General features: G+C 35.9%; 11 protein-coding genes across 11 annotated transcripts; 5 read left to right on the top strand and 6 right to left on the bottom strand.

The window, feature by feature from the left end:
• Positions 1-45,070: 45,070 nt before the first annotated feature.
• IWZ02DRAFT_157111 (uncharacterized protein) lies at positions 45,071-46,511 on the bottom strand. Its single transcript, XM_066762015.1, has 3 exons — positions 46,226-46,511; positions 45,997-46,167; positions 45,071-45,933 (listed from the first exon to the last, which is right to left on the bottom strand). Exons 1-3 carry the CDS (start codon positions 46,382-46,384, stop codon positions 45,349-45,351), a joined length of 915 nt encoding a protein of 304 aa, XP_066617707.1. The 5' UTR covers positions 46,385-46,511; the 3' UTR covers positions 45,071-45,348.
• Positions 46,512-47,076: 565 nt separating this feature from the next.
• IWZ02DRAFT_437745 (uncharacterized protein) lies at positions 47,077-47,822 on the top strand (the record flags this gene model as incomplete). Its single annotated transcript, XM_066766657.1, has 3 exons — positions 47,077-47,109; positions 47,179-47,405; positions 47,483-47,822. The coding sequence occupies 3 exons, from the start codon at positions 47,077-47,079 to the stop codon at positions 47,820-47,822; spliced, it is 600 nt and encodes a 199-aa protein (XP_066617706.1).
• A 139-nt stretch (positions 47,823-47,961) lies between these two features.
• IWZ02DRAFT_465782 (uncharacterized protein) lies at positions 47,962-49,761 on the bottom strand. Its single transcript, XM_066768472.1, has 2 exons — positions 49,713-49,761; positions 47,962-49,679 (listed from the first exon to the last, which is right to left on the bottom strand). The coding sequence occupies exon 2, from the start codon at positions 49,383-49,385 to the stop codon at positions 48,324-48,326; it is 1,062 nt and encodes a 353-aa protein (XP_066617705.1). The 5' UTR covers positions 49,386-49,679; positions 49,713-49,761; the 3' UTR covers positions 47,962-48,323.
• Positions 49,762-50,407: 646 nt separating this feature from the next.
• On the top strand, positions 50,408-51,404 carry IWZ02DRAFT_485956 (uncharacterized protein). The gene has a single exon (XM_066769236.1). The coding sequence runs from the start codon at positions 50,494-50,496 to the stop codon at positions 51,274-51,276; it is 783 nt and encodes a 260-aa protein (XP_066617704.1). The 5' UTR covers positions 50,408-50,493; the 3' UTR covers positions 51,277-51,404.
• Positions 51,405-51,854: 450 nt separating this feature from the next.
• On the bottom strand, positions 51,855-52,825 carry IWZ02DRAFT_495166 (uncharacterized protein; the record flags this gene model as incomplete). Its single annotated transcript, XM_066770111.1, has 2 exons — positions 51,855-52,243; positions 52,312-52,825. 2 exons carry the CDS (start codon positions 52,823-52,825, stop codon positions 51,855-51,857), a joined length of 903 nt encoding a protein of 300 aa, XP_066617703.1.
• Positions 52,826-53,321: 496 nt separating this feature from the next.
• On the top strand, positions 53,322-53,989 carry IWZ02DRAFT_437741 (uncharacterized protein; the record flags this gene model as incomplete). The annotated part of the gene is made up of 2 exons (XM_066766656.1): positions 53,322-53,456; positions 53,510-53,989. 2 exons carry the CDS (start codon positions 53,322-53,324, stop codon positions 53,987-53,989), a joined length of 615 nt encoding a protein of 204 aa, XP_066617702.1.
• Positions 53,990-54,087: 98 nt separating this feature from the next.
• IWZ02DRAFT_157046 (uncharacterized protein) lies at positions 54,088-55,211 on the bottom strand. Its single transcript, XM_066762014.1, has 2 exons — positions 54,223-55,211; positions 54,088-54,166 (listed from the first exon to the last, which is right to left on the bottom strand). Exon 1 carries the CDS (start codon positions 55,073-55,075, stop codon positions 54,242-54,244), a length of 834 nt encoding a protein of 277 aa, XP_066617701.1. The 5' UTR covers positions 55,076-55,211; the 3' UTR covers positions 54,088-54,166; positions 54,223-54,241.
• A 53-nt stretch (positions 55,212-55,264) lies between these two features.
• Positions 55,265-56,970, bottom strand: IWZ02DRAFT_513161 (uncharacterized protein; the record flags this gene model as incomplete). The annotated part of the gene is given in 3 exon segments (XM_066770574.1): positions 55,265-56,142; positions 56,196-56,815; positions 56,835-56,970. 3 exon segments carry the CDS (start codon positions 56,968-56,970, stop codon positions 55,453-55,455), a joined length of 1,446 nt encoding a protein of 481 aa, XP_066617700.1. The 3' UTR covers positions 55,265-55,452.
• Positions 56,971-57,430: 460 nt separating this feature from the next.
• On the top strand, positions 57,431-58,549 carry IWZ02DRAFT_437738 (uncharacterized protein; the record flags this gene model as incomplete). Its single annotated transcript, XM_066766655.1, has 1 exon — positions 57,431-58,549. The coding sequence occupies one exon, from the start codon at positions 57,431-57,433 to the stop codon at positions 58,547-58,549; it is 1,119 nt and encodes a 372-aa protein (XP_066617699.1).
• Positions 58,550-59,671: 1,122 nt separating this feature from the next.
• Positions 59,672-60,499, bottom strand: IWZ02DRAFT_157023 (uncharacterized protein). The gene is made up of 2 exons (XM_066762013.1): positions 59,731-60,499; positions 59,672-59,678 (listed from the first exon to the last, which is right to left on the bottom strand). The coding sequence occupies exon 1, from the start codon at positions 60,370-60,372 to the stop codon at positions 59,773-59,775; it is 600 nt and encodes a 199-aa protein (XP_066617698.1). The 5' UTR covers positions 60,373-60,499; the 3' UTR covers positions 59,672-59,678; positions 59,731-59,772.
• Positions 60,500-61,398: 899 nt separating this feature from the next.
• IWZ02DRAFT_157010 (uncharacterized protein) lies at positions 61,399-62,575 on the top strand. Its single transcript, XM_066762012.1, has one exon. It carries the CDS (start codon positions 61,669-61,671, stop codon positions 62,374-62,376), a length of 708 nt encoding a protein of 235 aa, XP_066617697.1. The 5' UTR covers positions 61,399-61,668; the 3' UTR covers positions 62,377-62,575.
• The last annotated feature ends 8,781 nt before the right edge of the window (positions 62,576-71,356 follow it).

Below are 71,356 nucleotides of genomic sequence, written 5' to 3'. Positions count from 1 at the left end.
TTAGTTAGTCTATATATTAGGGTAGTAGTATAATACTATCTCCCCCTTAGAGGAACGCGTCCTTATATTTAACCTATTTAGCCGTAAAGTAGACGCGAGTTAGTACTAATAGGGAACTAGTCTACTAACGCGTAGGTACTAGGCTAGTTAGTAGATAAGACTAACTAGTAGGTAGTATAATAAAGGCTATAATAGCTATAGGAACGTAGTATATATATAGTAGTAAAATCGCGGTACGTACTAGGGCGTACGGATTACGTAAGTATACTACTTACTAATATATATACCTCTAAGTAATAACCTAAATTTAGCTTATACCTATAAGAGTAGTTTAACTAGAACTTAAACTAATAACCTCTAGATAGATATAAATCTTACTTACTCTATAAGATAGTAGGGCTAATACTCCTATACTAACTAACCTAAAAAGGTATAGTAAGTAAGATAGTAGCTATCTTACTTAGTTAGTCTATATATTAGGGTAGTAGTATAAACTAAATATATTATTATTATTTACCCTTAATTTAACTTCCTATAGTACTAAATCTTATAGTATAAACTTTTTTTATTTTATATAAAATGTTATTATCTTACTATAAATCTTTTTTATTTTATAGAAGAACTTTTAATACTAAGTATATAGATTATTATACGGAAAAATTCATTTTTTTACTATAAATTTTTATTATTTTACGTAAAATATTTTATCTTACTATAAATCTATCTTATTTTACCTAAGATATTATTATCTTACTATAATTTTTTTTTAGTTTTATAGTAAAAGTTTTAATACTAAGGTATATAGATTATTTTATATAAAATAAAGCCTCTAATTATTTTATACTAGATTATTATAAGGTAGTAGGGCTAATACTACTATACTAACTAACCTAAAAAGGTATAGTAAGTAAGATAGTAGCTATCTTACTTAGTTAGTCTATATATTAGGGTAGTAGTATAATAATTATATTACTAATACCTATAGATCCTACTTAAGATTAGAGATTAAGGTAGGGCCTAGTAGCTACTAACTAGGACCTAAATAGAACTATATATATAAGTAAGAATATATAAAAAGCCCTCTATAGATAAAACCTTATAAACTAAGGTTTTAGCTAATATCTACTCTAAATATATTATTATTACTACTTAATTTAACCTCCTATAGTACTAAATCTTATATTATTAGAAGATTAAGATATAGGTATATAAGTTAACTCCTTTCTTATAGTAATAATTAGTTATAGTAAGCTAGTCTTATAATAGTAGGATTAAAGTACTAATCTAAGTAAGTATATATAGAGAATTAGTACTTTAAGCCTAACGATTTAACTATAGGATCTATCTAAGGATGTAAATAGTTAGAGACTATAATAATACCCTTCCCCCTTAGAGCTACGTTATCTTAAAACGCTATTAAATATAATACTAATCTACTATATAAAGGGAATAGTAAGGAAAGAGTATAAGCTAAGGTAGCTACTATAGTTACTATAGTAGCTTACTTATTAGTAAAGCTATAAGAGATAAGATAGGCTTAGAACTCCTTATTACTAGGATACTTATAGAGGATATAGCCTAGGTTAGGAAGGTTTCTTATTAGAGGCCTAAAAATAAGTCTAGACTATTCTAGACTCTTCTAGACCTCTTCTATTACTAAGAACTTATTCCTATAGGTTCTTTTAAATTCTAGCCCTTATTCTAGATTATCTTATTACTAAGGCCTAGAATCTTCTAGTCTAGATTAATTAGAAATCGTCTTCTATTAATAGAAGAACCTATTACTAATTACCTAGAGATAGAACTCTCTAGAATCTATAGGTTCTTCTATATAAACATCCTTAGGTAGCCTACTAGTTAGTCCTTTAAGGAAGTTCTCTTATAGTAAAGAATCTACTATATTCTCTACTATAAACTATCTACTATATAGTATATAATAAAGATATTACCTATCTTTATAGAATACTACTAATATAAATAAGTACCGCCCCTAAGGCTATAGAATAGGAGCCTACTAGCCTAGCCTACTTAGCTATCTAGTATACTAAGTAGGTATTAGACTTAGAGGTAAGCTAATAATATATATCTAAGCTCTATCTACGTTATAGTAGTAATACTTACTTTATTAGTAAGTACCTATATAAGTCTACTCGTCCTTCCTAGGCTATAGTAGTCTAGCTATTACTAGAGGACGAGATTAAAGATATTAAGGAGCCTAAATTAGGAAATAAGGAGCTCTAGCTATAGTTACGGTCTAGAGTAAAGTTATAAACTAGATAATGTTAAATAGTAGGATTATAGTCTATTAGCGTAAGGCTAAGTAGTATATAAGGGGTAAATCCCTACTAGTATTAGTACTAGTTAATTAAGTATTCTATACTAGAACTCTTATTAATTTAGGAAGTAAACTATATATAATAGTAACCTCCTAGTTTATAATACGGATAAACCTTCTAGTCTATAAAATTACGTCTATACTAATACTTAGTCTAAAGAGCTTAGAATAGTTAGTAAAGATATTAATAGAGTTTACGCTTAATTTAGAAGGATACTTAAGGATAATTCTTACCTACGTAGTATTCTAACTCCCTAATAGTATTAAGCTACTAATAGGAGTACTATAGCTCTACTAAGAGAGGGTCCTACTAGACCTATTAGCTAGGAGCCTTACGTTTAAGGATACTAGCCTAATAGTATAGGAGGAGGAAAGATTAGAGGTTAAGAATATAGTCTATTTTACTTAGGCTATCTCTATCCTAGTATACTAACTACTTACCTAATTAGTAGCTAAATAGTAGAAAGGATACGTATTTATAGTACGCCTTACTAATATTAATAAGGCTTTAGTAATGAAGCTAGTTATTAGTAGTAATAAGATCTATTACTATCTATCTAAGTAGATTAGTAATAAGTACCTACTATTATTTAATAAGGCCCTTATAGATTTACTCCCTCCTAACTAACTAGGAATTAACTATAAGATTAAGCTAAATAAGCTACCTAATAGGAAGGACCTAGACCCTCTCTAGGGACTACTATATAGAATAAGCTATAAGGAGTTACTTATCTTATATAAGACGTTATATAAGCTCCTAGAGAAGGGGTTTATATACGTAAGTAGCTCTCTAGCTATAGCTCTAGTACTATTTATAAAGAAACCTAGTAGAGGATTAAGGTTTTATTAAATTACTAGGCTCTTAATGCCCTAATAAGGAAGGACTATTATCTACTTCTACTAATTATAGAGATATTAGCCTAGATTAGACGAGTATACTAGTTTACTAAGCTAGATATAGTCTTAGTATTCTACTACGTTTATATTACTAAAGGAGATAAATAGCTAATAGCCTTCTATACCTAATTTAGACTATTTAAGTAGTTAGTAACGCTATTTAGCCTTACTAACGCTCCTAGTACCTTTTAATAGTATATTAACTAGGTACTAAGGGAGTTCCTAGATAATTACGCTTTAGCCTATATTAATAACGTTCTAATCTTTATAGAGGGATTCTAGAAGGAGTATTATTACTAGGTTAAGATAGTAATAGACTACTTACTTATAGTAGGCCTCTATATTAATATTAGAAAGTATAAGTTTAAGGTCTAATTAATAAAATATCTTAGCTACATTATTAAGGCCGGATAAGGAGTATATATAGACCTATTAAAGGTTAAGGTAGTAAAGAACTAGGCTAGACTAACTACTATTAAGGCTATATAAGACTTCTTAGGCTTTACTAACTTTTATTATCGTTTTATTAGTAGTTTCTTAAAGATTATAGAACCTCTTATTAGGCTTATATAGAAGAATAAGGAGTTTAGATAAGATAATAAGACTAAGAGCGCGTTTAAAAGGTTAAAGCTATTATTTATTAAAGCGCCTATACTAATATAGTTTAACCTAGAAAGAGAGATAGTATTAGTAATAGACTTATTAGGTTACGCTACTAGGGGAGTCCTTTACTAACGTAATAATTAGGAAGTCCTCTAGCTAACTACCTTCTACTTAAGGAAGAGTAACATATATAAAGCGAACTATAAGATCTATAATAAGAAGCTCCTAGTAATTATTAAGGTACTAGATAAATAGGATTACCTATTAAGGAGTATTAGTAACTTTACTATCTAGACGGACTATAAAAACTTAGAGTACTTTATAACTAGTAAGCGACTAAATAAGCATTAAGTCTACTAGGTAGAGAAGCTTAGTTAGTATAACTTTATAATAGCGTACATCCTAGGGAAAGATAATACCTAACTAGACGCGCTATTATAAAGAGAGTAAGACCTACCTACTAATATAGATAATAGCTACTTAAAGTACTACTTTATCTAAATACTTAAGCTATTACCTACTAGCCTTATAATGATAAAGACTAGTTAGGAGGAAGAACTAGTAGAGAAGGATACTATATAGGTATACCCTATTACGTTAGGTAGTAATAATACTAGGGCTAAATAGATAACTAATATATAGAGAGAGTTAGTAGGAGAGGACGGAGCTTATTAGGCCCTAAAGATAGTAGTACTTAGTAGGAGTAGAACGGTACTAGTAGAACTCTCTCTTAGTAAGATATTAATATCTAACCTAATAGTAGATAATAAGGGTAACCTTTATTAGCGTAGTTACTTATAGGTACTAGATTCTAAACCTCTATAAACTAGTATCCTCTAGATAATATATAACTCTCTAGAGGTAATTTACTCTAGTAATAATAAGATAGTATCCTAGCTCTACCGTCTTAAGTTATTTTAGCTAAACTATAACATATAGGTAAAGTAATTTAGGCGTAATTATAACGTCTATAGAGCGACTAAATTCTAGAGAGACTATAAGTAAGGACTACTTTAACTACTCCTAGTTCTAGATTAATAGTAGTAAGAGGTATCTATAGATTTTATAGGCCCTCTTATAGCTAGTAAGGGAAATACCTATATACTAGTTATTATAGATAGGCTATTAAAAGGCGTAATCCTAGAACCCTATTATAATCTAATAGCTAAGGCCGTAGTAATATTATTCTAATAAATATACTACTAGCGCTATAGGTTACCTAAGGCTATTATATTAGACTAGGGTCCGTAGTTTATAAGTCTTTTATAGGAACGCGTCTATAAACTATTAAAGATTTAGTAGCATCTCTTAACTAGTTACTACCTAGAGATAGATAGTTAGACTAGAGAGTAAACGTAGAGGTTAAGTAGATATTAGCTATATTAGTTAACTAAGTATAGGACGATTAGGCTAACTACTTACTAGTTATTAAGTTCGCGTTAAATAATAGGATATTAGCTACTATAGGCCTTAGTCTATTCTTCTTATTATATAGCTATTACGCTAACCCCTTATAAATAAGACTCTTAGAAGGCCCCTAGCGCGTTACTAACCTATAAATACTAGTAATATAAGGTAATACTATTATAGTAAAGATCTAAGAGGCTACTATATAGGTAGAAAACGCGATAACTACATTCTAGGTAGCCTAGAAGTAGTAGGTAAACTACTACTATAACGCCTTACCTATATATAAGGTAGGTAATAAAGTTTAGCTAAGCCTTTATAATATCTCTATAGACCGTTCTATTTAGAAACTAGACTACTAGTTAGTAAAGTATACTATAATATAAGTTATTTTAAATAAGGCCTACTAGTTAGATATCCTAGGTACTATCTATAATATCTTTAATATAGACCTACTATAACTAGCGTCTAATAACGCCTTACTAAGCTAGGTACGTATAGATTATTAGCTACCTATAGTTATTATTAATAATAAGAATAAGTAGGAGGTAGAGTATATACTAGATAAGCGTTAATGTTAAAACTATTAAGAATTCTTAGTAAAGTAGACCGGGTATATAAGACTAATATAGGAACTAGCATCTATATTTAAGGATATAGCGGCTATTAATAAGTTTAAAGCTAGTTAATAAGTTTAGGTTAGAGGTAAGGGAGTACTACTAAATAATAAGTAAATAATAGTAGACCCTAGTAGTAGAACGTCTAATAAGCCCTAGTACTAACTAAATAAGCTACTAGTAGTACTACCTATACCTAGATGCTATAGCGCTAGGCTTAGGTAAGCGGACTAGCTAGATTAGGATTCTAACTAATAGGAGGCTACTAGTAATACGTACTAACTACGTAAGCCTACCTATAATAAAGCCTAGAACTACTAAACCCTACTTACGCTCTACCTACTATTCTACTAACTCTATAATCCTTATAACCTCGTTATCTTACTATACTATAGACGCTAATAATAACTACCTATATAACTTACGTAACTACGTTACTAAACTTAAGAATCCCCCTTCTCTAGTTAATACTATAGATCCTATAGCTTCTTCTATTACCCTTATAGACCTAGCCTCTCCTCTTAATAAGGCTAACCCTACTATCTACCCTAACGCCTATCCTAGTAACTCCTAGTTTAGCGCTACCCTCTATATTCCTCCTATCTTTAGTAATATTAAAGACCTCCTTAGCGTTAAGCTCTATAGTTACTACTTTTATATTATATTAGGTACTAGTTAGGATAACCTTAATAACTCTATCTATAATATTATTACTACTACTAGTAGTATAATCCTTCCTAACCTAGACTATATCCTCTATAAGTACCCTAGTAATAAGGAGTTCTAAGCCTATCTTATCTCTTATAGCTTTACTAATAAGTAAGCTACTATAGTAACTATAGTAGCTACCTTAGCTTATACCCTTTCCCTAAGCCTACCTTATCTCTTACGGCTTTACTAATAAGTAAGCTACTAGTTATAACTATAGTAGCTACCTCTACTTATACTCTTTCCTTACTATTCCCTTTATATAGTAGATTAGTATTATATTTAACGGCGTTTTAAGATAACGTAGCTCTAAGGGGGAAGGGTATTATTATAGTCTCTAACTATTTACATCCTTAGATAGATCCTATAGTTAAATCGTTAGGCTTAAAGCGCCGATTCTCTACCTATATACTTACTTAGATTAGTACTTTAATCCTACTATTATAAGACTAGCTTACTATGACTAATTATTACTATAAGAAAGAAGTTAACTCGCGTACCTACATCTTAATCTCCTAATATCCTCCCTATACCTACTTATAAGAAAGTAGAAGACTATTCTATATATAGATAGTATAGCTAAGAATTAAGCCTATATATTTAGTACCTAAGAGGGGTCTAGTAGTTAATAAATATAAGAAATTCACTTATATAGAGGTACTAAGTCACCTTATAAGTCTAAGGAAGAAAGAGGATAGGTATTCCCCTTTATATTATAATCTTTTTACTTCCTTTTACTAATAGAGCTTAATACGTAATTATAAGAGAAAGGTATATTTTATATAATATAATTCTAGGTTAAAGAAGCCTTTAGGCATGTTCTACTAGAAGATATAAGCTATTATTAATAAGAGACTTCTCCTCTTATAAAGGGATATACTTAGGAAATTACTATTTATATAAAAATATAAGTTAAAACTCTTAAATAAGTTATCCTTAATTTAGTAGAAAAGATTATAAGTCTTTTATCTTCTTTATATAAAGATACTATTAAGTTAATAAATTTATAGTACTTAGAAGAAGATAAACTCTAAAGGAAGAAGAAATATATACTAAAGGTACCTAACCTACTAGAATTAATAAATAGCTAAAATTCTACGTATAAGTATTAGTATCTTCTTATAAATAATAAAATCTATTAAAATAGGGACTACTTTAAAAGAAGTACTACTATAGAAATAGAAGAAGCTATTATAAGTTATATTCTCTTAAGGATATAAGGTAAGGTAGTAAAGTATTTAGTACTATTCTTATATACTTATATAAAGATAGATAATCTAGTCCTAGATACTAACCTATACTACTAGCTTAAGTAAGTATTTAAGAATCTATACTAGTAGAAGGATATAAAGAAGAAGTTAAAGGACCTCTATTATAGAATTCCTATAGATCTTTAGAATTTATAGTTAGAGTTTATATACCTAGCTTTAGAGGCTAATCTTCTATATAAGTAATAGAAAGAGGATTTCTATTCTTCTTTAGATCCTCTACTATAAACTTATTTAGTAGAGGTAGAATAGAATAACTCTATCTTATTTAAGGAGTATCTTTAAAAGGTATATCCTATTATATAAAGTATAATTAAATACTAAAATAATAAAAATATACCTTTATTATTATAAGAAGACCGTATAAAGAAATAATAGTAGGAATAAGCTAGTAAATCTATTTTTTTAATAGGTAGAAGTTTAAGAGAATACTCTTCTTCTAAGCTATTATAGCGTTCTACTCCTTATATAATAATAGAAAACCTAATATATAAAGGTAGAGTAGAGCCTTAAGGGGATATTAGGCTATACTATTAGTATAGAAAGTTTAGCTACCTTATTTAATAGTACCTAGAAACTAAAGTAAAGATAGTAGATACTATATTAGAAGAAGAAGATAAGTATATAAACTTTAAAGCCTACTCTTCTTTAGAAAATAATAAGTCTTAGAAAAAGTCTCCTTCCTAAGACCTAAGCTTAGAGCTCTATAGATTACTAATTTCTAGATAAATATTTATAACCTTATTAGAGGAAATCCGTTTACTATATAAACTATAAATATAGCTAGTAGTTATACTATACCTATTTATACCCTAGTTAATACTAGTATAAATAGATCTAGCTTTATTTACCCCTAACTCCTCCTATAACTTAAGGAACTAGAGGTAAAGAAAAGAAAGATTACTAGTAGAAACCTTAAAGTCTCTAGGTTTAACTAACGTATAAATAAGTTACTTAATTTTATTTATTAATTATTATTTTATTTTTAATACTAACTAGTTATAATATATACCTTTATACTAGATATTAGGCGCTATAATATTATCTTAGGCTATTAGTTCCTTATATAGTTTTATATCCTTCTAGATTACTATAGCTAATAGCTTATTTAGCTAGACCCTCTAGATTAAATTTCTTTTTAAAATCTTTTAAACATTCTAAAAGTACTTATATAAAGTAAAATTCCGTAAATAAAATAACTTTAAACTATCTACTAATTAATTTCATTAAAATATATTTCGAATAATATTAAATATAATAATTAAGAAACCTTTCTCTCTTTACTAATAGAAATTAGCCTACCTATTAATATACTAATAGAAGTAGTATATCTTTATTCTATTATACTAGATAATATTAATAAAGTAATTAAAGATAATACTTTTAAAGAATATCTTAATAATTATTTACCTTCTAAGTATAATAGCTATTATAATATTTTTTTAAAATAGGAATCTAACTAGCTACTACCTTATTATATAGGAGTATATTATTAAATCTCTCTTATATATAATAGTCCTCTATAGTTACTACTAAGTCCTCTCTATAGAATATCCCTAGAATAGCTTATAGCCGTAAAGAAATATATCTAGAAGAACCTAAAGAAAGAATTTATTACTAAAAGCTATATACCTTACGCTTTACCTATATTAGTAGTAAGAAAACCCGGAGGTAGATAGTAAATTTATATTAACTACTAATAGTTAAATAATAAGACTAAGAAAGACTTATACCCTTTACCTCTTATCTCTAAACTCTTATAGAGAGTAGGTAAGGGAAAGGTCTATATAAAATTAGATATTTAATAAGCTTTCTACTAAATATAACTTTAAGAATAGTCTAAAGAATATACTACCTTCTATATAAGGTATAGATTATTTAAATACCGCGTTTTACCTTTTAGGCTAAGTAATAGGCCTACTACCTTTTAATACTTTATAAACTAAGTTCTCTTTAACTACTTAGATAACTTTATTATTACTTTTATAGATAATATTCTTATTATTTCTAAAGACCTATATAAATATACCTAATACATTATTAAAGTTTTATAACGACTATATAAGGCTATATTATAAGCTAATATAAAAAATAGTAAATTCTCTACTAATTATACGAAATTCTTAGGCTATATTATCTCTACTAAGGGTATATTAAAAGACCTATAAAAGATTAAACCTATTTATACTTAGTAATTACCTATAATCCTTTAATCCCTTTAGTCTTTCCTAGGATTTTATAACTTCTATTAGAGATTTCTACCTAATTATAGGTAAATTAGCCGGCTACTAGAAAGACTATATTCTAAAGTAAAATAGTACTAACTAGGCCTAGTTAAAGAGGAATCTTTTAGGAATCTTAAGAAACTAATAGGAAGTAAATTACTTCTAGCTAACTATAATCCTACTCTAGATACTTATATAGAAATAGATATAAGTAATAGAGTAGTTACTAGAGTCCTTTTATAATATTAAGCTAACTATAAATAGAGGCTAGTATCCTTTTATTTAAAGGCGATATTAGACGCTAAACTCCGTTATAGAATACTAGATAAAGAACTCCTAGCTATTATATAAGGACTATACTTATAGGCCTCTATAAACCTTTCCTTATAATTATAGACTACTAGACTTTAGAATAATTTACTTCTAAATACTAGTTATCTATATAATAAGTAAGATAGGCTAAATAACTTACTAAGTACTATATTTAGTTTACTTACTAACTAGGAAAGGAGAATATTATTACTAATATTCTTATGAGAAAATAAGAGTAGCTTAAGACCTAAAAGGAAAAGGTAAAGACTATATAAGAGTAGTACCTTATTCCCTTATCCTAGGTAGTCCTACTTATAATAATAGAGCTAAAAACCTATAAGATTTAGTACTATAGGGAGTTAAATTAAGTATAAATAATAATAATATATTTAGTATAGATATTAGATAAAACCTTAGTTTATAAGGTTTCGTCTCTTAGGGCGTTTATATATCCTTACTAATATATATAGCCCTCTTTTAGTCCTAGTATAGCCCTCTTTAGGTCCTAGTACGGTCTTCTTTAGGTCCTAGTTAGAGTTCTCTAGGCCCTACCTTAGTTATAGTATTATAAAACCTTACTACTAATAACTCTTATTAATGAACTCCTCTATATAAATAAAGAAAACCTAGATCTAGAACCTTAGAGAGAAACTACTTACCTTTAACCTAGAAATAAATTAAATTAGAAAATATAAAATAGATTACTTCTTTATTATAGTATACTAGTTATTCCTAACTAGAATAACCTTTATGTAAGAATAATTAAAGTAATATATACTACCTATATTACTACCTATCCTAGAATTAATAAAATGTAAAAGCTACTATATTAATATTACTATTAGCCTAGCTAGAGTTATACTATAGAGAGATATAGCTAAAACTACTATATTTATAACTAAAACTATAAATTTACTAATAAGATACCTAGTCTTTTATACCTCTTACCTATCCCTAACTATCCTTAGTAATATCTAGCTATAGATTTTAAGGAGATACCTAAAGACTAGAAGGGATTTAACTATATTTTAGTTATTATAGACTAATTATCCTAGAGGACCTTTAGCCTACCTTATATAAAGAAAATTAATACTAAAGGAGTAGCTTACCTTTACTATAAGTATATCTACTAAATCTTTAGAAATCTAGAAAGTATACTATCTAATAGAGGTCCCTAGTTCATTTTAGCCTTTATATATAAACTTTATAGGTTAACTAGTATTAAATAGTACTTTAACTTAGCTTATTAATCTTAGATAAATAGAATTACTAAAAAAGTTAACTAGGTCCTTATATACTAACTATAACCCTTTATAAATTACTATTAAAATAACTAGTTAGATCTTTTACTATTAATAGATCTTACCTAGGCTACTCTTCTATATAAGGCTATAGATATTATACTAGTAGAAGTAGATCTTAGCTTCCTACTATATATATACTATAACTAGACGTCTTATATAATAATATAAACTCTACTAGAAGGTAAAATAGAGGCTATAGCCTAGTCTCTCTAAAAGAGAAGATAAGAGGCTTATAAATATACCTATAAATTAATTAATTAATTATAAGAAAGAAACTACTAATAAGTAAATAAATACTACTATATACCTAATTTTAGAATTAGAGACTTAGTCTATATAAAAAAGACTAGTTAGATAACTAACTAACTAAACCTAAAGTTAGATTCTCCTAATACTAGACCGTTTAAAATTACTAGAATAAAAGAATACTTATATAAATTAGAACTCCTAAAAAGTATATAAGTTATAAACCTTTTCTATACTAATTATCTATGTAAAGTAGCTATAGACCTATTACTAGAATAAAAATATATAGAACTAGAACCTAAAATTATTAATAACTAAACTCCTAAAAAGTATATAAGTTATAAACCTTTTCTATACTAACTATCTATATAAAGTAGCTATAGACCTATTACTAGAATAAAAATATATAGAACTAGAACCTAAAATTATTAATAACTAATAGAAGTAGGAAGTTAACTTTATTTACGTAAGTAAAGTTAGTTATAGAGTTTTAAGGTATTAAGTTTAATAGGTAGGATATAATTAAGATAATAAATAGTATATAGTAAGTTCTTTTATTAGAGCTCCCTAAAGAATAGAGGACTTCTATACTACTAATCCTTCTATACCTAGACTACTAAGAAATCTAGAGAAATAGAAAAAGACCTTTCTCTAGTAAGAATTATAGGAAGAAATATATTCTAATAATTAACCTACCTATCCTCTAGTAAAAAGAATCCTCTAACGCTATACTAAATAACCTTTTTTATATAAACTAATTTTTTCTAATCCTATACTTATATACCCTATTTTAATTTATTTTCTTATTATTACTTAATTTAAATTATCCCTCCTTATTATTATTATTATTATTATTATTCTCTTCTACCTCTACTCTACTTCCTACTCTTCTTCCTCTTCTTTAGCTAGAGGAGAAGGCGCTAACTTCTTAAATTTAGGCTATATTACGTTATCTAAGTAACGCTATAGATAACTATTAACCTAGTTATTTACTATATAATAAAGAGTAAGATACTATCTAGGCTATATCTTATCCTTATACCTTTTATAGTAATTAGGTAGATAAGTACCTATAAGATTACTTATAGTATAGTTAAGGTTACTAGTACCCTAGGCATAGTTTATATAATAACCCTAAAGAAAACCTAGTAATTTATAATAACTATAGAAGATATAAGTAGAAAGGTTATTCTAATACTTAGTATAACCTATAGGCTAATTAATACCTATATTATCTCCCTATCTATATATACTAATAATATTAACCTCTAAATTTTTTACTAAGACTAGTACTATTTTAAAGAGTATAGTTAATATACCTAGACCCCTAACTTTTACCTTCTTAGCTATAGGCGCTATCTTATAAAAGGGGGAAGAAAGTAGAAGAAATAGGAGTAGAAACTTATACTCCTTATATCTCTATAAATATTACTCTAATTAAGATAAAACTACTACTAAATAAAAGTATATATTTAGTTCTTCCTATACTAATACTTATATTATTAAAAAATATTTAGAATTAGAGCTAGGAGAGTAAAAATAATAAAAACCTTATTCTACTAAAAATTTACGGATCCCTATATAGAGCTATACGTTATTTTAGAGCTGTACCTTATTTTAACCTTAGGTTATATAACTAAAGTTAAAACTAAGCCGGAATAAGAAGATAAGAGTACTATTAGAACCGTCTTAGTAGGACGAGTATAATAGTAGTCTTAGAATATTTTTATTCTACCGTCTTCCCCCTAAAAAACCCCCTTAACTAAGAAAATAAAAAAAAATAAAAAAATAAAAAACGACTGCTTTACTAGTTCTCTAAGTAACTAGCTGTCACTAAGTAACGTAATTATTTATTTTCGGCTTAGTTTATACGAAATAAAAGCCGGTAATTTCTTTTAAGTCTATTTAGTTTTCTTTTTATAGAAAGAGCATGGAAAACACCCCCTTACCCCCTCTAGGGAACCCCCCTAGATAGAAAATTAAACTAGACTAAGATGTAGAGCTAGTAGATGTTATTAACACTACTACCCCTAAGCTAGAACCCTAAAATACTACTAAAATAGCTATTAATCTACCCTAAGTAAAGGATTTCTCGCCCTATTTCTAACCCCCCTATATAGGGGTTAAAAGGCTAAATTTAGGGGAAATTAATAGGCACGTAAATAAGTAAAGGCCTAATAGCCTAACTTATAAAGAAGTAATAAATTAGGTAAGATCCCTACTTATAAAGGTAGTAGGTTTAGTACCTACCTATAAAGAATAAATAAAAGTCCTAGACTTTATAGGACTATTTAGGGAATTCCTAGAAACTAGGAATGCTAAGATAATTAGGTTAATTCTATCTAGGAGTGCCCTAGATATCGAAAAAGTAGTTAAAACCTTAGGAAATAAGGTAAATTCCCTAAGTAAGTAAAAAGACGTTTTATAACTAACGGGTTTTAAACCCTTATAAGTACCCCCTAGAATTAAAAAAATTCTAGCACTACTAAAAATAGTGCTATCTAAATAAAAACCGGTTCTATAATTTAGGCTAGCATAGCTTAATCTAATAATATAGAAAAAACTAAAGAATTCACCCTTATCGCTAAGAAATAAAGAAATATATAAAATATATAAGGGCCTAGGTATAATATATAAGGGCATATATACTAAAACTTATAAACCTAAAAATAAGGGAAGACGCCGGCTAATTCCCCTATAAAAATTACTAAAAGAAGACTTATACTAGTCCTAAATAGTACTTTATTTAGGACCCTAACCGCTAAGGAAATAAGGGATAAATTTAATAAGTCCTTTAAAAATAAGGGATTTATAAAACTAGTAATCTTACTAGTTACTAAATCCCGCATAAAAAAGTTAATTATCTTAATAACTATAGACTAATTCGATATAGACTTCCTATTAACTAATAGGACTATATAGGAAAACATACTACCTATTTAAAAGGCCTTAAAAGATGAATTATAGCATAAAGTAGTAGTCTATAGAGTCCTAATTAGGGAATTTAATTTAGATAAAGGGCTACTTCTTATCCATAACGAAATTAAGACCTTTAATAGTCTTAAATACTAGAGAGAGACGCTAAACAGCTTTATGAGCTAGGTACTATTAAAGGTATTAAGTTTAACTTATCTAAGATAGAACTTATACATTTTACTAGCTAGAATAAGGCTAAAAACTATACTTTAGAATTACCTAATTCTAGTATAATATAGCCTAAAGAGACTATCCGCTAGTTAGGAATCTATTTTAATAACAATCTAAAGTATAAATAACATGTTAATACTTTAGTATTAAAAGTAAGAAATGCTCTATTTCGGCTTAATAGACTTACTACTATTAATTTAGGCCTAGGCCCTCATGCTATAAGGCAGTTATATATAACTTACATTATTAGTATAATGGACTATGGCTGCTAATTATAGTATAGGCCTAATTTAGGAGATAGTCTTATTAGACCTCTAGAAACACTTTAAAATCTTGCCCTACGTAAGATTCTAGGGGTTTTTAAGACTAGTCCTATTACCGCTATAGAAATAGAAGTAGGAATCCTACCTACTATGGTTAGACTAAATGCTACTATTAAAAAGTATGCGCTTAGAACCTTAAAGCTACTAAGGACTCACCTTATACCTAAGGAGATAGAGAGACTAAATACTATAGAGAATAAGTCTAATAGACTTACTTAGGTAGAAAGAATATAAAAAAGTATAAATATAGGCTATAGGCAGCTAGAACCTATTAAATACTTTTACTTTCTACCTTAGAATAAGGATATCCTATTCTCCTATAGGATTAGTCCTCTTAGTAAGGAAGATGCTTATTAAAAGCATATACGCCTTACTAATTAAAGGAAAAGCCTATATACTACCTCTATATACACTAATGCTTCTAGTTACACTAGAGAGCAAGGTGTAGGAATAGGACTAGTAGTACTTAATCCTAATAGGGAACTAGAAGCTATTACTAGGGCATTTAAATATGCTAGTAGAAACGTAACTACTAGGTAAAAATACTACATATATATAGATAATCAGGCTGCTATATACCGTATTATAAATCCTTCTAATTCTCTAGGGTAAGATTACTAAATTAGGGCTATAGAGGCAGCTAAAACAGCTAAGTCTAAAGGGGCCTCTATTACCTTAGAATAGGTCCCTAGCCATATGGAAATTTATGGTAATGAATTAGCTGATTCCTTAGTAAAGGAAGTAACTAATAGAGAGTAAGAAAATTACCCTAAAGCCATAGCAGTAGTAGGCTTAGAAATAAGAGAGACTATTACATAGGAGTGGTAAGGAATAATAGATAAGGCTAAGACTAAATCTCTTACCTCACACTCCTATTATAGTCCCTTTTATAATAAACCTAGCTATAAGCTTTAGGTCCTAGTAGACACGCTAAGAAAGATAGCCTCTACTTTCTATTAACTAAAAATAGGATATAGCTACTTTAAATCCTACCTATTACGTGTTAAGAAGTTAAATTCTAGCATATGTAGGTGTAGAAGTCCTAAAGAAATACTAATACACCTTCTCCTATCTTATAAGGAGTATAAAAAATAAAGAAAAGACCTTAGGCAGGAGATTAGCTCCTTACTAAGCATGAAAATACTTTATAAGAAAGAAAACATAAAGGCTACACTAGCTTTTATAAAAAACACTTAAATTGCTACTAAATAGTAGCATATAGAGAGAGAAGACTAGGCTAGAGAGACATATATATATATATACACCGTGTATATACATGCGTGTATATATATATATATATATATATATATTATTAGATATATGCTCCCTAGCCTTCAATCCTTTACCATTTCCTTTATAACTTTACACTCTTTTAGTAATTACTATTACCTACTTACAACATTTGTTTTGTAATTTTCCTATAAGGGCTTGGCCCGAAACATAAAACCGCAACTACTAAAAATAAACTTAGCAGAAACGCTATATATATATATATATATATATACCTAATAAGGTTTAAACCTAATAGGTATTATATGTATAATAAGCTATACATGTACTATAGGATAGCTATCCTCGTCTCTTATAGTCTTAGACTTAAGAGGGACGTTAAAATAAATAAATAAATAAATAATTAATACCTATATATTAGATTAAATAAGCATTATATAAGAATGTATAAGATTCTATAGATATAAAATTAAACTAATCCTTAGAAACTAAGATAATAGCATAACGGGCTAGGTTACTAAGGCCTAACATATATATTATACATTAGTTAGCCTCCGTACCTCTAAGTAACTTCTACTATCTTATTAGCTATTATGTAAGTAAATATAAGAAGTATTACATACTTTAGCTAGTTTTCTAAAGATGTTACGCGGAATGAAAGCTACTAACTTACTAATAGTATCTACCTTAGGATCCTAATCTAAAAGTTCTACTAGGGATTTAGTAGGTAAGGTAGTAAGATAAATAATGCTACTATTATCACTTTTATATAAAGGTATATCTAGTAGTTCCATAACATAATAGCTCCTAGAATACATATATAGGGGTAGAGTAGGTAAAGCTACCTATTATCCGCTAATTATAGAAGAGCTAGCTTATACTAAGCTAATATTAATACTTATATAGGGATTTATAGGTAGAATAGTAATATATACTAGCTCTTAGGAGCCTAGTACTATACCTATATAGGTTAGCTTCACTTCATAATCTTAGGACTTAGAATATATAAATAATTAGCTAATTATGCGTAATATATTATATAATAGGCCTAAGTAGACTTAGCCTCCTCTTAAGGTATCATATTCCCTTATAGGCGCCTAGAGTAATAAGGTTAATAAGGTACTATTATGTAATAGTTAAGTAGATCTTAGCTAATTATTATTTTAGTAACATAAAAACTTACTATTATGGTTTTACTTAGGTAAGAGATAGTTTAGTAATAAGGTAATAGAGGAGAGATAATATAGTAATCTAAGGGTTAGGTAAAGAAAGTTAGTTACACCTTAAACTTAATAATAAGATATATCTAATAGTTCTATACTTTATAACCTTACTAAGATAGCGCTAGTTAGTTATCTATATAAGTATCTTCTTCGTATAATAAGCTAACTTAGGCTTCCTATTAGGGGGGGAATGTTAAAATAGCTACTAGGCTACATAACCTAAGGCTAAATAATAAGGTTAGCTAGGCTACATGCTAGTAACATAAAAATACTACTACTATACTATTACGTAATTATTTAATAAGCTAAAGCTTATAATAACTAAGCTTTATAAGCTAGCTAAGCCGTATAAGCTAACTAAGCTATATAAACTAGCTAAGGTAATAGATAATATATACTCCCTTAACCTAGTAGCTAAACGGAGCTTCACATAATAATAAGAAAGTTTAATTCTTATTTATTTTTAATAGCATAGTTAAAGTAGTAATTTACGTAGTAATATAAGGGTCTTAGTCTTATTTCCATTCTAGTATAAATATATATAGAAGATAGTAGAGTATATAGCATCTTCTTCATTTACTATAATTAAGAGAATTCACTTAACTTCTTTTTCCTACTTAACTTTAATTAATTTCTTTTAATTTTATATACGTCTAACTAAGTAGATAGCCTCTATACCTTAGCCTATAAATTAGCCGCTTAACGATTCGTAATAAAAGTACTAGTAGTAATTAGAATAGATATAAAGGCTACTATAACTTAGGACTAGTAGTCTATTATAGATAAGGTAAAAGCTAAATCTAATAATAACTCCTCCTATTATAGTACCTTTATAGCTTAACCTAGCTATAAGCTTAAGGTGTCTATAGGTATACCTTAACCTATAGCCTTAGCTTTTTATTAGCTAAAAATAGGATATAGATACTTTAAATCCTATCTACTATGCATTAATAGGTCTCCTACTAGTACGTATAGGTGTAGTAGTCCTAAAGAAACCCCTTTATACCTCCTACTATCCTATAGGGAGTATAAAGAATAAAGAAAATAGCTATCTAAGTATATCCCTATACTAAGCATAAAAAACCTTTTTAAAAAATTAGAAACTATAAAGGCCACTCTAGCCTTTATATAGATACTTAAATAGCTACTAAATAGTAGTATATAGAGAGAGAACCTACTACGTAGTAGGGTTAAGGAGTTATATAGATATATATATATATATTTAACTCCCCTATATATAAAACATACCTATTTCCTTTATTATCTTATACTCGTTTAGTGTTTACTTATTTCTACCTATATTACTAATATAGTAATCTTACTATAAGGGCTTAGCCCGAAATGTCTAATCATAACCATTAAAAACACCCTTAGAGAGAAATGCTATATGTATATATACTAGTCTAATATGGTCTAAACCTACTAGTCTTAGACTTAAGAGGGACGTTAAACTAAATAAATAAATAAATAAATAACTTCTATATTAAGTTAACGGATAGCGCTAAGCCTAAGGACCTTAGCTATATACTATTATAATACGTAAATAACGCCTAGCTTACGGAGATTAAATAATATATTTAGGAGGGCCTAGATCTTAGTATCCTAGAATATAGTAAAGCGGGTATAGCCTTACCTATTTTATTAATTACTAAGCCTAATAGTAGTATCTACTTCTATATTAACTACTAGAAGCTTAATAAGCTTACTAAAAAGGACTAGTATCCCCTCCCCTTATTAGATAAGATGATTAGCTAGATAAGTAGTATAAGGTACCTTACTAAACTTAATATTAAGCGCGGATTTTACTATATCTACGTAGCTAACCCTAAGACTAAGGACCTCCTTACGTTCTATATATAATATAGTATATGTAAGTATTAAGTTATACTACTTAGCGTTACTAATAGCCTAAGTACCTAGTAACGTCTTATTAATAAGTATTTATTTCTCTATCTTAGTAATTACGCTATAGCCTACCTTAATAATATCCTTATCTATAGCTATATACTTACTAAGTACTAGTAGTATATATATAAGGTTCTTTACTAGCTCTAGAAGTATAGCTTATAAGTTAATATTAATAAATATAAGTTCTATATCTAGGAGATGTAGTTTCTAGGCGTTATTATCTTAACTAATAGTATCTATATAGACCTAGCTAAGATTAAGGCTATTACGTCCTAGGAGCTACTAACTACTATTAAGTAGGTCTATTTATTCTTTAGCTTATCTAACTTCTACTAGCGGTTTATACGCGACTATAGTAAGATTACTAGGCCGCTTATATAGCTAATATATAAGGATACTACCTAGAGTTAGACTAGTAAAGAATAGTAGTTCTATACTACTTTAAGGACTACCCTAATAACTATACTAGTCCTAGCTTATTTTAACCCTACCTATAAAATCGTTATAGAAACTAATTTATCTAATTAGACTAATAGTAGCCTCCTCTCTTAGTATAGTAATGATAATAAGCTCTACCCTATAGTATACTACTCTAAAATAATAGCCCTAGCTAAGCTTAACTACTCTATCTATAATAAGGAGCTCCTAGCTATTATATATGCCTTAGAGTTATAGGAGCCCGATTTAAAAGGCCTATTAGATGCTATTTACGGTATTTATAGGCTATTAGATACTATAGTACTTTACTATAACTAAGTAGCTTACTTAACGCTAGGCTTACTAGGCTAAGCTCCTCTCTAAATATAACTTTAAGATTATATACTACCCTAGCTATACTAATATTAAAGTAGATACTCTTACCTATTACTACTAAGATTATCCTAGTACTAATAACACCTAGTACTATATATAAAACTTAATCCTCCTACTACTAGATTACCTATCTACTAGTACCTATAAGGTATAGGAGCTCTCTCCTATTATAGTTAACCCTAGTAAAGACTCCTACTATAACTTACTCCTAAAATAAGTACTTCCTACTAATATAGTAGATATACCTAAGATAAATAAGTAGAGAAGATAGGTAGATAAACCTAACTTACCCTTTACTATTAATAGGTAGGGAAATATATTTATAGATAGACGCCTTATTATCCTATTAGATCTTAGACTACTCCTTATCTAATATATCTATAAGTAGTAACTAACTAGTTATCTAGGTTATACTTAGCTATAGAACCTACTTACGCTATAGTTTTAGTTTCTATATCTTATCTTACTTATCTCCTAGGTTATTAATAACTACCTAGCCTATATCTATATTTATAAGGCCTACCTAGCCGTCTTAGGACGCCTATAGCTATTACTAATCCTATTACGGCTATAGTAGTATATTACTATAGACTTTATTAGTCCCCTACCCTATAGTAAGAACGCTAACATAATACTAATTATTTATAACTAGTTTAGTAAGGCACGGCACTTTATTACTATAGATACTACTAATAATAGGACTATAGTAGAAACTACTACGCGGGTGCTTATAGACTACATATTTACTATTTATAGGTTTCCTCTCTTAATTATCTTAGACCGTAGTAGCTAATTTATATCTTACTTATAGGCCGGACTTACTAAAATTACTAGCGTTAGCCTTAAGCTATCTACTAGTTATTACTCTTAGACTAATAGCTAGACTAAGTAGGCTAATTAAGACCTTAAAAACTACTTATAGCGGTTTATTAGGTTCTATTAAGATAACTAGGTACTACTACTATCTATTATGTAGTTCGTAGCTAATAGTATACTATATAAGAGCCTTAATAGCTACTTACTATTCTTTATTTATAATAGATATAAGTTAAGATTTAACTTTAATACTAAAGTAGCTATCTCTAGCGTCTATAGGCTAATTATAGATACGTAGGTCATTTAGTTAAATGTTACTTAGGCTATTACCCGTACTATATAATAGGTATAGGACGAGATAAGATAAAGCCTAACTATTATATAATAATAGATAGCCGTATAGGCGAACTACTACTAGTAATAATATATTATTAAGCTAGGTAAGTATATATATATCTATACTATAACTAGCTAGGCCGCTATACTAGACTAATATAATAATAGACTATATTAAGTTATTAATATTTATAGTAACTAGGTAATGTTATAACTGCCTATAGGTTTACGTCCTAGTAATAAATTTAATGTCTTATAACTAATTATTACTAGTAATAACCTATTACCTAGCTTATAACCTACTAACACGCTAGCCTTATAAGAAAATAATAGGGATACTAAATAGAAGGTTAAGGAAATTATAGGCTACTAGATACTAGCTAATAGGAGGCTCTAGTTTAGGGTTAACTAGGCTAATTATCCTTCTAACCCGACATTTTATAACGTAGATAATAGTAAGTTTAATAGCGTATATAACGTTATTATAAAGTATTATAAGTACTACCTAGGACTACGGCTACTAATTAGCTAGATAACTAACTAAATAATAAGAACGTTATTTACTAGAAGAAGGGGGTAGTATTATAATAGGCCGTGTTACGGCTAAGTCGTAGTATTTAGTATTAGGAGTTTTAGGCTTACGTATGTACTAGCCGTAGTTAGTTAGATTAAGGAGTAATAGTCGCTTACTATAACTAGCCTCGCGATAACTACTCTTACTCTATACCTATTAATTATTAGTAATTAGTAGCTACTAATTATAGTATAAGTCTAAAGGAGTAGACTACCTATTAAAAACTCTAAAATTAATTTAGAATCTAGCTCTCCGTAAGATTCTTAGAGTTTTTAAGACTAGTCCTATTAAAGTAATAGAAATAGAGGCAGGACTCCTTCCTACTAAGGCTAGACTATTAGCTACTATTAAAAAGTATGCTTTTAGAGCCTTAAAACTCCTATAGCACCATCCTATTCTAAAAGAATTAAGTAGAATTAATTCTATAGAGAATAAACCTAGGAGACCTACCTAATTAGAATATATATATAATAGTATTAATATAGGGGATAGATAATGTCTAGAACCTATTAGATACTATTATTTCCTCCCTTAGGGTAAGGCCCTCCCGTTCTCTTATAGAATTAGCTCCCTTAATAAGGAGGATGCATAGTTAGAGCACCTAAACCTTAATAGCTAAAGGAAGGGACCTTATACTACCTATATTTATACTAATGCCTCTACTCTCTCTAGTAGGAAAGGTATAGGTATAGGCTTAGTAGTATTACCGAGTAACCTATTAAATAGTAGGTCTGAATCCCTAAATATAGGGTATTCTAACCTAGTATATAATGGGGAGCTAGAGGGTATTACTAAGGCGTTTGAATACGCTAGTAGAACCGTAAGAAATAGTCATATATACTATATATATATATAGATAACTAGGCTGCTATATATAGGATTATAAATCCGTCTAATAACCTAGGCTAGTCCTAGTAAATTAGGGCTATAGAGGCTGCTAAAATAGCGGCCTCTAAGGGTGCTTCTATAACACTAGAATGGGTACTAAGCCATATAGATATATATAGTAATGAATTAGCTAACTCCTTAGCTAAGGGAGTAACTAATAGAGAGCCTAAGAATTATCCGAAAGCCCTAGCAATAGTAGGAATGGATATAAAGACTAGTACTACGCAGGACTAGTAGACTATTATAGATAAGGCAAAAGCTAAATCTAATAATAACTCCTCCTACTATAGTACCTTTATAGCTATCCCTAGCTATAAGCTTAAGGTCCCTATAGATACGCCTAGATCTATAGCCTTAGCTTTCTATTAGCTAAAAATAGGACATGGATACTTTAAATCCTATCTATAGCGCATTAATAGGTCTCCTAATAGTACGTATAGGTGTAGTAGTCCTAAAGAAATACTTTTACACCTCCTACTATCCTATAGGGAGTATAAAGAGTAAAGAAAGAAGCTTTATAAGGATATCCCCTTATTAAGCATGAAAAACACTTTTAAAAACTTAGAAACTATAAGGGCCACCTTAGCCTTTATATAAAATACTTAAAAAGCTACTAAATAGTAGCATATTAAGGGAGAACCCACCACGTAGTAGGGTTAAGGAGACATAATTATATATATATATATATATATATGTTCATAAATGTATATGTATATATATATCTTTATATATATTCTACTCCCCTACCTATAAATCATCCCCTTTTCCTTTATTACCTTACACTCTTTTAGTTTTTACTTATTCCTACTTATATTACTAATCTAGTAATTTTACTGTAAGGGCTTAGCCCGAAATGTCTAACCATAACCATTAAAGACACCCCTTAAAAATAGTTGCTATATATACATATATACGAGTCTAATATGGTTTAAACCTACTAGATAGTATATTATATTAACTAATCTTATACTATTAGGATAGCTATCCTCGTCTCTTATAGTCTTAGACTTAAGAGGGACGTTAAACTAAATAAATAAATAAATAAATTATCCTCCTAATTACTATAAAAATATAAGGATAAGATATAGCCTAGGTAGTATCTTACTCTTTATTATATAGTGGATAACTAGGTCAATAACTACCTATAGAGTTACTTAGAAGGTATAATACTACCTAAATTTAAGAAGTTAGCGCCTTCTCCTCTAGCTAAAGAATTTATTTTTTATTTATTTATTTATTTAGTTTAACGTCCCTCTTGAGTCTAAGACTATAAGAGACGAGGATAGCTATCCTATAGTACATGTATGGCTTATTATACATATAATATCTATTAGGTTTAAACCTTATTAGGTATATATATATATATATATAGCGTTTCTGCTAAGTTTATTTTCAGTAGGTACGGTTTAATGTTTCGGGCCAAGCCCTTATAGGAAAATTACAAAACAAATTTATACGTAGGTAATAGTAAGTACTAAAAGAGTGTAAAGTTATAAAGGAAATGGTAAAGGATTAAAGGCTAGGGAGCATATATCTAATAATATACATATATATATATATACATACGCATGTATATATACGGTGTGTATATATATATATGTCTCTCTAGCCTAGTCTTCTCTCTCTATATGCTACTATTTAGTAGTAATTTAAGTATTTTTTATAAAAGCTAGTATAGCCTTTATGTTTTCTTTCTTATAAAGTATTTTCATGCTTAGTAAGGAGCTAATCTCCTGCCTAAGGTCTTTTCTTTATTTTTTATACTCCTTACAAGATAGGAGAAGGTGTATTAGTATTTCTTTAGGACTTCTACACCTACATATGCTAGAATTTAACTTCTTAATACGTAATAGGTAGGATTTAAAGTAGCTATATCCTATTTTTAGTTAATAGAAAGTAGAGGCTATCTTTCTTAGCGTGTCTACTAGGACCTAAAGCTTATAGCTAGGTTTATTATAAAAGGGACTATAATAGGAGTGTAAGGTAAGAGATTTAGCCTTAGCCTTATCTATTATTCCTTGCCACTCCTATGTAATAGTCTCTCTTATTTCTAAGCCTACTACTGCTATGGCTTTAGGGTAATTTTCTTGCTCTCTATTAGTTGCTTCCTTTACTAAGGAATCAGCTAATTCATTACCATAAATTTCCATATGGCTAGGGACCCATTCTAAGGTAATAGAGGCCCCTTTAGACTTAGCTATTTTAGCTGCCTCTATAGCCCTAATTTAGTAATCTTGCCCTAGAGAATTAGAAGGATTTATAATACGGTATATAGCAGCCTAATTATCTACATATATATAGTGTTTTTACCTAGTAGTTACGTTTCTACTAGCATATTTAAATGCCCTAGTAATAGCTTCTAGTTCCCCATTATATACTAAGTTATTAGTGCCTATATTTAGGTAACTAGACTTATTATTTTATGGGTTACTATTAAGTACTACTAGTCCTATTCCTATACCTTGCTCTCTAGTGTAACTAGAAGCATTAGTATATATAGAGGTAGTATATAGGCTTTTCCTTTAATTAGTAAGGAGTATATGCTTAGAATAAGCATCTTCCTTACTAAGAGGACTAATCCTATAGGAGAATGGGATATCCTTACTCTAAGGTAGAAAGTAAAAGTATTTAATAGGTTCTAGCTGCCTATAGCCTATATTTATACTTTTTTATATTCTTTCCACCTAAGTAAGTCTATTAGACTTATTCTCTATAGTATTTAGTCTCTCTATCTCCTTAGGTATAGGGTGAGTCCTTAGTAGCTTTAAGGTTCTAAGCGTATACTTTTTAATAGTAGTATTTAGTCTAACCTTAGTAGGTAGGATTCCTGCTTCTATTTCTATAGCGGTAATAGGACTAGTCTTAAAAACCCCTAGAATAGCTAAAGAAGAGGAAGAAGAGTAGGAAGTAGAGTAGGAGTTAGAGGAGATAATAATAATAAGGAGGAATAATTAAGATTAAGTAATAATAAGGAAATAAATTAAAATAGAGTAAAGGAGTATACGATTAGAAAAAATTAGTTTATATAAAAAAGGTTATTTACTATAGTGTTAGAGGATTCTCTTTACTAGAAGATAGGTAGGTTAGCTATTAGAATGTATCTCTTCCTATAACTCTTACTAGAGAAAGGCCCTTTTCTACTTTTCTAGATTTCTTAGTAGTCTAGGTATAGAAAGATTAGTATTATAAAAGTCCTCTATTATTTAGGGAGCCCTAATTAAAAACTTACTATATACTATTTATTATCTTAATTATATCCTACCTTTTAAACTTAATACTTTAAAACTCTATAGGTAACTTTACTTATATAGATAAAGTTTACTTTCTATTCCTATTAGTTATTAATAATTTTAGGTTCTAGTTCTATATATTTCTATTCTAGTAATAGGTCTATAGCTACTTTATATAGGCGGTTAGTATAGAAAAGGTTTATAACTCTTATACTTTTTAGGAGTTCTAATTTATCTAAGTATCCTTTTATTCTAGTAATTTTAAACAGTCTAGTATTAGGAGAATCTAACTTTAGGTTTAGTTAGTTATTTATCTAACTAGTCTTTTTTATATAGACTAAGTCTCTAATTCTAAAATTAGGCGTATAATAGTATTTATTTACTTAGTAGTAGTTCTTTTCTTATAATTAATAAATTAATTTATAGGTTTTTTTATAGGCCTCTTATCTTCTCTTTTAGAGAGGCTAGGCTATAGTTTATATTTTTTCTTCTAGTAAAGTAAATATTATTATATAAGAAGTCTAGTTATAATATATATATAGTAGAAAGCTAAGATCTACTTCTACTAGTATAATACCTATAGCCTTATATAGGAGAGTAGCCTAGGTAAGATCTATTAATAGTAAAAGATCTAACTAGTCATTTTAATAGTAATTTATAAAGGGTTATAGTTAGTATATAAGGACCTAGTTAACTATCTTAGTAATCCTATTTATCTAAGAGTAATAAGCTAAATTAAAGTACTATTTAATACTAGTTAACTTATAAAGTTTATATATAAAGGCTAAAATGAACTAAGGACCTCTATTAGATAGTATACTCTCTAGATTTCTAAAGATTTAGTAGATATACTTATAGTAAAGGTAAGCTACTCCTTTAGTATTAATTTTCTTTATATAAGGTAAACTAAAGGTCCTTTAGGATAATTAGTCTATAATAACTAAAATATAGTTAAATCCCTTCTAGTCTTTAGGTATCTTCTTAAAATCTATAGCTAGGTATTACTAAGGATAGTTAGGAGTAGGTAAGTAGTATAAAAGACTAGGTATCTCATTAGTAAATTTATAGTTTTAGCAGTAAATATAGTAGTTTTAGCTATATCTTTCTATAGTATAGCTCTAGCTAGGCTAATAGTAATATTAATATAGTAGTTTCTATATTTTATTAATTCTAGGATAGGTAGTAATATAGGTAGTATATATTACTTTAATTATTTTTTATATAGAGGTTATCCTAGTTAGGAATAACTAGTATACTATAGTAAAGAAGTAATCTATTTAATAATTTCTAATATAATTCATTTTTAGGTTAAAGGTAAGCTATTTCTCTCTAAGGTTCTAGATCTAGGTTTTTTCTATTTATATAAAGGAGTTTATTAATAAGAATTATCGGCGCTAAAATAGTAATATAGGTAGTATATATTACTTTAATTTTTCTTACGTAAAGGTTATCCTAGTTAGGAATAACTAGTATACTATAATAAAGAAGTAATCTATTTTATATTTTCTAATTTAATTTATTTTTAGGTTAAAGCTAAGCTATTTCTCTCTAAGGTTCTAGATTTAGGTTTTATCTATTTACGCGGAGGAGTTTATTAATAAGAATTATTAGTAGTAAAATTTCTAGCTCTATTATTATAAGTAGGACTACCTAGGAAGAGGGAATAAGGTACTATTCTTATACTACCTTTACTTTTTCCTATTAGGTCTTAAGCTACTCTTATTTTCTTATAAGAATATTAGTAATAATATTCTTTTTTTTCTAGTTAGTAAGTAAACTAAATATAGTTTATTTAGCCTATAATTATAAGAAAAGATTTATAGAGGCCTATAAGCATAGATCTCTATTCCTCTAGTCCTTATATAATAGCTAGGAGTTCTTTATCTAGTATTCTATAGCGGAATTTAGCGTCTAATATTACTTTAGAGTAAAAAGATACTAGCTTCTATTTTTAATTAGCTATATATTATAAAAGAACTCTAGTAACTACTCTATAACTTATATCTATTTCTATATAAGTATCTAGAGTAGGATTATAGTTAGCTAGAAGTAATTTACTTCCTATTAGTTTCTTAAGATTTCTAAAAGATTCCTCCTTAACTAGCCCTAGTTAGCGCTATTTTACTTTAGAATATAGTTTTTCTAGTAGCTAGCTAATTTACCTATAGTTAGAAAGAAATCTCTAATAGAATTTATAGAATCCTAGGAAAGACTAAAGAGATTAAAGGGTTATAGGTAGTTACTAGGTATAAATAGGTTAAATCTTTTATAGGTCTATTTATTTACCCTCTTATAAGGTAGTAGGACTAATACTACTATACTAGCTAACCTAAAAAGATATTATAAGTAAGATAGTAGCTATCTTACTTAGTCTATATACTAGGGTAGTAGTATAATACTATCTTCCTCTTAAAGGAATATATCCTTATATTTAACCTATTTAGCCGTAAAGTAGACGTAAGTTAGTACTAATAGGGAAACTATCTACTAATACGTAGGTTCTAGGCTAGTTAGGGAATAAGGCTAACTAGTAGGTAGTAATAACGTAATAGTAGCTATAGGAACGTAGTATATATATATATAGTAGTAAAAAGCACGATATATACTAGGCGTATATATTATATAAGTACGCTACTAACTAATATATATACCCCTAAGCGATAACCTAAATTTAGCTTATACCTATAAGAGTAGTTTAACTAGAACTTAAACTATTAACCTCTAGGTAGGTATAAATCTTACTTACTCTATAAGGTAGTTAGACTAATACTACTTTACTAGCTAACCTAAAAAGGTATAGTAAGTAATATAGTAGCTATCTTACTTAGTTAGTCTATATACTAGGGTAGTAGTATAATACCCTTATAGAGATAATATATCCTAAAAATTTCGTATAAGTAGTAGAGAATTTACTCTTTTTTATCTTAGCTTATAGTCTAGCTTTACATAGTTATTATAGAACTTTCATAATATGTAAGGTATATTTATACGGGTTTTTAGATATAATAAGAATATTATTTATAAAAGTAATAATAAAGTTATCTAAGTAGTTAAAGAGAACTTAGTTAATAAAGTATTAAAAGGTAGTAGGCCTATTACTTAGCCTAAAGGGTAAAACGCGGTATTTAAATAATCTATACATTATATAGAAGGTAGTATATTCTTTAGACTATTCTTAAAGTCGTATTTAGTAGAAAGCTTATTAAATATCTAATTTTATATAGACCTTTCCCTTACCTACTCTCTATAAGAGTTTAGAGATAAGAGGTAAAGGGTATAAGTCTTTCTTTATCTAATTATTTAAATATTAGTAGTTAATATAAATTTACTAGCTACCTCCGGGTTTTTTTACTACTAATATAGGAGAAGTATAAGGTATATAGCTTTTAGTAATAAATCCTTTCTTTAGGTTATTCTAGATATATTCCTTTACTATAGTAAGCTATTCTAGGGATATTCTATAGAGAGGACTTAGTAGTAGATATAAAGGACTATTATATATAAGAGAGATTTAATAATTAACTCCTATATAATAGGGTTATAGCTAATTAGATTCTTAATTTAAAAAATATCGTAGTAGCTATTATATTTAGAAGGTAAATAATTATTATACTATTCTTTAAAAGCTTTATCTTTAATTACTTTATTAATATTATCTAGTATAATAGAATAAAGGTCTACTACTTCTATAGATATATTAATAGGTAGGCTAATTTCCGTAAGTAAAGTAAGAAAGATCTCTTAATTATTAAGTTTAATATTATTAGAGATATATATTAATAAAATTAATTAGTTAATAGTTTTAAGTTATTTTATCTACGGGACTTTACTTTATACGCGGTTATTTTTAGAATACTTAAAAGAATTTAGAAGTAAATTTAGGCCGGAGGATCTAGCTAAATAAGTTATTAATTACGGTAATCTAGAAGAATATAATACTATATAACCCTAACTCTAAGACCTTAAGAATTACTTATAGCGGTTTATTAGTTTCTATTAAGATAACTAGGTACTACTACTATCTATTATATAGTTTAGCTAATAGTATACTATATAAGAGCCTTAATAGCTACTTACTATTCTTTATTTATAATAGATATAAGCTAAGATTTAACTTTAATACTAAAGTAGCTATCTATAATATCTATAGTCTAATTATAGATACGTAGTCTATTTAATTAAATATTACTTAGGCTAGTACCTATACTATATAATAGATATAGAATGTAATAAGATAAAGCCTAACCCTTATATAATAATTAATAGCTATATAAGTAAACTACTACTAGTAAAACTATATTCTTAAGCTAGATAAGTATATATATATCTATACTATAACTAGCTAGGCTACTACATTAGATCTATATAATAATAGACTATATTAGGTTATTAACGTCTATAGTAACTAGGTAATATTATAACTACCTATAGACTTATATTCTAATAATAAGTTTAATGTCTTATAACTAATTACTACTAGAAATAACCTATTACCTAGCTAATAGCCTACTAATATACTAGCCTTATAAGATAATAATAAGAATACTAAGTAGGAGGTTAAGGAAATTATAGGCTACTAGATACTAGCTAATAGTAGGTTCTAGTTTAGAGTTAACTAGGCTAATTATCTACCTAACCTAGTATCTTATAACGTAGATAATAGTAAGTTTAATAGCGTATATTATATTATTATAAGGTATTATAAACGTTACCTAGAATTATAGCTACTAATTAGCTAGATAACTAACTAAATAATAAGAATACTATTAACTAGGAGGAGGGAGGGAGTAGTATTATATATAAGTAGTCTATACTACTATTACGGGTAATCTATAGCGTTTAGTATTAGGAGTTTTTAGGCTTATATATATACTAGCTATAGTTAGTTAGATTAAGGAGTAATAGTTATTTACTAGTAGGCCTTATAATAACTACTCTTACTCCTTACCTATTAATTATTAGTAATTAGTATAATCTACTCTACTTAGTATTATAATACTTAAGAGGGCGTTTACTATTAGGCTTATTCTAGCTAGTAATTAGTATCTATATAGCTACTCTTTAAGTATTACTAACTAGTAATAGAGGTTTATCTTCTAACTATCCTAGGTTATTTACTTTATTATTAGTTACGTAGCTTTTATATAAGCGCCTAGGTATTAGCTTATAGGTATAGGGTTAGTAGCTAGTAGTATATTATAATACTAATACCTACTAACCCTACTAGACTCTTTTTAATAATATTAACCTCCGAATTTTTCGCTAAGACTAGTACTATTTTAAAGAGCGTAGTTAATATACCTAGACCCCTAACTTTTACCTTCTTAGCTATAGGCGCTATCTTATAAAAGGGGGAAGAAAGTAGGAGGAATAGGGGTAGAAACTTATACCCCTTTTATCTCCGCGAATATTACTCTAATTAAGACGAAACTACTACTAAATAAAAGTATACGTTTAGTTCTCCCTATACTAATACTTATATTATTAAAAAACGTTAAGAATTAGAGCTAGGAGAGTAAAAATAATAAAAACCTTATTCTACTAAAAATTTATAGATCCCTATATAGAGCCGCACGTTATTTTAGAGCCGTACCTTATTTTAACCTTAGGTTACGTAACTAAAGTTAAAACTAAGCTAGAATAAGAAGATAAGAGTACTATTAGAACCGTCTTAGTAGGATAAGTATAATAGTAGTCTTAGAATATTTTTATTCTACCGTCTTCCCCCTAAAAAACCCCCTTAACTAAGAAAATAAAAAAAAATAAAAAATAAAAAACGCCTACTTTACTAGTTCTCTAAGTAACTAGCTCTTACTAAGTAACGTAATTATTTATTTACGGCTTAGTTTATATAAAATAAAAGCTAGTAATTTCTTTTAAGTCTATTTAATTTTCTTTTTATAGAAAGAGCATAGAAAATACCCTCTTACCCCCTCTAGGGTACTCCCCTAGATAGGAAATTAAACTAGAATTACGGATAAATAGGTACGTCTATATACGTAATTAGTTATATAATAAGGGAAAGATATTATCTTCTTCTCTATAACTATCTACTTATATAACTACTTTATATAACTAGAATTAGGTAATTATAAACGTATCTTATTAGTTCTCTACTAATATTACTACTACTACGCCTTAGGAGATATTAAAGATATTATATTAAGTATATATAGTAGAGTTATCTTAGCGCGATTTACCCCTCTAGAATAGAACGATTCTAAAGCCTAAGAGATATAAGAACACTATAAAATAAAGTTATAGTCTAGCTAAACTAGGAAACGCCTTATTAATACTAAAGAAGAGTCCTCTAGGCCCCTTAATCATCTCTTATAAGGTCTATAAAGCTAACCTTACCTATACCCTTATCCTCTTATTTAATACCCTTAAAGTAGCTAACTACTACCTAGTATCTAGTCTAGGTATAGGGCTAATAGGTAAGAATATAGCTTATATAGGCTCCCTTAAGGAGAAGTATCTTATTATTAGGATTTAAGAGATTACTATAGTTAATCTTACCTAGATAGTTATTATAGTATAGTCCCTTCTAGATAGGGTTAAAAACTAATAAGGCGTATAGGTATAAGATAATAAGATTATTAAATAAGCTAGCTTAGTAGATACTACTTCTAAGTACTTATATATAGTTTAGGTTCTTATTATAGTAAATAGACTTATATAGGATGAAGGCTAAGTTAAAAGTATAGCTAGCCTTATAGTTAAGTTTAATAAAGGTAGGGAGGACTAGGAAGAGGATATTATATATCTACTTTAATTATATAGGGTCCTAATAGGCGCTATATAGCTAGATATAGTATTTTCTAGTAATAGAGGTAAAGATAGCCTAAATAGCTACTCTATAGTTAAGCGTCTAGCGCTTAAGAGGTCTAAAGATAAGGTTATTAAGGTTATTAAAGAGGCTATTACTCTAGTAAGAGGATATTATTAGTTTAAAGGGAGAAATAAGTATAGGTAGTCTTAATAAGTAGGAGATAGTATATTTAATAAGAGGGTTATTAAATTATTAGTTATAGGGTTACGCGTTAGTATTATTAGGTTTAGTATTATTTCTATATAACGGGATAATACTAACGTATTATAAGTAGTAGACTACTACTCCTAAAACTCTATTCTAGCTAGTATAAGTCTAGCCTATTAGATAAAGGCTTCGTAGACTACTCTATTAAGTTATTTAGTAAGGCTATTAGCTAGTATCTCTTTAGTTAGATACTACTAAAACTAAATAGAGCTATCCTAGTACGCTTAGCATAGCTAATATTAATAGATATCTATATACTAAAGAGATATCTTTAGTTTAGAAAGATCTTTAGTAATAATCCTAAGCGTTTATTAGTTATTATACTAAAGAATTAGTAATAAGTCTAAACGTAAGTAGAGATTCTTAAAGAATTACTTCTACTAAACTATCTTAGTCCTAGCATAAGAGAGAGATAATAACTTAGCTTTAGTAGTAGACTTTATAATAGTAGTTTAGCGCGTAGCCTTCTAGTCTACTAGGCTACTAAATAGCGTAAAGATCTATCCTTCTAATAACTTATAAGTAGCTATATTATCACTAAATAATGCGTCTAAAGCTCTAAAGAACTCCCTATATAGGGCGCTAAGCGCTACTCTATTTAGTTATCCGTATCTATACTATAGGCTAAGTATCTTAGTATTAAGTAAGTACTATAGAATATAATTAGTAGCCTTTAGATAAGCCTTTATAGGGTTTATAAGGTATTAGGCTAGCTAAGATACGGTAAAGGCGACGTCTAAACGTATAGTAATAGCTATAAAGTTAATTAAGCTAATATAGCCTTAAAATACCTTAATCTCTTATATAGTAATATAGTTCTTAGGTATAGAGAGGTCTAATCCTACTAGGAGTAGTAATTATAGAGGCTTAGTATTAAGTTTAATCGCGTACTAGGTAGCTATCTTCTTAATATACGCTTCTTAGTCTACCTAAAGGACCTACTTAGCCCTATTCCTAGTAATCTTCATGCCTAAGAACTAGTAGATAGGGGCTCTACTAGTAATCTTAATCTCTCTCTTAAGTTTAGATTTAATAGCTACTACGTACACCGCGTCTTTATAAAAGTAAACTATATAGAAGTTATCTACGTAGAAGAATACGTATATAAGACTATTAGTAAAGAGATACTTAATTCCTAGTACTTATTTAAAGCTGAGCTTCCTTAGGATACTTATAATATAGGTTTACTAGAGAAGGAGAGCCTCTTTAAGGCCGTATAACGCTTAGTAAATCCTTAATACTATATAGCCTAGGCGTTTAATTCCTTCTAGAGGCTAGGTATATAGCGCGTATAGGAGTCTAGTATTTAAAAAGGCGTTAATAACGTCCTATTAGTTATACTCTATGTTAAATACCGTAATAATAGCTATTAAGGCACGAAAGATTTATATAGTAAGGGTAGACGTATATATCTTATACTTTATACTTTATAAGTCTCCTCTTATATAAAGGTGAGCCTTATAATACTCTAGGAATAGGTCCGCGTTTAGCTTATATTTAAATACCTAAGTAAGAGGTATTATTACTACGTCTAGTAGCTTCTTAACCTACTTAAACGTCCTAGTATCTATTACCTTCTAAAACTCCTTATTAATAGCATCTATAAAGAGATCTTTATATAGATAGTATAGTATTTACTTATATCTATATAGCTCTAGAGGAAGATTATTATAATAGAGTACTACTTACGTTATAATTTACGTAGCTAAGGTAAGAGAGATAGCTAAGGTAAGTAAGGGGTAGAAGCTTTAGTTTAAGAGGTTAACTAGATAGATTATTAGTACCTCTTTATTATTAAGTTACTTTACTAGGTACTTAGGTTTATTCTTAGCCGCGCGTTTAATGCTAATAATAGACGGGAATATACTATCTATATTTAGTATAAGAGGCTAATCTTAGCGCGTTAGCGCGTCTATATTAAGCGTATATAAAAGGATCTTATTAGTAATATACGGTTCTCCTACGTTATTAGCTAGATTTAGCCTCTATATTACGGGATCTATAAGAGTTAATAGGAGATTTAATAAGTCTAGTACGCCTTATAGTACTATAGGGACGTCTTAAACGGGAAAGATTAAGTTATATTAGAAGTTATCCTAGTTAATAGGGCCCTAATCTTCCTAAAATAGCTTATTTAATAGGAGCTTTTAAGGGTTATAATAGGGCTTCTACTAGTTAAGAACTTTCTCTTATATATTAAAGAGTCCTAAGGCTAAAAGCAGCTTATAGTATTAGTCTAGTAGGTAAGGATTAAGTATATTTAGTACGTTAATAGCCTATTAGTCCTCTAGCTAGCCTAGGTAATATTATTAGTATTTATTAAAGAGGATATTCCTAGTCCTTACTACCTTATTTAATAATAGGATCTAGATTTACGTAATTATTATTAAATCCTAGCTAACTAAGTATCTAATATTAGTACGTAACTCTAGCTTATAAGTCTTACCTAGTTAGTCCTTTCCTATTCTATAGATATACGCCTTATAGCTAAATAGCCTAATATAAGTAAGATTTAGCTTATAGCTAGTAGTAAGCTTAAACGGGGTTTTCTACTTAAGTTACTATATTAGGGAGCGATTAACTAGATACGCTACTATAGTATAAATTTCTAGCTAAAGGTTCTCTAGTAGATTAGCGTATAAATATAGGGAATATACTACCTAAATAATTACCCCCCTAGCTCTCTTAGCTAGATCTTATACTAAAGTATATAGTACTATTAGCTTAATCTTAGTTTTATTATTAAGAACTATTAACTAGAACTCTAGTCTAGCCTTTAGCTTATTATCTATCCTTAAGATGTAGATATCTTACCTAAGGGTATAGATAAATACTACTAGCTTATTCTATATCTTTAGCTAGTATTTAGTATTATTTACGGGATATAAGCTTATAAAGTATACTCTAGTCTCTAAGTTATACGCGTAGAATAGGTATAGGTCTCTATTATATATAGGCGTAAAGTATATAATATCTACTACTATCTCTCCCTATAGGGTAGGGAGATAGGCTATAGCGTACTAGTTATTTATTATAGAACTCTTAGATCTTACGTATACGTTATACTCATTTATATACGGTATATTCTTAGGTAATAATGTAATAGCTACTCCCTCTACGTTATACTCTAGGTATTTAATTTACTTATAGCTAATATAGCTAAGGAGGGCGTACTAGGCCGGAGATAGAAGAGACCTTATTAGGTTTATACTATAGTAGGTAATAGCTAGGGTGAATAGTATAGTTTTATAAGCTTACTATTATTACTAGTCTTAGAGGGTTATAGTTTAAAGATCTTAAATAATAGAGGCGTAAGCTTATTACTTCTATACTTTAAGGACCTAGTCTACTAGGAGAGGATTCCCTTATTTATTAGCTAGCTAGTTAAGTATCTAAGGTGTTTACTAGGCTAGAGTATTAATTAGGAAGTATAGGATATATCCTTATAGCTAAGAGAGTTAAAGTAATAGATCTCTATTATAGAGTATTACGTTATCCTATAAACGCTAAATGAAGCTAGCCTTTTTAAGGCATCCTTTAGATATAATATTAACGTAAAAGTCTAGAATATGTACTATATTATAGAGGTTTAGGTTATATAGGTAGCCCTTAGTATCCTTTATATAAAGTTTAACTCTCCTATATATAACTACTCTAATTATCCTATTTCTAACGTTAATATTATTATTTAACGGAAGTCTTATTAGTTTAAAGCTTACGTAAGAGTAGTAGTTAATAATATAAAGATCTAAGCCTATATCTAAGATCTATCCCTTATCTAGTACCGTTTATACTAAGTAGTTTTATAGGTTTTAGCTAGAGATAGTAATATATACGTTTCCTTTATATAGTTTTATAGTTATAGATTCATTATTATCTAATAGTTTAAGGACCTTAGTATTATTAAACTACTTAGGAATAGCTCTCTAGCGAGGCTTAGCCTTAAGTTAGTCTATATAGTATAATAGTTAAGCCTTCTCCTCCTTTAAGTAGTTATTTAGTAGCTTATATTTAGCTAGGTTAATAATGTTATAGGCCGTACGCGTAGGGTACTACTTATTATCTATCTTCCTAGTTAAGTCTCCGTAGGGACGGCCTTTAGATGACGTAGTAGAACCTTTTATTATTATCTAGTCTACGTTACTTAAAATGTCTTAGAGGACTACGGCGTTACTACTATAGCTACTTATACTAAAGTCTTATCTATACGCTAAAAAGGTATTAATAGTAGTAGAAAGATTAAGGTAAGCTAATAGAAGCTTCTTTATCTAGAGAGTAGACGTAGCCTACTTATTAGACTTATAGACGGCTTATATAAAGTACTTAACTATCCTACCTACTTTAGGAAGCTTTAAATCCTCTATATATTATTAGAGATACTCCTATTTACTTACCTAATTTATAGGGTCTTATATCCTTAATTCCTTCTAAAGCTATCTTAACTTCTTTAAGAGTATCTTCTCCCTATAGTTACTTATTAGTATAAACCTATCCTTTAGGGCGCTTATCCTTTCCTTAATTATAGGTTTTCTGTAAGCTAAGCATTTAGTAGTTAGGGAGTAGGTATCTATAATCTTATTAAGGGTAAGGTACTTCTTAGTAGTAAAGTCCTTATATAGTAGGAGGAGTAGGGCTTATTATTTATAGGTTTTAAGGTCCTTTTTATTAGTAAGGACTAGTCCTTTAAGGAGCGGCTCTTAAGGCTCTACTTTAGGGAAGAGGGTAATAAGGCTAGTATATTTAAGTAGATTATATTAATTAAGGAGGGAGATAGTCTAGTTAAGCTATCTATCCTAGTCTTTAGCTATATTAAGAATAATAGTAGCGTTAGTAGCTATAGCGATTTTACTAAGGTATAATACCTAGAAAGTTCTTAAAACTACCTAATCTAGAAAGGTATAAGTCTTTATAGGGTAGGGTACCCTAATATTAAAAACTCTATATTTCCTATAGGATTATCCTAATCGGGTATGGTACTAAGCTTTAATATATAGCTAGAAGGGGCCTACTTAAGTTACGTAGCTCTAATTAGTTAACTAGGTATATATTAGTAATTCCGGGCTTATAATAATTATGGATAAATAGGTACGTCCGTATCCTAAATAGTTATATAATAAGGGGAAGATATTATCTTCTTCTCTATAACTATCTACTTATATAACTACTTTATATAACTAGAATTAGGTAATTATAAACGTGTCTTATTAGTTCTCTACTAATATTACTACTACTACGCCTTAGGAGATATTAAAGATATCGTATTAAGCACGTATAGTAGAGTCGTCTTAGCGCGATTACTAGACTAAGATATAGAGCTAGTAGATGTTATTAATACTACTACCCCTAAACTAGAACCCTAAAATACCCCTAAAATAGCTATTAATCCGCCCTAAGTAAAGGATTTCTCGCTCTATTTCTAACCCCCCTTTATAGGGGTTAAAAGGCTAAATTTAGTAGAAATTAATAGGCACGTAAATAAGTAAAGGCCTAATAGCCTAACTTATAAAGAAGTAATAAATTAGGTAAGATCCCTACTTATAAAGGTAGTAGGTTTAGTACCTACCTATAAAGAATAAATAAAAGTCCTAGACTTTATAGGACTATTTAGGGAATTCCTAGAAACTAGGAATGCTAAGATAATTAGGTTAATTCTATCTAGGAGTGCCCTAGATATCGAAAAAGTAGTTAAAACCTTAGGAAATAAGGTAATCTCCCTAAGTAAGTAAAAAGACGTTTTATAACTAACGGGTTTTAAACCCTTATAAGTACCCCCCTAGAATTTAAAAAATTCTAGCACTACTAAAAATAGTACTATCTAAATAAAAACCGGTTCTATAATTTAGGCTAGTATAGCTTAATCTAATAATATAGAAAAAACTAAAGAATTCACCCTTATCGCTAAGAAATAAAGAAATATATAAAATATATAAGGGCCTAGGTATAATATATAAGGGCATATATACTAAAACTTATAAACCTAAAAATAAGGGAAGACGCCGGCTAATTCCCCTATAAAAATTACTAAAAGAAGACTTATACTAGTCCTAAATAGTACTTCATTTAGGACCCTAACCGCTAAGGAAATAAGGGATAAATTTAATAAGTCCTTTTAAAATAAGGGATTTATAAAACTAGTAATCTTACTAGTTACTAAATCCCGTATAAAAAAGTTAATTATGTTAATAACTATAGACTAATTCGATATAGACTTCCTATTAACTAATAGGACTATATAGGAAAATATACTACCTATTTAAAAGGCCTTAAAAGATGAATTATAGCATAAAGTAGTAGTCTATAGAGTCCTAATTAGGGAATTTAACTTAGATAAAGGGCTACTTCTTATTCATAATAAAATTAAGACCTTTAATAGTCTTACTACTATTAGCACTCTATTCTAGCTTACTTCTACGGAAAAATAGTAAACTTAACTATATAGCTTAATTATAGTCTCCTTTATAAACGAAAAGGACTATAATAAGGCCCTATTAACCCGGCTAAATATAGTAGGGTTAGCCCTACGAATAGAAAAACTAGTTCCTATACCTAAAACTTATAGGTATAAGAACTACTAGTAATTTAGATACCTAGAAAATAGGTATAAAAATAAGACTAATTACTAGGTCTACGCTTAGCCCTATACTACTACCTAGTATTTCTATAGAAATAGTAGCTACCTAAAAGGTTAAATTTACGCCTATATAGAACCTAAATGTGCTAATTACGGTGAAAACCATTAATCTAGCTATAAAAGGTGCTCTAAATTCTTAGTAATTAAAAATAGCTCCCTATAAGAATATAGGAATTAAGGGTATTATAAATTAACGTTAATAAAAGCCGCTTAGCTATAGAAAGCGCTTTAAAGACGGCTATCTAATTAAATATAGATCTTATTTTTATATAAGAACCCTATTTAATTAATAGTAGAGAAAACCCTAAAAATTACCTTAACTTAAGGTCTATTAGTTACCTATCTTACGGTTTAATTCTCCCGGTTTATAGTAATCCCCTAGTTTACCCTAGAGTTCTAATTTATAAGAGAAGAAGCCTTCCCTTAGAAATTAACTCTAGAGAGGATATAATTAAAGATCTAGACCTTATTATTATTAATATTATAGGCCTAGATAATCTAATACGGGTCTATAATATTTATAACTAAAAAGGTTAATATAATAACTAAGAAACTATTAATAGGTGCCTATATAACCTTAATATAGACTTACCTATAATAGTACTTAGGGACTTTAATGCCTACCATCCTTAGTAGGACCCCTATAACCTAGAAATAATAAATTCTAAAAGGTTAGTAGAATAGCTAGAGTCTAATAGACTATCTCTAGTAAATACTATAGGTAAAGGGACCTTTATAGGCCTAACCTAACTAGAGAATCTATTATAGACCTAGTATTCTCTACTAGGGATATCCTAGAGAAAATAAATAATTAGTAGACTATTAGAGATATAGGCTCTAACTATTATAGTATTTTCTTTATAGTTTCTAACTCTAATTCTCTTTTAGTATAAAATCCTACCTATACGTAAAGATATAACCTTAAAAAGGTAGATTAGAATAAATTCTTATCCTAATTAATAAATATAGTAGAGAACAGTAATATACTAAGCTCTACTAATTTATTACGCCTTAAAAAAGATGTAAAGACTATAGATATACTAAATTAAAGCCCTATAGTAATAGAAGGCCTAGATAAATTAGCTAAAGAGCTAGGTAATTCTATTACCCTAGTAGCTAATAGTAGTATACCTAAGATGTCTAATAAGCTTATATCTAAACTATAGTAGGATAATAATCTTACTAAATTAAGAAAAGAGTATAGAATAATAAAACGCTAAGTTATATACTCTAACCTATAGAGTATAAAAGCCTGCTTCGCTATAAAAATAAGTATTTCTTAGCTATAAAAAATGCTAAGAGAGAATATTAGTAGTAGTTCTTATTAAATATAGATTCTAAATCTATATTTAAAGCTATAGAGTATACTAAGGATAGTAGAGTAGACTTTATACTACGTATACAGTCTATATTAGGAGAATCAGCTAATTCTTTTAATAAAAATGCTCTAGCTTTAGAGTAGCTTTATTTCCTAAGCCTCCTAAAGCTCCTAGTCCTATATAGGATAACTACATCCCTAATAGGAAGTAGGACTAGCCTAAATTAGACTCTAAAGAACTAGAAATTACCTATTCTAGCTAAATAAAAGGGAAAACACTAGGCCCTAATGCTATAAACTAAGATATAATTATAGTAGCCTATAGAGCCTACCCTAAAACCTTTTATAGGGTATATAGTATACTATTTAATAGTAGATATCACCCTAGGATCTAGCGATAGGCAATAGGCGTAATTCTAAAGATACCTAATAAGCTAGACTATACTAGTCCTAAGTCTTATAGGGTTATTTCTTTATTAAATTGCCTTAGTAAAATATATAAGAGAATTATAGCTAAGAGATTAGGCTATCTAGCTAAGACTACTTATCTACTAGACCCTAGTTAAATAGGGGGTAGATTAAAGAAATTAGCTATAGATGCCGCCTTATTACTATCTAATATAAGAGAAGAGAATAAGTTATCTAAAAGAATAACCTCTACTCTATTTTTAGATATAAAAGGCGCTTTTAACCACGTCATAAAAAGCAATCTACTACTACTATTAAAGAAAAAAGGCCTCCTACTAAGTCTTATTAGCTAGACGTCTAGTTTCTTAAATAATAGGCTATTAGGACTCTCATTTAATGGATAATTAGAAGAATATAGGCCTATAGAAATAGGTATTCCATAAGGAAGCCCTATTTCCCCTATATTATTTCTAATATATATCTCTAAACTATTCCCTTCTTAAGTAGTTAAGTTTCTCTCTTATATAGATGATATTAGTCTTACTATATCATCTACTAGTATGAAAAAGAATACTAAAATACTAGAGAGAGAAGCTAAATAGCTTTATGAGCTAGGTGCTATAAAAGGTATTAAGTTTAACTTATCTAAGATAGAACTTATACATTTTACTAGCTAGAATAAGGCTAAAAACTATACTTTAGAATTACCTAATTCTAGTATAATATAGCCTAAAGAGACTGTCCGCTAGTTAGGAATCTATTTTAATAATAATCTAAAGTATAAACAACATGTTAATACTTTAGTATTAAAAGTAAGAAATGCTCTATTTCGGCTTAATAGACTTACTACTATTAATTTAGGCCTAGGCCCTCATGCTATAAGGCAGTTATATATAACTTACATTATTAGTATAATGGACTATAGCTGCTAATTATAGTATAGGCCTAATTTAGGAGATAGTCTTATTAGACCTCTAGAAACACTTTAAAATCTTGCCCTACGTAAGATTCTAGGGGTTTTTAAGACTAGTCCTATTACTGCTATAGAAATAGAAGCAGGAATCCTACCTACTAAGGTTAGACTAAATGCTACTATTAAAAAGTATACGCTTAGAACCTTAAAGCTACTAAGGACTCATCCTATACCTAAGGAGATAGAGAGACTAAATACTATAGAGAATAAGTCTAATAGACTTACTTAGGTAGAAAGAATATAAAAAAGTATAAATATAGGCTATAGGCAGCTAGAACCTATTAAATACTTTTACTTTCTACCTTAGAGTAAGGATATCCCATTCTCCTATAGGATTAGCCCTCTTAGTAAGGAAGATGCTTATTCTAAGCATATACTCCTTACTAATTAAAGGAAAAGCCTATATACTACCTCTATATATACTAATGCTTCTAGTTACACTAGAGAGCAAGGTATAGGAATAGGACTAGTAGTACTTAATAGTAACCCATAAAATAATAAGTCTAGTTACCTAAATATAGGCACTAATAACTTAGTATATAATGGGGAACTAGAAGCTATTACTAGGGCATTTAAATATGCTAGTAGAAACGTAACTACTAGGTAAAAACACTATATATATGTAGATAATTAGGCTGCTATATACCGTATTATAAATCCTTCTAATTCTCTAGGGCAAGATTGCTAAATTAGGGCTATAGAGGCAGCTAAAACAGCTAAGTCTAAAGGGGCCTCTATTACCTTAGAATGGGTCCCTAGCTATATAGAAATTTATGGTAATGAATTAGCTAATTCCTTAGTAAAGGAAGCAACTAATAGAGAGTAAGAAAATTACCCTAAAGCCATGGTAGTAGTAGGCTTAAAAATAAGAGAGACTATTACATAGGAGTAGTAAGGAATAATAGATAAGGCTAAGGCTAAATCTCTTACCTTACACTCCTATTATAGTCCCTTTTATAATAAACCTAGCTATAAGCTTTAGGTCCTAGTGGACACGCTAAGAAAGATAGCCTCTACTTTCTATTAACTAAAAATAGGACATGGCTACTTTAAATCCTACCTATTACGTATTAAGAAGTTAAATTCTAGCATATATAGGTGTAGAAGTCCTAAAGAAATACTAATACACCTTCTCCTATCTTATAAGGAGTATAAGAAATAAAGAAAAGACCTTAGGCAGGAGATTAGCTCCTTACTAAGCATGAAAATACTTTATAAGAAAGAAAACATAAAGGCTACACTAGCTTTTATAAAAAACACTTAAATTGCTACTAAATAGTAGCATATAGAGAGAGAAGACTAGGCTAGAGAGACATATATATATATATACACTATATATATACATGCGTGTATATATATATATATATATATATATATTATTAGATATATGCTCCCTAGCCTTTAATCCTTTACCATTTCCTTTATAACTTTACACTCTTTTAGTACTTACTATTACCTACTTATAACATTTATTTTGTAATTTTCCTATAAGGGCTTGGCCCGAAACATAAAACCGTAACTACTAAAAATAAACTTAGCAGAAACGCTATATATATATATATATATACCTAATAAGGTTTAAACCTAATAGGTATTATATGTATAATAAGCTATACATGTACTATAGGATAGCTATCCTCATCTCTTATAGTCTTAGACTTAAGAGGGACGTTAAACTAAATAAATAAATAAATAAATAAACCCTACTAGAGGTTAAGGATAGAGGTAGGGCCTAGTAGCTACTAACTAGGACCTAAATAGGGCTATATATATAAGTAAGAATATATAAAAAGCCCTTTATAGATAAAACCTTAGTTTATAAGGTTTTATCTAATATCTACTCTAAATATATTATTATTAATACTTAATTTAACCTACTATAGTACTAAATCTTATATACATAAGCTATAATAGACCATATCTACTATATAAAACCTTATTTACTCTATAATCTACTTCTCTTCCTATCTTTTTATTATCTAGACTAGCTATAACTATACTTCTCTTAAGCTTTATACTCTATCTTTATAACAATAGATATATATAGAAAGCTAGAGTATAGAAACCTAATACTATTACTATTTCTATAGATACTTCTTTCTTTATAGTTATATAGTAGATCTTCTAGTCTATTCTAGTCTATAGGCTCTTAATAATTATTTTCTTAGCTTTTTTTTCTTAGATACTTTATAGTAGTTAGTATTATAGCCTTTTATAACTTCTATAGTATAGTTTATAAACTAAGAGCTTAATTTTATTTTATATATATAGAGAAAGAAATATAATTTTTACTTTCTCTTCTTTTCTCTATCTTAGTTCTTCTATAATATTATACTATAATTAATTTTACTTATATTCCTCTCTTTTTTTAGCCGCTAATTAGTATAAGAATAGAGAGGAAAAATAATAGTTAAGTAGATAGCCCTTATATTACTATACTAGAGAGAGAGAGAGGATAAGGGAAAGAGAGGGTAAGTAAAAGAGACGGAGAGAAACATAAAGTAGGTAGTTAAGTAAAGTCGTTAAGAAAAAGCCCGACCCATTTAAGCTGTGATGATTCGATACTCTTCTAGAAGTGCGTAACAGTAGTGGTTAGCTTGCTTTTCCTTCCCTTCGGAATGAAATGAGTGGGTGAGTGGGTGGACGTGTTATGTGTACGTACGCGATTGCACATGATCTGAAGCTCGTGCAGCATCCTCTTGGTCAGCGCGGCCAGGACTGCTACATCCTCGTCACGGTGTTGCGGCTGCTGCTGCCCTAGATGGAGAAGGGGGTCGAAAAGGAGCGCGTCGTCTATTTCGGGCATTATGGCATTGGCCATGACTGCTTCTACTTGTCCGTCGATGCCGTAGTCAATCATCATTGACTTAGACTCGGATGGCTGGGGGTCTAGTTGAAGTGTTATTGTAGACTGGGGGAAGGGCGATGAACATGACATGGAGGAGGCCGAGGCTGAGGAGGATGATGAGGACCAAGTTGACGACGGTGGCGTCGCCTGTGAACTGGAACCTTGGTCGTCCAGGGGTTCCAGCGGTGCAGCAGCGGCAGTCTGCAGGAATTCCACGGGCCAGGACTGATGGGAATCAACCATGATTGATTCCATCCATAGGCCGTCTTTGTCGAACAGCGCACCGTCGATTTCGGGGAGGAGCATCTGCCGTTTGCGCAAGTGGTCAGTCAGTCATCTGTGGGAACACAGGGCCGGGGCTGAATGTACATCAATGTCGATGTATCCTGTTGTCATGTCTCCTCCAATGGCCACATCTTCTAAAGCTGTCTGCTGCTGCTGTGGTTCTGGTCGTTGCTGCTGCTGCTGTACAGGAGATGGTGGCAGTGGCCGTTGTTGAACGGGAGGCTCATCTGCGGATGGTGTTGTGCTCCTAACATACTACAGGCGAGGCGGGTCAGCGTGTCATGAAGATGGGAACGTGGACGAGAAGCCATACTATTGCTCTGTACTTGCACTTGAGATGACGCTCGACGCACCGGTCACACGGGGAGCGAGAGTCGTTGGAATTGACGCAGCGGATTTTCAAGCGCCGGCAGCCGAGGCAGGCCTGGACGGTTGGCGGCTCTCTGGTCTTGCCCATCCTGGTCTTCATCATCTTGCGGCGACTTGTGGATGTAGAGGAAAGATGCTCTTGCGTTGGTTAGTTCAGTTGAGCTGGCCTTGGGATGAGTCTTTTAATCCGTCCCGTCTTTCGCGGTGTGGCAGTCATAGACAGGGGAAAATGAAATCCACGTCCCAACACCCGTGCTCCCACAGCGCGGCGTCGTCCCTCCGAGACCATGTCTGCGTTGATGCTCAAAGGAGGCGTCGATCCAAGCCATGGCTTTCCGTCCAAGGGACCAAGAGACCGCTAGCCGAAAAACTTGTTGCGGACTGGACCAGGGAATCGGCAGTGGCCGGTCCAGTCCGAAAAGGTAGAGTAGAAATGTTGATGGAGTTCCTCCAGAGACAAAGTCGTAGTTGGGCAGTGGTTCAGGCACGTGCGCAGCCGACAACGACGGGACGTCCACTCCTCTGCGAACTGCACTCCATCCATCCACGCAGTTTTCGCTCCGGTCTCTCTGAATGTCTTGCAGCATGGGTCCTCCGTTCCGCGTTCTGCTTCCGCATCGCAATGCCCCGTCTTCTCCGCGAGCGAGGTTGGGTTCCGGTGTGCTTTGTTTCAGAGGTTGACGTTCCTCATATGCAAGTGTCCGACGCGGCCTACTTATCCATCTCCCTCCCTCTCCGCTTCGTCGTTTTCCTCTACGCAGGCATCCATTCTCTCTCTCTCCCGCACCACACCCAATGGCCCATTCCCCGGGCACTGCGCTCAGGAAAGTACGTTTGTTGGGCACCCCGACGGCCGATTGGATTTCTCACTTGCTGACTTGCAAACGCGCTCCGCAGACCTGGCGCGAAGCCCTCGGAAACCACATTTACTTGGGCACCAAGTCCCCAGCTTGGACCGACCAGGACCGACGAATCTTTCTGGTATACGCGGCGCGATACAAGTGGACCCAGGCCCTGCAGCCCAACGATGCCGGCTCCAAGAATCTCCAGAAGGAGCTGTTGATGTACACTGCTCACCGGGGTCTCAATGACGCCATAATGGTAGACATGGTCCACGCCATCAGGTATTTCCTTCTCTCTCTCTCTCTCTCTCGCTGCCCCACCACGGCCCGTCGCTGATTCAAACGTCACCATCTGACAGGGCCACGCTCGAACAAGTCCGTCGGGGATTCGAAAACCTGTACCAGTGGCCGGATTGGACGAAGCGCTGGTTCCTGAATCCGTGGTGGGATGGCGAAACCGACGAACCTCGTGCCAACGGGCCTGGCCCCAGGCTCGACCTCTTCCCACACAATGGCAGCGACGAGGGAAGGCAGACAATTGATGTCCTGGCCCACTGGGACCACATGACGGACGAAGAAAAGGACATGTGCTTTGAAGCGGCTAGGGCCGCGGCGCAGGAGGGCCAGAACCCGACGATGGCCTTGTTGGGTCGTTATCCCGTTCGTCGCATGGTCTTCGCGCTGCCCGGGCTGAACTGAGAGCCGATCTGGTTCATGTCATGTTTCTTTCTGTAGCTACCACTCACCCTAGTCAGTCTTTTCAGTCTTTGGATTTGGCAAAGCACAATGGACTCACCCAAGTCAGTCTCTTCCGTCTGCACACTTGGAAATACACAATGCGCAATTCGAGAAGCTGGTCCACATGAGTGATTGATGTGCTGCTGCTGCTGCTGAATTGAGTCGATTCTTGGGCAAGATAGTTGTGTTAGTGAAAAGATGATAGATGGGATGAGATAAGACGTTCGCTTGACTTGATCCATCTTGCCATCAGCCAAAGAGAATTGCGCGTCTGTCACAACACATGCAACACGCTCAGGAGTTGAGGCCAACCCACCCCCTTGCTTTCCCATCCCATCCCGCTTCGCCATGAGCCCCATAATTTCAACAGCCAGCGTCCCTGCAGAGAGAAATTTCAGCACGTCATGGAAAGAACCCACACTGTGACCAAGCGGATGACACATGATTGCCTGCTACCTAGCCCTACATGAGCGTGTCATACACTTCATGCATGTCCTCATTCAAGCCTCCCACCACGTCGTACAGCCTGCTCACGTCGGACATGAGCGTGTCGACGCGTTCGTCCAGACTTTGCTCATTGTTGCTGGCGCTACCGCCTGCGTGATTTGCCAGGAGGTCCTGTATGCGCCTTGCCCGCCTCGACGCCTGGCCCTGTCTCTGGTGGTGGTGCTGCTCCACCGGACTGCTTGGGCTGCTCATGTTGCCGCCGTGGCCGACGCCCAAAAGTCCAGATTCTAGCGCCGCAAGTCGCGCCTCGTAGGCATCAATCTTCTTCTGGTAAGCTTCGTCGATTTTGGTGAGCCGCTCGTCAAACGTCTTCTTGAGCTTCTCTTCGACCTGCGCCTTGGCCTTGTTGAGGATCCGTTCATCGCTGCCGCGGATCAACTTCTGAACACTCTCGGCCGTCTCGCGCGCCACGTCGTCCGAAAGCTTCTTCTGGCTCTTCTCGACTTGGTTGATTTTGGATTGCAGCTCGTCCTTGTTGGAAGCCACCGTCTTCTCCAACCTCGTCCGCACTTTGTTCGCCTCGTCGCTTATCGCCTTCTTCACTGCTGCGCTCGGGGCTTTGGACTGCTCACTGGCAGCTGGCGACGACGACGCCTCGCACGGCCTGGGCTCCCTCAGCTTCAAAGCATCAAATTGGCTTTGGAACTCTGCATTTTGGGTCTCCCAGGCGTCAAACTTGCTCTCGTAGACTTTGCTTTGGGCCTCAAAGGCGCCAATCTTGCTCCGCAACTCTTCACATTGCCTTTCACAAGCGCCAATATGAGTCTGGCACGCTTTGTTTTGAGCCTCGCAGGCGTTGATCCTGTTCTGGAACTCCTGGCGCCACGTATTGCCAAGCACCTCGGCCTGCTCGCCCATGTCCTTGGTTAATTTGACCAGGATTCTGGACTGGCGCTCCGCCTCGTGACCCATTGAATTCAAGCTCTCTTCCACCTGACCCAGCTTCACTCCCATGTCTTTCGCGCTCTCCTCGACCTGCGCAGGCACTGCGGCCAGGGATCTCTCGATTGTGTGCATCTTCTGCTCCAGCTCGGCCAGTCTGCCCAGAGCAAGATCTGACGAGAAGCTGCTCAAAAGCTTCAACAGGTCGGCATGCTTGCTTTGCAGCTCCGCCGCGGCCGCGTCGAGCCTCTCGCCGACTCGTCGTTCGAGCGCCCCAGCTTCGTTGGCTTGTTCAGCCTTGATGCGCTGCTGCAGTGCCTGCCAGTGCCCGTCGGCGTGACGCTGCAGCTCCGCCGCGGCCGAGTCGAGCCTCTCGCCGACTCGTCGTTCGACCGCCCCAGCTTCTTTGGCTTGTTCAGCCTCGATGCGTTGCTGCAGGGCGAGCAACGGCTCGACGACGCTCTGCTGCAGTGCCTGCCAGTGCTCGTCGGCGTGACGCTGCAGCGCCGCCTGCAGCGCCGTCAAGTCCGGTCTCTCCCGCCGCTGCTGGCCCTCGCAATGTTGCTCCAGTTGTTGCTGCAGCTCCAGTGCCACCGTGACTTGGTTGTGGTACTCCGTCTTCAGTTGCGCGTACCGCGCGTGGAGGCCGCGGATCACGTCGAGGGACATGGCGTGTTGGCCGAGCGGATCGCGTGCCGACATGGTCGTGTGTTCCTTGCCGTCTATGTAGGAAGCAGGACATTAGTTTTCTCTCCTCTCGTGACAAACGGGGTGTCTTTTGTACATACCCAGACAATATTGATGTCAAAAGAGACGCGGAAGGGGAGAAGGAAGGCAGTGAGGCGGCAAACAGAAGAACGGGAAAGATGACGACGACGATGCATCCTCCAGCAAATATCACGTCTCGGAGCCCTCGCTTTGAACTCGCACGTCAAAGGGAGAAGGGCATGCAGACGGAGCTCCGAGACAAACGGGTGCCGTCGGTTTCCATTCTGAACCCGCTGAAACGTCCCTTGACATGTCGGAATGCCGCCCTCGACAGCCTTCGGACATGGCCGTTGCGGCAGATTTGATAAACGACACAATTTCCTCCTGGCTCGTCTCGTCATTGTCCAAACCTGCCATCGTCGCCTTTCCTGCTTATCTGCCCCCCCCCCCCCCCCCACTTTGTGCAAACATCCAAGAACCGCAAGACCCTGCTGGCAAGCAAGCAGGCCAATACAGTTGCAACAGACATCCATCCATGCCGAAACGCGACACCAGCAAGCGCCGTCCTCGGTGCCTCAGGCTCTTTTGCCAATGGGCCGCCATGTACGAAGTTGACATTGAGATTGTGAGGAGGGACGGGCGGCAGCAGTATGGGCAGTTGGAAGCTCTGGCGTGGGAGCTGGTCCACGGCGGCGAAGAGGAGGAGGATGAAGAGGAGGGCGAGGGCGAGGGCGACGACCTTGTTTCTCGGCTTCTTGTTGCTGCTGTGGCAGCGGCTGTCGAGGAGTGCATGCAGTCGAAGATTGCGAAGGCTCTGGGGTGGATGACGACGATGACGACGACGACGGGACAGACGGCGACGGTGTTCAAGCCGATTCAAGAGCGCGTGTGGCCAGCGTGGACGAAGCGATGGCTGAGAGCCGACTGGGACGGGAGCCTGCGCGAGCCGACGGAGAGAGACAAGCGAGCAATTGCGCGGTGGTGGGCCGCTACGCAGAAGCAGCAGCCAAAACGCTGCCGACGAGATGAAGTCGACGACGGAGACTCTGACGCTGGAGCGTCTGACGTGGATGCTGCCGCGCAGTCGCATTCGGCGCGTACTGGACAAGAAGGACGGCGAGGAGGAGAAGGAGGAGGAGGAGGACGAGGAGGACGAGGACCACGTCGTGAGGAGGAGCACCGAAGGATGTTGCTGGACCAGCTTCTCCAAAACCTCTATCCCGGCGAAACAGACCTCCAGGACGACGTGATGCAGGCCCTGTTGTTCGGCATCGGCGACGGTGATGGCGATTGGACTAGGTATGATTGGTTGCCGTAGGTAGTTGGTCCATGTCGAGTCGAAGACATGGTGCGATGGAGATTCTGGTCGGGGTGGACAAGTCGAGTCGCGTCGAGTTGAGATTGTTGAGCCAGAGGTTCACTAGAGTGGGGTACGAAAGCAGAAATAGATAACAAATGTTTACATAAGCGAGTTTTGTTTTGTCCAAGAGAAGACGCGTTGGGCAAGAAAAACAAACCTAGCTCGCTTATGTAATCAATCGCCTCTGAAGTCGACGCATGAATCAATTGGATTGAGCGCGACATTGCCATCCCAATTTTTTTTTTCCTTCTCTTTTTCGCTATTTGCTACGCTTTGTCTGACTATGAGAATACGAAACCACTCATCCATCTGCCGCCCATTAGTCGCCACCACCGCCATTTCCCAGTTGCCCGCCGCGTCGACTCGATTGCAATCTGTCGGTCTACATGTATGCCATTGTCCCGTTTTCCTCCATTTCGACAGATCCATCCGTCCTGCCAGTCATCCAGCAACCTATTGGCCCGTCCGCGTATCCGTCATGACGCCCATCGTCCCACCCCAGAAACAACCACGGTCAGTCAGCACAGGATGATTGATTAAGCACCCGAACCAATCACGTCCTTCAGCATGCGGAGCATTGAGATTGACTGCAAGAGCAGCGCCGTCAACGCAACGTTGTCCGGGTGGGCTTTGGTGCATTGCCCGCTCACCGCGTCCAGGCGGACGACGAGGTCATCCAGCTCGTCCTGGATGGTGTTTGTGGTGTTGACCACTTGAGCAGCAGCAGGCTGCTCCTTGGCCAGGACGACATCGCCCTGCTCTCCCGCTACTCCGCGGTTGCTGCTCTTCTTCAGCTTGCCAAGGATCGGGTGCGTCGACTTGTTGGGGACTGGAGGCGTCGACAGAAGTTCGGGGCCGGTGGCGGCGAGGCCTCTTCCAGCCTTGGGCTTTCTGGCTGTCGGTGGCTCGGCAGGGGGAGAAGCGCCTGATGACACAAGTGGGGGTCAGAATGAGCATCTCGTTGCGCCTCAAGACTGGATATGCTGTACTCACCTCGGACTGAGGAAGAAGAAAAGGAATGGGGAGAAGAAGAAGAGGAATGGGAAGGAGGAGAAGAAGGCGGAGAAGCAGCGTGAAGCCAACGCGCGAAGCGGTCTCCTCCTTCTCCCTGCTCTCCTTTAATCTCCTTCTCTTCATCGCCGTCGCTCGATTCGACATTGTCGGAGCTGCACTGGGCAGCAGCGGCACGGTTCTTGCTGTTGTCATCGTCCGCGCTGTTGGGACGGCGGCCAGCTTTGAGGCCAGGCACCGTCATCGGCACCGACGAGAGATTGCCTTGGCTGTAGCCGTTATCACCATCAATGTTGAAGGCAGCGGCCAACGCAGCACGCATCTTGGCCATGCTGTCGCCGTTGCCGCCGCTGCTGCCGGCGGGGGAGGTGATGGTCGTTGTCGCTGGTGGGGGTTTGGCCTGGGAGACATGGATGTAGCAAAAGGACCCCATTTTGGTCATGTTGCGGCAACGCAGGCCCCTAGTGGTGGCACCGTGGCACTGGGAGCTTTGCATGATGGATGGTGGTGGTGATGATGTACGTGTGTACGTATGTGTGCGTGGGGTGAAAGTGAAAGAGAGAGACGAGGTTGGTTGGTTGGTTAATGCAATGACAGATATTTTGACAGAGGGCGAGGCCACCTTTTATCCCAAAGAGAGACGGACGCCTGGACTCAGGACATTAGCAGAGAGCAGGTATGGGACGGCGAATGGATGAAAGGGGGTCGGGAGTTTACTGAGACACTATTTCGGCGGCCCGACATGAAATCACCACCACCAGAAACTAGGTCGACCACGTCCGCTTCCTGATGGGCTTCCTTTTTGTCGGCCCGCTCCGATGTGTCGGCCTCCTCCTTTCCATGTCTCGACCAAGACCACCCAATGCCATGCAAGCATGCTCTGGATACAAATACCAGACGCCCATTCGTTTTTCCCACATAATCCTCCCATCCACAAGCCAGTCCAATCCAGAACAAGAAAGGGGCAATATCACGACACAACTACCACCACAATGGTCGTCGACCTCTCGTCACGCATCCTCTGCCAGTCCTGGCTGCGGGATCGATCACGCCAATGCAGCAAGCTGGCCCGTCCCGGAGAGAAGAACTGCGCCAGCCACACATTTGTGCAATTCAGCCCCCCCAGCGTAAGTGCCACTCCGTCTCTTCTCCTCTCTCAGCCCTCATGGCCGGCCGGCAGCTGCTCACAACGAGGGGTAAGACGCAGCAGGTCGAGGGCTCGTCGTCTGAGTATGAAGAATCCGAAGAATCCGAAGAAGAAGAGGCCCGCTTCACCAATGAAGAATATGACGAAGACGACGCCGCCTCGGACAAGGAAGCCGTTCAGCGTACCGCCGCGGCTGCTACTGGCGTGACCGAGCGCGCCTCGCCCAACATGCCGACCACGATCCACCGCCGCAAGGCTCACCCCAGGAACGTCGCCGGTACCATGGGCAAGGCTGTCGTTGTCGTGTCCAAGGCCAACAACAAGGCGCCCGCTGGCACCACCATGACCCGCCAGCCCAATGACCAGGACAAGATCCAGCTCCGCCTGGGCAAGAACGTGACGAATGCGCTCGCGACCCTGCGCCAGGCCATTGACTTGCGCGCCAGCAGGATGGCTGATGCGGCCAAGGACCTGGATTCCCTCACTCAGACCCTCAGTCGCGTGGGATTGTGAGCGGAGGCATTGGTTGTTTCCAATGCTGATGGGCTGGGGCGGACGGACGTATCATTGGGACGTTGTATTTTCCTTCTGGAGGCCGAGGGCTTCAAGTACATCATCATCATGATCACTCGTGAGGAGGGTTCCAAGGAAGAGATTTCTTTAGGTCATTGCAGCTACCGAGATCACGATCTATGCAATATTTGATGAGCGTGTCTCACTGGAATTAGACGGGAAGACATACTCACTGTGTTTGCTAAAAAGGCTTCATTCTGCCAAATGCCGCAGAAACTTTTTGACGTAAAGCTCAAGGACCAGGCATGGGACGCGGGAGAAGACGCCGAGAAGCCACACCTGGCTCATGCCTGCAAACATGCAGCCAGGACCGAGGTTTGCCGCGACGACCAAGCTGCGGAACTGCACCGCGGCGATGCGCTTGCGATGCTGCCAGATGTGACATTCAAGGGATGACGTGGTGTTGGAATCGATGCTGACCACGGAGATGCAGGACGGTAGGCCGTTGTAGCGCAGGCGCGCCACGGCGACGCAGGCTGCTGCTGCACCACTACGCCTAACAAACACGGCGTTGCCCATGCGCACGAGCGCGTCGGTCACCTCTTCGGCGGCAATGGCAGGCATTGCGTCGGCTCCATCGAAGCGAGGCGCACCTTGGATTCCGGGAGGCGGAAAGGATGCCAGGTCGATGGCAGACCCGGACTGCGGGATCGTCTGAGAGAAGGCGAATCGACGGCTCCACGACGGCAAAGGCTCAAAAAGAGGGCCGTTCCCGAAGCCGTGAGGGTTCCATGTTGATACCCACTGGGGTTGGCGCAGCGCTTGTAGCCTTGCCACATAACCCGTGGCTGTTGTGTGGTTGTTGAGGCCGAGTTGGGACATGATGGCGTCCAGCGTCGCGTAATCAAGTCCCAGCTCTTTCTGCGCACGCTCGGCATCCTGGTTGCTGGCAATCTTGTCAGGATGTAACAGCAGCTTCAGCGACCGCAGGAGTCGGCGCATTTCTGGAGCGGAAGGGAAGGGCGCGGTAGGGTCGATACCCAGGTAGTTGAAGACATCAATCGAGGCCAAATCCAAACGGGACATGGCGTTGGTTGGTGGCTTTCCGAAGAAGTCTTCGGGAGCAGCCAGTGATGGTTCTTATACGCGACATGATTTCCATGATTGCGCAACGCAAGCACTCTCGGGTTTTGTGCAGTCAATCAGAATGGGCTCGACGTTGGGCAGCGCATGTGGAAGCAAATGGGCGTTTTGATGCCAAAGGTGTGCGGTGGCCGGTTGTCGACTGCAACAAAATCAGCAAAACCATGAGGAAGCTGGCGCACAGGTTCCAAGCAGAAGGACTAATTTGATTGATTGGACGCAAAAACAATCCCGACAAACGAAGACCTTTTTCGGTCAAGCACGCTTCCATTGAGCCACGCCTTGTTGTACCAGCCCTGCTCCACATTGTGTACCGTCCATCAGCGGGCATGACAAGTGCCGGGCGGGCCAAGCAGCACACCGAGTAGCTGCACACAGGCGTTGTCGACAAGAAAGACGGCCTCTTGGGAGGGGGGGTGGCTGGTGCCAAGGGAGGCGCCGCCGGTAATGGCCAAGTGGTGCGTCCGGAGCTGGACGAGGTACGCGTCGAGTGCGCGAATGGTAGTGTCAGAGGAAGCCCAGACTGTACCGGCCAGGTCAGCAACAGGCCGGTAGTAGTGGGCATCGAACCAGGCGTAGAGCGAGTCGGTATCTCTCAGTGCATCGGCGGCGTGTCGTGGTTGAGTGCGCCGCCAGAAGGAGAGAGCGCGGTGCTCCCAGTACGCGTATGTGTATGCCTCGTACGCAGCGGCGTGGCTAAGGTCGGCGGAGCGGAGCTCGAGACGGGAACGCGCATCGTAGATGGAGTCGTAAATGCGGTCCAAGTGATTCTGGAAGGTGACGGCATGGTGTCTGGCAACGTTGGTGGTGTAGAAGGTCGTGTTGATGTGGTTGCGGGCGATGTTGAGGACCGGCTCGAGGTGGCGCCGGCACCGGGAACGGAGCATCTCCGAGTCGGTCCGGGCCGCGCCCGTAAACGAGACTTGGCGCGGGATGCCGAGGCCGAAATCGGCCCAGTCGGCCTCGGTCCAGCAGTGTCCGGCCATGACGCTTTCGGCTAGCGTCTCGATCTGCCATGAAAGAAATGTCAACACCACGAAACATCGCAACCGCATGCGCTCACCTGCTCCACCATCTCCCTCGCCCGCGGCCCGCTCAGTTCCCGCAACTGCATCACCGCCCTGCCCAGTGCTTGGCCCTCCCTGATCATCGACTCCTGTCCTTGTCGCAGCTCTTTCAGCGTCTCCCTCGCCTTTGGGACGCACTCCATGTCCCTCTCTTCTTCAGCCTCTTGCTGCCGCCCGACAAGCTCCACGTAGTCGACCAGCGCCCGGTCCGTCACGAGTTGCAGCTCCGTAACCGCCCTCCACGCCATGCTCACTCCGTCGTTGATGCACACGGGCTCCGTGCCGCCGAACGGACGCGTCTTGACCGGGTGGGCTTGCATTCTTGCGCCTACCGCCATCGTCACTGCCCACGCACCAGTGCCCAACAATATCCCCACCAAGACCAGCAGCACTTGATACCACCCGCTCTGCTGCACACCGCCTCGAGGTCTTTCTCGTCTGGCCCGATGGTCCGCCGCGAATCCCTCAGCGCGTTCCCGATTCGAGGGCCTCGGGGCCTGGTGTAGCTGCTGGTCTTGCTGCTGCTGTTGTTGCTGGGTCTGGGTGATGAAAATGTACGTGCGGGAGAGCAGGCTACAGAGCAGGGCAGTGGCCAACACGGCCACCAATACGGGGGCTATCGTGGACCTGTCTACCGTTAGTCACGCTTGGTTCTTCTTGGTTGCCCAATCGTTGCGGTACTCGCCAGCTGAGGTCCTTCCAGACCCTTGAAACGTCAATCACAGAGGCCATCGAGGACTTGACCATGGCAGGCACCATTGCTGAAGCCATGCCTTGGCGATGAATACAAGAGGATGACGAACGCGCGTGGGAATTGGATTGGGACTGTCGATGGTAGCAGCCGTTTGCTCACCGACCGGTCCAGGTGGAAAGCGAGATCCCGCCGCTTGCTCACCAGCACCAGGTCCAATGTCTCAAATCCACCGCTGTTTGCTCGCTGGGTACCAAGCCTGCTCCCTCAATTTCTTTGCAATTCCAAATGAGGCGTGGGTGCCGACATCGTGTCCCAATCCCAAGCCTCCAGCGCGCTGGTTCCCGCTGTGTGCTCACCACCAGGCTGTCTTTGTCCAATCAATCAACATTCGGGGCCTCCGTCCTTCCGACTGCGTCTTTGCCTCTTCCGCTCTTGGCGTCGGTTCCCTTTGTGACTTAAGTTGTTTGTCCCTCGCTCCTCCCTTCATCCTCTGGCCTTGTCCTCCTGCATCCTCGTATCATCGTCGTCCTCATCAACATGGAGCGCGGGCTTGCAAGGCGCCGTCAGTCCCGTGGGCGCAACCGACAAATTGCGGCGCCCGAACAAAACGAACGACCGACCATTTTGATCTTGCTGGGCCAGATCCTGCTCTTTCTTACTGTCTCCCTCGCAACCTTTGTCTCCTTTGACCGACTCAGTCGCGTCAACTTCCAGCAACCACCTCCACCATGCCCGGCGTGCCCGCTGATTCCCGCCGGGCAGAACTTTTCCTGGATCAATTACATCCCACGGTTCCACGGCCGCGAAGAATCCAACAACAAAGCCGGCACGCCCTTGTACCCGGCTTGGAAAATCTTCAACGCCTCGGACGCCTCGGCTGAATGGGCCGACCCAGTGCTTCCCACTGAGGAAGAATCCATCGTCTGTCTTCTCCGCATCAAGCGCTCATACCGGGCGCTCAACGCTCTCTGGCACCCCGACCGGGCATCCCCGCCCACCAAAGAATCAATCGGCGGTCTCCGCACGCTGCTCGCCCTGTCCGACCAGCAGCTGACTGTTGTCAACCAAGTCCTCAACCAGGCCTACAACGACGCCATCTTTGGCTGCATGACTGCCGCCCAGAAGAGCGCCTGGCTCAACCGCCTGACCGACAGATCGCCAGCCGAATGGTACGCGCTCGAGGCGTATGACGTTGCAAGCGAAAAGCCTGTCGATGGCGTCGATCCGAGCGACCCGGGCTTCGACCTCACAGTACAAGAGTATGTGCACGTCAGGCATTGCATGGAGCGCGAACAGGTGCCATGGGAAGTGGCGCTACGCGACCTGCGGGAGAAGCGCCGTTCTCTGTTTTGGCGATGCAGGATGGTGGTCGAGCGGATGGCCGAGAAGTTGCGGCTGGCAGAAGGAGCAAGAGGACGGCAAGACGGCTTTCGCAGTCAGGCGGGACCGGGTTTGGAGCGTTCGCTGCGCAGACAGCGGGTGCTTGAGCACATGATGGAGCGGACTGGCGCGCTTGGCGGCTGTGTGGACGCTTTACGTGGCCATGAGAAGCCGTGGTGGGAGACCAAGGGCTTCAACATTTCCATGTGCGAGGCTGTTTGGCCGGAGGAGCAGCAGCGACGCAAAGAATCCGAGATCCTGGATGAGTCCCTGTAGATTAGATTGCACTTGTGTTTGTTGACGGAATGGAATGAATTCATTTCTGTCTGTTGGCAAACAAACAAACAAAGCAATGCTCACTGTAGTGTACTGCAGCGGAGATGGAACGCGAAAGGCGGCATTGGATAGGGTACCTATGGAGTCGCAATCCTGATTCGGTATTGCTTGTTGGTTTGACTCCCGTCTTTCCATTCGCGCCGCGCACGCAGCAATGCCATCGGAGGAGCGACAACTACGACTTGAATCACCGTCCGTCCTCGTCATGTCGGACCTCCGAGACACGGTGCATAGCGCCACACACACAGGTATGTCCGGCCAGAGCGAAGCAAAGAAGTATATTACTGATGATTGCCTCTTGTCAGTCTGTTCGTCCCCATTCCAATCCACACAAAGCCGGTGTGGTCGGGAACATACACACCGACGCACCGTTGCCGCCCCTCGATCCATCCACCCATCCCTTCATATCCACCACCCGAACAGAGCGGCAAAGCACACACAATGGGAGGCAGTAGCACAATGATGACGGAAAGACGACAGTGTCAGGCGCTCATCGTCGACGGCAGCAGGCAGTGCGGCAACGCGGCGCGGCCGGATTGCGAAAGGTGCACTGCGCACTTCTTTGCCTCGAGCACATGTAGTGTGAGTGTCCACTGAGTCGCAGTGGTATCTACACAGCAGGCAGGCAGATTGATTGACTGACTGGCTGACAGGGAAAGGAGGAGATGGGGATAGAGACGAAGAAGTACAAGACGAAGGAGAATATCAAGAAGGAGAAGAAGAAAAAAAGCAGCAAGAGTCTGGGAGATGTTGGAACCGCGCCGCCGCTGCCGTACGAATACTCCGAGCTCGCCCCCGCCGTTGCACGCATGGCTCAGCGGAAGTGGAGGAGCAGCGAGCCCGACGAAGATGACTCCGACGATGATGAGAGCATCATTGACAGCTGCAGCGGCAGCAGCACCGCCACCATGCCAGCCGCCGCTGATGTGACGCAGGTCCTGCGGGAGGTGGTCGGTCCGCGGGCCCAAGGCATGGCGAAGGTGATGAGGGCTTTGGGTAAGATGGGGCTGTGAGGACATCAGGCAGGTTGTGAGGAGCCAGTCCTCAGGTTGTTGTTACGCCATGTATGCTACCCATGTTAATTTCTTTGCTTGTGTTGCTGCAGCACCTCATGTACGTACCTGGTCCGTACAGCATCCATGTGTATCCCTCGGCCATCAACGTCAAATGCCCCTCTTGTCCCACCATCCGTACGTCTTGCTGGAGTCGCAGTCGTAGTCGTAGCAGTCGCCGTCAAACTTCGCCGTCATCCAGCACCGCAGCAGCATCAGGCCAAAAGCCAGCACGAGCACCAGCAGGGCCACTGTGGTTGGCGTGAGCCGGTTGCGGCCACTCGTTTGTGCTACCGTTGTTGTTGTTGTTGTTGTTGCGACCAGGGCCGCCGCGTCTTCTTTCTCGAAGTCATCCTCGTCCTCGTCCACCGTTTGTTGTGCCAACACCACCGCCATGCTTTCCGCTGCACCCTCCTCCCCCTCATTCTCCCCATTCTCCTCTTGTGGCTCTCCTCCTTCTACCTCGTCGTCATCCGAGAAGCCGTCATGTGGCGGCGAAAAGTCATGCCGCTCGCGGTACCATTCGATTGACTGCTTTTTAACCTCGGGCGTCGCCGCCTTGGCCGACACGCGGCGGCGACGGCGGCGGCTGCGGCCGTGAGTGGTCGGATTCTCTTGGTCGTGTCGCTCGAAAAAGTAGAGCCGGGGGTGGTGGTTATTGTTTCGGTGACGTTTACATGTAGCAGGTGTAGTGGGCGGCGGCGGCGGCATAGGTGGGCGTGCGTGCGTCCTCTACTGGGCTTCCTGGTGACGGCAACGAAAAAAAACCGAGTGAGCGATTGAGGATTAAGAGGGTAGGGTGGTGCAAGCCAAAGGAAGATTGGGGGAGGAGATGTATTAGTGGCTGCGGGTGTTGTGTTGATGCGTAAAGCACCAGAGGTGAAGGCACTAGAGGTCAAGGCACCAGAGGTGAAGGCATCAGAGGTGAACAAGGCCCGCCGGCCAAGCCGGCCTTTCCGAGAAGCATCAAGGCCGTGGAATAAGCAAGCAAGCAATCATCGCCCTTCCGGTTGGTGGTGGAACGCTGTTGAAGGGTTTCCGTCGGTGGTGGTGCAAAGAAGCTGCTGGACTTGGCTCCCGCTTGCTCATATGCCTTTCCACCGCATTCCACCCGAGTAGTTCGAGGACAGCCCTCGATTTGAGTAGGTGGGCGAGGGAGTGAGTGAGTGGGTGGTGCGGCGCGTCGTCGAGGCAGACGGGAGCCATCAAACTGCCTGACACGGTTAGCTAGCGGTGTCCTCGTTCTCCACACCATCTCCACACTCCATCGTGAGAGCCGCCCCGCCCTGGACTCACATTTAGGGTTGCGTTTCTTAAGGAGAGCTTTCAATTTCAATTGCCTTTCCCTCGGTCTGATTGTTGTTGTCGTTGTCGTTGTTGCGACACATGGACCAGGAGAAAGGGGCCTCATTCTCAGCGCGCAAAGGCGAATTCGACAGCGGCACTTGGGCGCTATCGTTGTCGTCATCAAGATTAATCTGTGAAAAGAAAAGGAAGCAACAAAGAAAAGGAAAGGCTTCAGCTAGGTACAGAGGTAATTGACGTCACAAACATTCTCTCTGCTCCATTGGTATACCGTGCCGGGAAAGGACAAGAAAAGAATGCGACACCTGCCAAGATCAAAACAAGAACAAGAAAAGAATGCGACCCTTGCCAAGATCAAAACAAGGACAAAAAAAGCAAAGAAGACTCAGAATCCCACAATTCACGCCGGCAAAACCCAAACAGACGCTAGCAGACAGGGCCGCATCAGCTTCTGCGAAACCTGTCAATCCGTCTGCACACAGCAGCTCTTACAAGCCCACGGAGCGAGTGGATGGAAATTTATGCTCTGCACCATGACTGACGGACAGCGACCACCGCCTCACTCAGCGCCTCTTTGCCCATGGCTGGACATATGTCCCCCTCCCTCCCCGTTTGTCGCCTAAGTCCATCCCGCATGCGAATCGAAATGTTGTTTGTCGTCATCTGCGTTGCTGTTGCTGCTGCCGTAGCAGGGCAGACACCATGAGGTGGCAGCCGGCAAACATACCGGCCACGAAAATAGTCGCGTTGAAGAGGCAGTTGCTGAGGAAGCGCGTTTGCGCCACGCGTGTTGACGGCGGCGGCGGAGGCGGCGGAGGCAGCGGACGCTGGAGAGGCTGCCGAGGTTGCGATTCCGGTTGCGCGGTCGAGGGAGTTTCGCGAGGATGGCGGCGTTGGGGGGTTTGGAGGTCGTCCTCGCGATGTGCACGCGGCCGGAGATCGTATCGTGGCGGGGTCATTGCAAGCGAGAGCTGCTCCGTTGCACTCAGAGGCCACGACGCACGGCGTGATGGTGGTGGTGGTGGTAGTAGTAATAGCAGCTGTGGCGATGATGGGAGTGGAGGCGATGGTGGTAGAGGTGGTAGCGGGGAGGATAGCGGGGAGAGGGAATCCCTCGAAGAATCGACCATGGTTAGAGGAAGCCAAAGAGGGCCTGCTCACGGAAGGCGACAAGTAAACAAAGGCGAAGGGCGAACAACAAGGGACTTGCACGACGACTTGGCGAGACTGGGCAGTTGTTTTCGGTGGAGACAAGACGCCGAGGGGACAAGACGCCAAGAGGCCAAGTACGCGACAGATCCGGAATTCAAATCCAAGAAAGAGAAGGGATGGAGAGAGGATGACCGAACTGGGGATGCGCCAGGCTTGATTGAGTTTATGAACGATGCGATGTGGCGTCTATCAACGTGAGTGAGCTCGAAGACAAAGCGCCTTGCATGGCCTGGAATCCGCAGGAAACCCGGTGCTGCTGTGCTGACTTGGCTTGCTGGACAATGGAAGTCTTCTCGAATAGCCGTCGTGCTGTTTGAGAGCGAGTAGACGACAAAAGACAGCGGCCTTTGGTGGAAGCTGAATGCCTATGCGGAAATCTGTCGCAGTACCGAGTTTCCTTGGGAGCTTCGCGCCTCGTCCATCGCGCCCCAACACGTGCATGGCCTTTGTGGCGACACCCTTCGTTTCTCTTCCTGCGGCTGTTATGGCTTGGGGATCCAAAGCCCAGAGCCCACCCAGCAAGAGTCCTGGCCATCCAGCCAGCAGTTCTCACACCTGACGGGCAGCAAGCCGCAAGCTGGCGCCCTCCCCCCATGTATGATGATGCATCCCGACCCGGCCCAAGTAGTTGTAACCGTCTCGCCGTCAACGTCCGCAATGCTCGTGCATCGCCGGCTGCTGCCGCTTGGGCTTGCAAGAGATAAAGAAGACGCGGACGGGCTGGAGCCCAGAAGATCCGCTAACGAAATCGCGAGCGCGGGAATGGGCCCGGTAGGAGAGTGCCGTAGCGATGGAGGGAGGATGAGGATGACGACGCGCACTGTTCCTCAACTCATGCTGTCCCGATCAAGCAGTCAGCAAGCGCAAAGCAAGACGCCGACATGAAAGGCAAGCACACAAGGAACGCAATGCGTAAATGACGTGCGTACCTGAGGGCGAGCGCTTGTGAACTTCCCATCCCATCCCGGCCCGGGTATCGTGCGTTTGTCCCCCCAGCCTCCTGTACTCAGTCACGTTTGCTCTGCCAGCTTTTCTTGTTGTCCACAAGCCATGTCCCTTTTCGCGATGTCCACCAAGGACCCGTCTCGATCGATGTGCGTCACCGCGCTCGTTCAGAAGGGTGTTGTGGGGACCGGCAGAATGTGGGCTCCAGTTTCGACACGCGCTGGTTCCGGCAAACTCAAAGCGATGAGCGAAGCGCTCATCTTAGTGCGACTTAGGACGAATCAGGGCCATGTCAGCGGGGTAGGCATTGGAAGGCCTTGGATGACTTGTATGTGGATTGCATGTCGCCGTCCTGCGTTGGTTTGGCTGCGGTGGGCAGTGGATCGATGGGAAACACCATTAACGCCTCACGCGGCCGGCGACGGCTGTGGTCTTCGTGATTGCGCTATCATAGCAGGAACTGGCACGAGCCAATGATTAGCAATGTAGCGCGATGTGATGTGGGAGCAGGTGTTAGGTCTAAGGCGATCGAGATGGAAGAGAGATAGAATCACGGATGGGTAGGTACGTCCGTATACATAATCGGTCATGTAATAAGGGGAAGATATTATCTTATCCTCTATAACTTATATAACTAGAATAAGGTAATTATAAATATATTTAATAGATTCCTACTAATATTACTACTACTATATCTTAAGAGATATTAAAGATATTATATTAAGTATATATAGTAGACTTATCTTAGTATAATTTATACTCCTAGAATAGAATAATTCTAAAGTCTAAGAGATATAAAAATACCTTAAAATAAGGCTAAAGTCTAGCTAAAATAGGAAATACCTTATTAATACTAAGAAAGAGCCTTCTAAGATTCTTATTTATCTTCTATAAGGTCTATAAAGCTAACCTTTCTCTTACTTTTATCCTCTTATTTAATACCCTTAAAATAGCTAATTACTACTAATTATCTAGTCTAGGTATATATTATACTACTAAGTAGAGTAGATTATACTAATTACTAATAATTAATAGGTAAGAAGTAAGAGAAGTTATTATAAGACTAGCTAGTAAGTAACTATTACTCCTTAATCTAACTAACTATAGCTAGTATATATATAAGCTTAAACTTAGCTATAATAGTAGTATAGCTATAAGGTAGTAGGGCTAATACTACTATACTAACTAATCTAAAAAGGTATAGTAAGTAAGATAGTAGCTATCTTACTTAGTTAGTCTATATATTAGAGTAGTAGTATAATATTTAGCTACTAGGCTAGCTATATAGCCTTAGTAGTATATATTATCTATTAGCCTAGCTAGCTTATATAGCTTAGCTAGTTTATATAGCTTAGCTATTATAAGTTTTAGTTTATCTAGTAATTATATAAAGGTATAGTTATAGTATACTTATATTACTAGTATATAGCCTAGCTATATAACTAGGCTTATTAGGCTTATATAAGGTAGTAGGACTAATACTACTATACTAGCTAACCTAGAAAGGTATAGTAAGTAAGATAATAGCTATCTTACTTAGTTAGTCTATATACTAGAGTAGTAGTATAATAGCTTATTAGCTATTATAATAAAATCCTATTATCTTATCTTTAGCTAACCTAGCCTATAGACTAGTCCTCTAGGATAAGAATAATATATTCTTACTTAGAATAGTTATCTTAGAGTACTCTTTATCTAAAGATATAGTATTATAGTAAAATAATTATTTAATAGAGTAGAAAGTAAGCTAAGAAAAGTTAAGAATAAGTAAATCTTAAGAGAGAACTTAAATTAGGTAAGTAGTAGTACTAAATTACCTAGGCTTATAACCTATTATAATCTTAGTAATAATAAATAAATTATTAAATCTAACTAGCTAACTACTTATTATACTACTACCCTAATATATAGACTAACTAAGTAAGATAGCTACTATCTTACTTACTATACCTTTTTAGGTTAGTTAGTATAGTAGTATTAGCCCTACTACCTTATAGATAAATGTAAGATTTAGTACTATAGAGAGTTAAATTAAGTATAAATAATAATAATATATTTAGTATAGATATTAGATAAAACCTTAGTTTATAAGGTTTTATCTCTTAGGGCGTTTATATATCCTTACTAATATATATAGCCCTCTTTAGGTCCTAGTATAGCCTCTTTTAGGTTCTAGTTAGAGTTTTCTAGGCCCTACCTTAGTTATAGTATTATACTATTCCTATTATAAATCGTTAAGCGGCTAATATATAGACTTTTACCTAGAGGCTATCTACTTAGTCGGACGTATATAAAATTAAAAAGAACTTAATTAAAGTTAAGTAGCTAAAAGATAAAGTTAAGTAAAGTCTTCTTAATTATTATAAATATAGAAGATACTATATACTCTTCTATCTTCTATATATATTTATATAAGAAGTAAAATAAGAACTAAACTCTCTCTTTACTACGTAAATTACTACTTTAGTTACGTTATTAAAATAGATAAGAAATTAATCTTCTTATTACTATATAAAGTTTTATTAGCCGTTAAGTAGGCTATATATCCTTAGTTATATTTATTATCTATTAGTACTACTAGCTTATACGGCTTAGCTAGTTTATATAGCTCGGTTATAATTAGCTTTAGCTTATTAAGTAATCGCGTAAGGGCGTAGTTATAATATACTTACGTTACTAGTATCTAATATATACTTATATTACTAGTATCTAATAGCTATTACGATATTCCCCTCCTAATAGAAAGCCTAAGTTAGCTTATTAGGTACTTATATAGATAACTAACCGGCGTTATTTTAGTAAGGGCGTAAAGTATAGGACTACTAGGTATATCTTATTATTAGGTTTATAGTTTAACTAACCTTCTTTACTACTACCTTAATAATAATAATAGACCTTACTTCTATTATTATATCTTCCTATTACTCTTACTTAAGTAACTAGCTCTAGTAATAATAGTAAGTCCTCCCGTTTATAGTAGGTCTAAAAACGCTTAACTAATTATTATACGATAGTATCTAATTAACTTTATTACTCTAAGCGCCCTAAAGGTAATATAATACCTTAAGAGGATACTAAGGTAACTTAGAACTATTATATAAGGCGTTACGCGTAATTAGCTAATCGTTTATATATCTAGAGTTTTAAAAAGGTAAAGTAAAGCTAACTAGTCTAGATATAGTACCTAGCTTCTAAGAGCTAGTATACGTTACTATTCTACCTATAAATCCTCGCGCGAACGTTACGTAAGCTAATTTACCTACTTTACCTTCGCGTACGCGTTCTAGTAGCCGTTACATTAGTATACTACTAAGTATACCTTTATATAAAAGTAATAATAGTAGTATTATTCGTCTAGCTACTTTACCTATAGAATTACTAGTAGAACCTTTAGATTAGGACTTAGAGGTAGATACTTCTAATAAGATTATAGTCTTTATCCTATATAAGGCCTTTAAAAAACTCGCTAAGGTATATATTACTACTTACTTATCCTTACGCGATAGCTAACTCGTTATAGAAATCCCTTAGTAGTAACGAAACTAGCTAACGCGTAAGACGTATATTAGGCCTTAGTAACTTAGCTTATCGTACTATTATCCTAGTTTCTAAGAATCATTTTAACATTATATCTACGGAATCTCGTAGTTCTTTACGTAATACTTACTTAATCTAATACGTAGGTATTAATTAAGCTACTAGTTATACTAAGTACTAGGATAATCTCTCTACTTACGTCTTCTATAGTTACTATAAGTTACTAGGTTTCTTATAGGGTTATTATACGAACTACGTCTAGGGTACTAGTAACCTTAACTATACTATAAGTAACCTTACTAGTACTCGTCCTCCTAATTAATATAAAAGGCGTAAGGATAAGATATAGCCTAGAGAGTACCTTACTCTTTACTACGTAATAGATAACTAGGTTAATAACTTTCTCTAGGGCTCTATTAAAGGTATAATAAGGCCTAAACTTAAGAAGTCGGCTCTAATTCCTACTAAAGAGGAGGAAGAGGAGTAAGGGTATAAAAGATAAGAAATAAAATTAAAATAGAGAAATAGAATAGATAAGAATAATTTAGTTTATATAGATAAGGGTTATTTACTATAGTATTAAAGGATTCTCTTTACTAGAGTATAGGTAGGTTAGTTATCTAATTACGTTTCTTCCTATAATTCTTATTAGAGGAAGGCTCTTTTCTACTTTTCTAGGTTCTTTAGTAGTCTAGGGGTAGAAGGATTAGTAGTATAGAAGTCCTCTACTTTTTAGGGGGCCCTAATAAAAGAACTTACTATATACTACTTATTATCTTAATTATATTCTACCTATTAACCCTAGTACTTTAAAGTTCTATAAGTAACCTTACTTACGCGGATAAAGTTAACTTCCTATTCTTACTAGTTATTAATAACCTTAGGTTCTAGCTTAGTATATCTCTATTATAGTAATAGGTCTATAGCTACTTTATATAGGCGATTAGTATAGAAAAGGTTTATAACCTTTATGTTTTTTAGAAGATCTAATTCGTACGAATATCCTTTTATTCTAGTAATCTTAAATAGTCCTACGTTAGGAGCGTCTAATTTTAGATTTAGCCGGTCCGTTATCTAGCTAGTCTTCTTAATATAAATAAAGTCTCTAATATTAAAGTTAGGTATATAATAGTATTTATTAGCTTATTAGTAGTTCTTTTCTTACGATTAGTAAATTAATTTATAGGCGTACTTATAGGCTTCTTATCTTCTTTTTTAGAGAGACTAAGCTATAGACTATATTCTACCTTTAGGTAAAGTAGTTTTTATCGTATAAGTAGTCTAGTTATAATATATATATAGTATAAAGCTAAGGTCTACTTCTACTAGTATAAGACCTATAGCCTTATATAGGAGGGTAGCCTAAGCTAAATCTATTAATAGTAGAAGATTAGACTAGTCGTTTTAGTAGTAATTAATAAAGGGTCGTAGTTAGTATATAAGGACCTAATTTACTATCTTAGTAACTCTATTTATCTAAGAGTAATAGGCTAAATTAAAGTGTTATTTAATACTAGTTAACTTATATAGCTCCTACGCGAAGGCTAAAATAAACTAAGGACCTTAATCTAATAGTATACTTTTAGGATTTCCGAAAATTTAGTAGATATAATCGTAAAAAAGTTAAGATACTCCTTTAGCGTTAATTTTCTTCGTATAAGGTAAACTAAAAGTTCTTTAGGATAACTAGTCTATAATAATAAGGATATAATTAAATTCCTTTTAGTCTTATAGTATCTCTTTAAAATCTATAGCTAGGTATTACTAGAGACGGTTAGGAATTAGTAGAGGATATAGAAGGCTAGATATCTTATTAGTAAATTTATAGTTCTAGTAGTAAATATAGTAGTTTCGGCTATATCTCTTAATTATACGAGTCTAGCTAGGCTAGTAATAGTATTACCGTAATAGCTTTCGTATTTTATTAATTCTAGGATAGGTAGTAATATAAGTAGTATATATTACTTTAATCGTTCTTACGTAAAGGTTATCCTAGTTAGGAATAACTAATACGCCGTAGTAAAGAAGTAATCTATCCTATAGCTTCTAATATAATTCGTTTTCTAGTTAAAGACGGGCTATTTCTCTCTATAGTTTAAGATCTAGGTTTTCTCTATTTACGTAGAGAAGTTTATTAAGGAAAATTATTAGTAGAGAAACTTCTAGCTCTATTATTATAAGTAGGACTACCTAGGAAGTAGGAATAAGATACTACTCTTATATAGCCTTTACTTTCTCTTTTTAAGTCTTAAGTTACTCTTACTTTCTTATAAGAATATCTATAATAATGTTTTCCTTTCCTAGTTAGTAGGTAAACTAGACTTAGTACTTAGTAAGTTACTCGGCCTATCTTACTTATTATACGGATAATTAGCGCTTAGAAGTAAAGTATTCTAATACTTAATAGTCTATAATTATAAGAAAAGGTTTATAAAGGCCTATAAGCATAGATCTCTATTCCTCTAGTCCTTATATAATAGCTAGGAGTTCTTTATTAGGTATTCCGTAGTAGAGTTTAGCGTCTAATATTACCTTAGAATAAAAGAATACTAGTTTCTATTCGTAATTTTCTTAATATTATAATAGAACTCCCGTAACTACTCTATTACTTACGTCTATTTCCATATAAGTATCTAAAGTTAGATTATAGTTTACTAATAGTAATTTACTATATATTAGTTTCTTAAGGTTTCTAAAAGATTCTTCCTTAACTAGCCTAAGTTATTACTATTTTACTTTTAAATATAGTTTTTCTAGTAGCCGGCTAATTTATCTATAGTTAGGAAGGAATCTCTAATAGAAGTTATAGAATCCTAAGAAAGACTAAAGAGATTAGAGGGTCGTAGGTAATTACTAGGTATAAATAGGTTTAATTTTTTATAGGTCTATTAATATACCCTTAGTAGAGATAATATATCCTAAGAATTTTATATAAGTAGTTAAAAACTTACTCTTTTTTATATTAGCTTATAGTCCTACTTTACGTAATTATTATAGAACTTTAATAACGTGTTAAGTATAATTATACGGGTTTTTAGAAACGATAAGAATATTATCTATAAAAGTAATAACGAAATCATCTAAATAGTTAAAGAGAACTTAGTTAATAAAACGTTAAAAAGTAGTAGGTCTATTACTTAGCCTAAAAGGTAAAACGCGGTATTTAAATAGTCTATATCTCGTACGGAAGGTTATATATTCTTTAGACTATTCTTAAAGTCGGATTTAATAGAAAGCTTATTAAATATCTAGTTTAGTATAGACCTTTCCTTTACCTACTCTCTATAAGAGTTCTAAGATAAGAGGTAAAGGATATAAGTCCTTCTTTATCTAATCGTTTAACCGTTAGTAGTTAATATAAATTTACTAACTACCTCCGGGTTTTTTTACTACTAATACTAGAGAGGCGTAGGGTATGTAACTCTTAGTAATAAATCCTTTCTTTAAATTCTCTTAGACGTATTCCTTTACTATAGTAAGCTATTCTAGAGATATTCTATAGAGGGGACTTATTAGTAGGCGCGGAGAATCCTTATACGTAAGAGAAATTTAATAATTAACTTCCGTATAAGAAGGTAGTAGCTAGTTAGACTCTTATTTTAAAAAGACGTCGTAGTAGTTCTTATACTTAGAGGGTAAATAATCGTTAAGGTATTTATTAAAAGCTTTATCTTTATTAGCTTCGTTAATATCGTCTAGTATAATAGAATAAAGATCTACTACTTCTATTAGTATTTTTATAGGTAGGTTAATTTCTATAAGAGAAGTAAAAAAGGTTTCTTAATTATTAACTTTAATATTATTAGAGATATATATTAAAGAAATTAATCGGTTTATCTATAAAACTTTACTTTATATAGATAATTTTAGAATATTTAAAAGATTTAAAAAAGAAATTTAGTCTAGAGGATCTAACTAAATAAGTTATTAGTTACGGTAATCTAGAAGAACATAATAATATATAAGGAACTAGCGGCCTAGAATAATATTATAGCGCCTAATATCTAGTATAAAGGCGTATATTATAACTAGCTAATATTAGAAACGGAATTATAATTAATAAATAAAATTAAGTTACTTATTTATGCGTTAGTTAAACCTAGAGACTTTAAGGTTCCTACTAGTAATCTTTCTTTTCTTAATCCCTAATTCCCTAAGTTATAGAAGAAGTTAAGGATAGATAAAGCTAGATCTATTTATACTAGTATTAACTAGGGCATAAATAGGTATAGCGCGACTACTAGCTATAATTATAGTTTATATAGTAAACGGGTATCCTCTAATAAGGTTATAAACGTTTACCTATAAATTAGTAATTTATAGAGCTCTAAGCTTATATCTTAGGGAGGAGACTTCCCCTAAGACTTATTATTTTCTAATAAAGAAGAGTATAGTTCTAATATTATATGCTCTTCTCCTTCTTCTTCTATTATAGTATTAACTATCTTTACTTTAGTTTCTAGGTACTATTAGATAAGGTATCTAAACTTTCCGTATTAATAGTAGGGTCTAATATTATCTTAGAGTTCCACTTTTCCTTTATATATTAGATTTTCCGTTATTACGTAAGAAGTAGATCTCTATAATAACCTTAAAAAAGGCTATTCTCTTAAACTTCTACCTATTAAAAGAGTAGATTTACCTACTTATTCCTATTATTATTTCTTTATATAGTCTTCCTAGGACGATAAAGATA

Source organism: Phyllosticta citriasiana (genome assembly GCF_038021145.1).
Source record: "Phyllosticta citriasiana strain CBS 120426 chromosome Unknown IWZ02scaffold_22, whole genome shotgun sequence".
NCBI classification, from domain to species: Eukaryota; Fungi; Ascomycota; class Dothideomycetes; order Botryosphaeriales; family Phyllostictaceae; genus Phyllosticta; species Phyllosticta citriasiana.
This window is presented reverse-complemented; position numbering and strand designations above follow the sequence as displayed.

What these genes read in the sequence shown, in the direction of transcription:
- IWZ02DRAFT_157111 (XM_066762015.1), bottom strand. Translation starts at nt 46,384, where the DNA reads ATGATGAAGACCAGGATGGGCAAGACCAGAGAGCCGCCAACCGTCCAG. An exon ending in AGTGCAAGTACAGAGCAATA is followed by an intron (nt 46,168 to 46,225) that starts GTATGGCTTCTC and finishes CCTCGCCTGTAG; the next exon opens with TATGTTAGGAGCACAACACC. An exon ending in CAGGATACATCGACATTGAT is followed by an intron (nt 45,934 to 45,996) that starts GTACATTCAGCC and finishes CGCAAACGGCAG; the next exon opens with ATGCTCCTCCCCGAAATCGA.
- IWZ02DRAFT_465782 (XM_066768472.1), bottom strand. Translation starts at nt 49,385, where the DNA reads ATGCACACAATCGAGAGATCCCTGGCCGCAGTGCCTGCGCAGGTCGAG.
- IWZ02DRAFT_485956 (XM_066769236.1), top strand. Translation starts at nt 50,494, where the DNA reads ATGCCGAAACGCGACACCAGCAAGCGCCGTCCTCGGTGCCTCAGGCTC.
- IWZ02DRAFT_157046 (XM_066762014.1), bottom strand. Translation starts at nt 55,075, where the DNA reads ATGTCCCGTTTGGATTTGGCCTCGATTGATGTCTTCAACTACCTGGGT.
- IWZ02DRAFT_157023 (XM_066762013.1), bottom strand. Translation starts at nt 60,372, where the DNA reads ATGCCGCCGCCGCCGCCCACTACACCTGCTACATGTAAACGTCACCGA.
- IWZ02DRAFT_157010 (XM_066762012.1), top strand. Translation starts at nt 61,669, where the DNA reads ATGAGGTGGCAGCCGGCAAACATACCGGCCACGAAAATAGTCGCGTTG.